This window comes from Pantherophis guttatus, chromosome 1, assembly GCF_059756535.1.
Source record: "Pantherophis guttatus breed Tessera chromosome 1, ASM5975653v1, whole genome shotgun sequence".
NCBI lineage: Eukaryota > Metazoa > Chordata > Lepidosauria > Squamata > Colubridae > Pantherophis > Pantherophis guttatus.
The window spans coordinates 261359403-261423502 of record NC_142063.1 but is presented as its reverse complement, the minus strand read 5'-3'; the positions used below and the strand labels follow the sequence as shown (position 1 = coordinate 261423502).

Below are 64100 nucleotides of genomic sequence, written 5' to 3'. Positions count from 1 at the left end.
CCACTGATGCCTTTGAATTTCAGTGTTGGAAAACCTGCTGAGAATACTGTGAATATTCAATAAAACAAATGAATCAAAAAATAAATCATTCCAGACTTCTAAGTTACAAAAGACCTGAAATTATCATACCTGGATACATTAACATGAAGACCCAACTCTATTAAGAATGCTACAGTGCTGGGAAAGTTGGAAGGAAAGAGAAGAACAGAATGACTAAGTAAGATGGAAAGATTTAATCACAGCAGTATAGCTGCACCATTGGAAGAGCCAAAGGACCCAGTTGGAGATACCAGGTTGGAGAAGAAAATCTATCCATATGGTTAAGAGTTAACACTGATTTGATGGGGGCAATCGTTGTTGCCAGTGTGCTAGCTATACTAGTATTGGATAATAGTAATTCTGAGTTAACTTTAATCTCTGAGTTTAGTGTATCCTGGACAATTCAGCTGTAAAGACCTGTGGCTGTATAAAGATTTAATACTAGATAGTTGATCATGTTTGGGAGTAAACCATACCTTGTGCTTATTGTGTCCTTATGTGAATGACTGCTGTTACTAATCAAAATTAATGATATTTAAATCTGAACAACCCCACCTTATTTGAGATGGTTTGTTGGCAACAGATAGGTCATACTGAAAGGAGAGATAGAGAGAAGGTTTGTCAAATGCTTCTGCAGAAAACTGTCTTCTTATACTACCTCAAGGCAAAGTATTAGTCCAATCTATATGCATCAGTGTGGTGCGGTCCTTGAAACGTTGGAATACTAATTCCAGCTTTAGTCATCAAAGCTCACTGGGTGAATCTGGCCAATCATTAGCTTAATTTACATCACACAATTGCTATTGTGGGGAGGAAAATAGAAGAAGGACTGATGTAACTTCTGTTTCAGAATCTTGGAGGAAAGGTAGGCTGTAAATCTTAATGAATGGTCAGCTGAATTTCCACAGAAACAGTCATCTTACTCCTTACAAGAAAATACAAAGAGTCTTCTGGAAGTGTAAACATTTTTTTTTAAAAAAAATCATAAACCTGGACTTCTAAACATGATGCCGTGTACTGTATCTGCAGACTCTTTCTTTGGCACTTGGCAGGCATTTTTGATTATTTAATTCATGTAATTATTTAACCAATTGAAGTGGCTGCAACTCACACATTGCAACTCTGGGTAGCTAACATAAAATGAAATCCAAACACAAAACCCAACAAAAATAAAAATAGCAAAACCAAAGGTAATTGATTTCAGCCCACAACTGTTCCATAATCACTAGTGTTGTATAAATGTGACCTTGCCCTAGCTGCTGTAAAAATATTGAAAGAAAATTAAATGGGAAGTTGGCATGCTGAAACAGAAGGTACTGTCTTCTGTCAAACTTTATTGCCGAGGATGTGGGTAGGATTTGCAGATGGTCCATAAAGAAACAAAGAGAGTCCCCAATGCTTTATTGGTTGTACTTCCATCTGATTAAAAACAGTTGCTAAAATCCATCTTCAGGCTCTAAAAGTGACAGACCAGCTCACAAAATTGCCTTTTTATCTATGAGTGCTTTATGTCTGCCTACAGTTTTTCATAGCAGCCATTTTGGGAATAAACATGTCCCCCTCATCCCCCTCATCCCCCTCATTCACCAGCCTCCAAGCAGGTAATTGGTGAAAGTGTCCATGATCTATTCTCAGATGCTCTATTATTCCCCTCAGGACAAAAAATTCAAGGCTCTTGCATAAGCTTTTATTGATTTCAGCTTTTTTTCCTTCAGATGCATGAAGTGTTATTTTGAATTAAGAACACATATACACATTTCCATAGCTGAAGGGATAGCTAGATTATAAAGACTGAAGGGGGGGGGAATGAAGTCAATAATGTAGTGATTCTGGTAATCTTATTAATAATAACTGTTATTTACAAAAGTGCTATATATCTTTGTTATAGTAGTAAACTAATAAATGCATGTGGAAAACCCACAGGACACATAGAAAACTTGGCTGCTTTAGTCCATGATTTAGGTAAACAGACCAAACTAATTCTTTATAAACCACTTATACCCAGAAAAAAAAAGCAGTGAACCGAAGATACACAGAACAAATGTAGAAATGTCTCAGCCGATGCTGTAAGTATGACAGAAATTCCAGGAATTACTGTATAACTTCAAAATTTCCTATTTCAGCTTCATTTTCTTTCTCTTGCAATATCTTCTGGATAGATAATCATTCAGGAATGTTGTCTCTCCAAAAATTGAATCTCAGAAAGTCTGAGAGGCAGGTGTTCCAATAAGAGTTATGGATCCAGTGCTGAATAAAAGGCTGTTTGTAAGTACTCAAGGTAGCTAACAAAATTAGAAAATCATATGTCAAAAGCTACAAATTTAAATAAGAAATCTTCTCAGGGGTTGCCACAAAGAAGAGGGAATCAAGCTATTCTCCAAAGCACCTGAGGACAGGACAAGAAGCAAAAGGGGAATCAAGGAGAGAAGCAACCTAGGACTAAGAACAAATTTCCTGACAGTTAGAACAATTAACCAGTAGAAAAACTTGCCTTCAGAAGTTGTGAATGCTCCAAAACTGGAAGTTTTTAAGAAGAGATTGAACAACCATTTGTCTGAAATGGTATCGGGTTTCCTGCCTGAGCAGGGGGTTGGACTAGAAGACCTCCAAGATCTCTTCCAACTCTGTTATTCTATTCTATTCTATTCTATTCTATTCTATTCTATTCTATTCTATTCTATTCTATTCTATTCTATTCTATTCTATTCTATTCTAAATGCAAGCATTAATATATTAAAGAACCGGAGAAGCAAATCTTTACTGATTTTCTAAATGCAAAGGCATTGGGGGGAGGGAGGGGGCAACAATGCATCTCCTGAGAGAATGTATTTTGTAGCCTGGGAGCAATGCAGAATAATTTGTGCCAGAAAAACAAGCTCCTGATACCAAGGCAAGGGGACACATATTCAGAAAGCCTTCTGCAATTCTTAAAATATAGGCAGTATCAGGTACAAGTAACCAGGAACAAGTGTTGAGTTCAAAGTACTAAATATTTATTACATGCTACCTGCATACAAGAATATGATCTACTAATGGTCAAGCCAAATTGGCACTAGATTAAAGTCAATGGAATTCACAGGGGGAATTGACTTGGGTCTCTTGTGGGAGTGCAGTGACTCCAAAATGATGATGTGTTCGATCCTCCCTTCAAGCTAAGTCTGCTCTCTTCCTACAGACAGGTTTGTAACAGAAAAGATGTTCCCTTAGACAGCCAGGCTTTAACTCATTTAGAGCTTATGATCAGTACCAATGTCATGAATTTATGGTTACTAACACTTGGTTGCTAGTGCAGATCTTCCAATATAGGCCTGTGTTTCCTGTAGTTTGCATCACTTAGCAATTTCCTGTAGTATTGCACATAACATGATTTCCCTGCCCTATTCTGCTATATTTGTCTTTCTATCTCAACAGAACTTCCTTTATTCTATTTGAATTCTCTCTGGTCTGTTTTGTGAACTTCTGGGTCCTGCTGTCATATCATTATCCTCAGAAGTGCTGAATGACTCATTTGAGCCTTCTATGGTAGGTTAATAGACTGGATCATCTGCTAAGAGTGCTTGTCAAGGCAACTTTAATCTGTATATTAACTTTTAAAAATGCCACAGCATCCTGATTTTTAATTGCCTTCAGGATAACAGAATGTTTACACCTGGAGCTTCATCTGCTGTGCCCATCTATGCTGATTTTAATTGCCAAGGAACATGCTCTCCAAGAAGTGGTTTATTGTCACATCGAAGTGTCTTCTCTCTAAATGTAATCTGTGCTGTCTGAAGGATGATATAAATTGAATGAATGAATGAATGAATGAATGAACGGAATTGTAGTTCAATACATCTGGAGAGCAACAATTTGGAAAAAGAGAACCCCCAACTCAGATCCTGAAGACTCTTGGACCTTTTTTCTTCTTTTACTTCAAGATTTCCAACCTAGTTGCACAGAGGACATCATTGCTGGTAAAGTGATCAATTATTTTAAAGCTCTTCTTCAAAAGAAAACTGCAATTTGATCTGAAAGGACTTTGTCACCCAGCTGCTTTGCTTTTGAATACAACTTACTGCTGTACCATGAAGGAAAACAATGAATATGAGGGATTTGCTTCCAAAGCAATATTGTAATCCATATCTGAGCCAGCACAAAAGTATTTGTATATGGGAATGTAATCCATGTCCAAGCATTCTGCTTTTCCCCTTTTCATTATTCCGCCTAGAGAGTTTTTTTTAAAAAAATTGATTTATATGCCGCCCTTCTCCGGAGACTCAGGGTGGCTTACAGTGCGTTAAGCAAGTTAATCCGATCTTTCCTTTTTGCTGCCTACCTTTCTGTAATAGACATTCTTCCAGGGCTCTTTGGAATAAGATGAAAATGGTCCATCAGTACATTCTATATTAATGGGCTATTTTGATCATTTAGGCTGAAGACCAAGGTACAAAAGATTAAAAATTACAAAACAATAGCACTTTCTGCTCATTTGATACAGATTAGGCTGCAAATATAATTTATTTCAGTGGATAGTGGTTCCCAAGAAAGCGCGATAATTACTGTAAACTCTGCCCTGAAGCTAAACAAACGAGAGATTCGTTTCAGAGAGCTTTTCAGCACCAAAGCGTCGGACAGTTCCAATTTATCTCCATTTTCTCCGTTTGCGCATTGAACCATAAACCATTTGTTAGGCTGGGTTCTCATAAACCCCAACTAAAATCCTAATCAGGTTTTAACCCTACTCAGGCATGTTATGTGGATGCAGCCATCAGGGTTGTAACTGATATACAGGATGATACACTGCGAAGAGTATGCTTTGGAAAAAAAATGCAGACCCTAACTTCAGATCAGTCCTTGCTTGTGCTGCCGCCTTATTTGTGCCTAGAGTAACTAAAACACAGAGGTCAGTCCTACAGTTCATAGGGAGGACTTTTTAAAAAAAAATTGATTTATATGCCACCCTTCTCCGGAGACTCAAGGCGGCTTACAATGCATTAAGCAATAGCCTTCATACTTTTGTATATTTATACAAAGTCAGCTTATTGCCCCCACAAACTGGGTCCTAAATTTACCTACCTTAGAAAGGATGGAAGGCTGAGTCAACCTTGAGCCTGGGGAGATTCGAACTTGCAGTAATTGCAGGCAGCTGAATGTTAATAACAGGCTATTAGTCTGCTGCGCCACAAGGCTCTTTGAAATGGACTCGTAACCTCTCAAAACCAAAGAGTGTATATAGGCATTCTCCTGGACCGCGATACGGGGGAAAAACCCTTTCCCCCACCCTACCTCAACTCGGGGGTCCGGGTGTGCCTCTCGCGCACTGTTCCTCCTTGTGGAGGCGGACCCGCTCGCCTTTTTAAAGGAAAGGCGCCCCCATCTAGGGCGGGCAAAGCGAACTCGGCTGGAGAGAGTCGCGTTCCAGACAGTGGAAGAAGAGGGGCTGCGAGCCAGGCGATTTCTCCTAACGCCACACTCCGCAGAAGACGGAACAGCCCCGCGGACACCCAAAGATTTCCCAAGAATCTTTCAGACAGCCGAGTGGCAGCGCCTCGCCTACCTCGTCCATCCCACCGTCCATCCCTTCGGAAGTAAAGAGGACGTTTCACTCCGATGAGACTTTGTTTCCTTCTTGGGGTCTTCGGGGAGAGAAAGATTGGTTGGGGCGGAGGAGAAGGAACCCCCCCCTCAAACTGCCGGCTCGTAAACTGAGGACTTGGAAGAAGGCCGTCGAAGGAGTCCCCGCTGCCAAGGAGCGATGCCACCGAGGTCGACAGAGTCCACGTGGCTCCAAGGGATGGTGGCGGGCAACGAGAGCGAGGCGGCTGCTCCGGGGACCTCGTCCCCGCAGGCTGGGGCAGTATTCGCCATCCGCTGCTTGATCCCCTCGCTCTACCTGCTCATCATGGCCATGGGTTTGCTGGGCAACTTCACGTTGCTGAAGATCTTCGCCGCCCGGAGCGCCTCCCGGAGCGTGCCCAACATCTTCATCTCCAGCCTGGCCGCCGGAGACCTGCTGCTGCTGCTTACCTGCGTCCCGGTCGACGCCTCCCGCTTCTTCCTCGAGGAATGGCTCTTCGGCGAGGTGGGCTGCAAACTGCTGCCGGCCATTCAGCTTACCACCGTGGGCGTTTCCGTCTTCACCCTCACCGCCCTCAGCGCCGACAGGTGAGTCCAGGAGCGACCTGGAGGAAAGTCCTCCAGAGACGGAAGGCGGGTGGCGGAGCGCAGCGAATCGTTGGGGAATAAACAAACCCTAAACGCAAGGGGAAAAAAAACACTGCAAACTTTCCGGCCCATATGCCAGCTCTTGGCTGCCTTACATGCCCTTAGCGAGGTTCCCACTTTTAACAGAGTCCGCTATAGTTGGGACGCCAATAAATCGAAATGAACGAATAACTGACTAATTGAATGAAAAATGTTCCTGCAACCAGCCTTGTTGGTGAAGCTTTTGCTTCACTAGAAGTTTGAAAAGGCATCGGTCCCTCTTTTTTTCTCTCCACACGGTCAGATTGTCAAGCTGAGAAGGCTGAAAATGAATCTGTGTCTGATTGGGTTGCCAGAGGTCAGTCTGCCCCTTCAGGAGTCTTTATTCCATCCTATGCTAACCTCACATAAGTAAATAAGGAGATCCATGCTCTTCTGGGGGTTTATTATCTATTTATTTTCTTTAATGATTTCAGCTGGAAGCAAATGAGTTCTGTGGATACACATTACCCTAAGTAGTGTTAACAAGGGAGGTTGGAGGAACTCCTAAAAAAACCTGTCCATCAGCTGTGATAGATAAATTGAACATTTCTTTTTAGATGCAGTTTTTCCCTAAATGCTAATTCTAGGGAACAAATAGGAGCATCCTTGGCTTTGTTTTCACTTGAGCAATTTCTAGAGCATCTCCTATAGCTGTTTGTAGACATTTGCAGACATAAATCCGAATAAGACAAATGATCAGTCTAAAAATCTTATGTTCTTCTTAGAAATATTTGTCTCTTTAAACGTATTAAACTGGGAGATAACTCATCTATTGTGTTCATAATGTAAACTGAAATTAAGGAAAAGCAATTAATTTCCACACAATGTTTATGGAACTGAAATGTCAAGCAGCAGAGAACAAAGAACCAAGCAACGTATGCTTAAAAATTGCCCATTAGGTCCAATTGTTTTACTTTAATACAAAGTTGGAAAAATAGAGGAGAAAAAGGTCACGATTGAACATCAAGATTAGAGGAATCTGACCAAAATTATCAGCAAAAGAATATGTCTTTTCCCCCTATGGACAACCTCATTTAGTGATGATAAAATGTCCTGGCATTACTTGTTTCCTTACTGAAATTTGTCAATTTGAGGTTGAAGTAAAAAAAGTTGGCAGTAGTTTTTATTCAGAAAAATGTGTTAAGCCACTTGTATGAACTTCCTGAAACAGACAAGTTAATCGTCTATTTTGAAATGTCTATAGATAAATATTAACAGGATGTTGGAATAAAAAAAAGTTGCTATCATTGCTGGTCCTCTCTTCCCTCTCATGTTTTTTCCCCTTTTGAAAAAGGATTAAACTGAGATTACAATCTCATTACATGCTACATTTTCACATGAGACTAGCACAACCTCAAGGATAAATCATACAACCACATTTTTGAGGCTACATACTTTGAAAGCTCCCAAGTTGTTAGAAAAGAATTGGAATATGTAACCAACTAAGCCCTAGGCTTTGAGACAGATGTAATATTGGGAACACATAGGTGCAAACTTACACTCATTCATAAATGCACATGATTTCACCAATGTGAAAAAAATGACATTGAATGACACTCAGTAAGTGGCAAAATAGCATTTACAGTATCTTGGGAAGAGTTGTTTGCAAAAACCAGGAGTGCTTTTTAATAATGTGATGTTTTGTCCTAGCACTCATTTCTATTTGTGAGAAATGAAGATTGGTGTCATAATTACATCACACAGGGTAAACCAATGCAAGCATGCTGAGAAATAAGCCCAGTGAATTCCTAGTGTACAGAAATTTTTTATAGAAAATCATCTCTCTCTCTTTCTCAGTCCTAGGATGGTCTGATCTTTGCCAAATTTGCTATTTGCATGCATGTGCAAATGGATACAATTGTGCCCTTTTCTAACAATGATGAATTGTCAGTGATTAATATGCATACTGATACAGCTATGCAACGACAGATAACGTCATGCAAGTGGTTTCAGGTCACTTGCTATCTGCCCTTGCAGGAATGTTTATTTTATCAGAAGAAAAGTGATAACATTGCAGACTTTTTTCCCTCCCTTATATTAGACAAAGGGTGTGAAACTCGATTTCATTGAGGGCTGCATCAGGGTTGTATTTGACCTTGGGGGCTGGGGTGGACATGGCCAGGGTGGGTGTGGCCAGTTTGATGTCACTTGTTTCAGGGTCGTCTGTGGTGGCCCAAGCGCTCTGCCAATGAAAACAGGCTCAAGAGCTCCATTTTCAGCTGTGGAGGCCTCCTACCACCCTCTGCCAGTGAAAATGGGCGCCAGAGCTCCATTTTCAGCTGCGGCGGCCTACCGCCTTTGCCAGTGAAAATGGAGTTGAGGGGGGGAGAGTATGCACCATATGTGCCCCCTTGAGCTCTGTTTTCACTGGCAGAGGGCAGCAGGAGGCCGTCGCAGCTGAAAACAGAGCCTGGGAGGGCCACATGAGGCTTTCTACCTTTCACTGGTAGAGGCACCACAGGCCGGTACTTTGCTGTTTCTAGGGCAGCCCCATGGGCCAGAGTCTGAGCACCTTGTGGGCTGGATCCACCCCCTGGGCCTTGAGTTTGACACCCCTATACTAGACTCAGTTTTCCCTTTGATCACACTGCTCAGAATTTTAAAGGATTCTTAAGATGGATTCAAGAAACAATATGTTCATTTAAGGTACCAACATCATTGTATCTTTCTTTTTTTTTTTTTGTCCTGGTTTGATTCAGTTTTGAAACTGGTGGTCTAAATAAATGGTAATGGAGAAATCCAGCATTTTGAAACAACACGACTGAGCAATATTACTACCTTGAATGTAAAAAAAAAGATCTTCCTTATTGTTTGAAATATGAAAAATTCTTTGACTAAGTCTCCCACCATAGCTTTTGTTGCCCTGGCTAGAAAAATCCTGCTTCACATATTTTTCATTAAAAAAATATTTTAGGTAAGGTAAAAAAACAAACTCCATGTAAAAGAGAGTGAACTACATTCATCAGGAGTTAAGCCTAACTAGCTACGTAACAGATGGCAACTTCATAGGACCATGTCTGATTCTTCAGTATTTTTTTCAATAGGAGCGTCCTATTTGCTGTGTTACATTCTATAGCATCTAAAAAGAGATGAAACATTTCCCACAAAGGTTAGTACCCACTAAAATGAGACAGTAAATGGGATAAGAGACAGTAGATTAATGCATAAACAAAATAAACAAGGTATAATTTGGAATGTAATTTTAAATAAGTTTAAATAAAAGTTGACAAAACTAAATATAGATTTTGGACCTCACTTAGTTGAGACATGATGTCAACGAGGAACTGAAAGACATAGAGTTCTTTTTTTTTAAAAGAATTTTTTATTTTTTAAAATATAAATATTTCATCTTCCCTTAAACAGTGCATTGTCCTGGTACAAATATCTCTCTGCAATAACCATCAAAATTTACCACAGTGTTCATTACATTGATATTAATTCTCTGATCTTACAATTGTAGTACTGAACATAGTAAACCTGTTCATTTTTCCCTCTTAACATATCTTCTAGTAAGAATATAACAGTAATATTAAACATAATAATCCTAATAGTCATAATAATAACAATCATCATATTGTTTACATCTCTAGCTTAACATACTTTCTACTCTTCTTTAATCTCCTCCTTTTATTTCTAACTTCCTTTTTTATTCTCTAACCATTGATAAAATAATTCCCATATCATATAATATTCAGTTTGTTCTTTCTCCTTAATTGCAAGCATTAATCTACTCATTTCTGCACATTCTAATATTTTCCTAATCAGATTCTCATCAGTAGGGATCTCTTCACTTTTCCAATTTTGTGCAAATACAATTCTAGCTGCAGTTAATACATGGATAATTAAATATGCATTCTCTTTACTATAAGTTTCAGGTAACATCCCCAAGAAAAATATTTCTGGTTTTAAATCAGTGTGCTGCTTTAACATCTTTTCCAGCCATGTATGTATTTTTGCCCAGTATTTTTTTGCTTCTGCACATGTCTACCACATATGATAATAGGACCCAGGTATCTGGTGGCACTTCTAAACATTTGGCTGACTTATCTTTGAATATCTTTGTCAATCTTGCTGGTGCAAAGTGCCATCTATAAAACAACTTATACAAATTTTCTTTATATGCAGTTGACATCATTAATTCGTAGATCCTGTCCAACAATTTCTGCCATTTATCTAATTCTATTGTATGGCCAAAATTTTTTTGCCCTGTCTTTGTCTCCTTCACTTGTTCATGAAAGGCATAGAGTTCTATAAAGAAACCAAATGTCTGTCTAATCAAAAAACTTTTAGTTCCATCATTGGACTTTCTCCAGATTAGCTACAGTCATGCATTCTTTATTGAAAGGGATAACATGTTGATACCACTTTCTAAAACATTCCCTTCATTAAAAAAAATGCTCTGAAAAAAAATGTGCTTTTGGAAATATTAATAATGGAAAAAGACAAAGGAAAAGAAGCATCAGATTCTGGAAAGCTACCACCAGAGATGGTCTCATATAGCTTGAAAACTGAAGTTTTACTAAACATTAAATTCCTTCTGACAAAATCATTGGGAGGAGATTTGTTTGTTAAAAGCTTACCCGACATAGCTTTAGAAGAGTCTTACCAAGTGGAGTGTGCTGCAAAATACTCCATTTGATAGCCAGCCAGCTGAGTTTGTCCTCTTCAAGCAGATTCCATTTTTCTTTTGTGTTTTTCCAGGTTTCAGCTAAATGTCTATGGAGATTCTCAGTCATCCATGTTATGGTTATCCCAAAGGTGCTTTTTCAAGAGGCAACTGGACTTTCTGGTTTTTCTTTGAAAACGTTTTGCTTCTCATCCAAGAAGCTTCTTCAGTTCTGACTGGATGGTGGGGAATGGAAGGATTTATACTCCTTGCAGATAGCTAAAAGAATGCAAATAAGCACTAAGAATATATACTAAGGAGTATTTTAAGGAAGCAGACCTAGGACTAGGTTTAGATTTGCTCCTGAAAGGAACTGAGAAACATTAACAGATGTTTCTGCTTGTCACATATCATTGTAGATGGTCCCAATTGTGCCTTGTTCTAGTCACATCATATTGCACTAATGGGAGTCTTTCACTGACAAATGCTGAGTGTCAGCACAGAAGTTGATGGTGATGTGAATTATGTGAGACGTACTTGACCCCATTTTTCAAATTCTGTTCTTCTGCCAGCAAGGGAATGACACATCATTGTGCATACAACCATCAGGTCAAGGATATGTCACTTTGATGGGCACAAAAGAGGAGCACAAAGCACTTTTCTTGTGTGTGTGTATGTGTGTGGGGGAAAGGTGAAGAGAGTTAAATTTTGGTATGAAAGGGATAAACTGGATGAGGCAGTTCTTTTTGGCTAGTTGATGAGAACTGACCAGAAAGGTCAAATTGGGATTGAATGTTGCAGAGCTTCAAACAAGTTAATACGTCCATTTCTGTTATATTTTGCTGTTTTACAATCTTAGATCATCTTATTCAAGGCCTGCATTGTTTTAAGTATGAGACAAAGGATGAGACCAAAGGATGACTTTGGTAATGGAATGGCTGGTCGTTTAGAAATGACTTCAGTTTTTGAATCCTTTTTAAAAAAAAAGGTACGGTTGATTGATTAACAATCCTTGAATTCTCCTTCTTCCCACAAACATTAGTCCCCCTTAGAGTTTAGTTTGGGTGGTGCCCATTGTGGTTTCACAGTGATATCTCCTTGAATAATTTGCAATCAATATTCCAATTCTTGAATACAGCTCATCTTTCTGGAACCCGCACTGCATATCGGACATAAATACAATTGAGAGAGTCCAGAGATATTTTATGAGAAGAGTCCTCCATTCCTCTAATCGCAATAAAATATCTTATGCCACCAGACTCCAAATTTTGGGCTTAGACAACTTAGAACTACGCCGACTTCAGTCTGACCTAAGCATAGTACATAAAATTATCTGCCACAATATCCTTCCTGTCAACGACTACTTCAGCTTCAACCACAACAATATACGAGCAAATAATAGATACAAACTCAAGGTAAACTGCTCCAAACTCAATTGCAGAAAATATGACTTCAGTAACAGAGTGGTCAATGCCTGGAATGCACTACCTGACTCTGTAGTTTCTTCCCCAAACCCCCAAAACTTTAACCTTAAACTGTCTACTGTTGACCTCACCCCATTCCTAAGACGTCTTTAAGGGGCGTGCACCAGCGTGCCTACCTAATCCCTGTCCTAATATTCCTTTTTACTTACTCTTTTCATATATTCAAATTATGTTTATACTTTTACCTGTTCTCTTATATATGCTTGACAAATAAACTTATGATTATGATTATGAATATGCCAGAGAAGAGGGGTTTCAGCCCTAGTCACATATAATATGTTTTACAGAAGGTGTTTCAGTACAGGATACAAAAGGATGGGCAATGGAAATGAAACAGGAAAGCTGTTTCCATATGTAATGATTAACTAAAATATGAAGGTAAAAAATATTCCCAGAAAGTATTCCTTCTAAAGACTGCAATATTTTGCATATTTAGTTACTTCTTGCATCTGAAAAAGGAACCCAGATAAAATGTGTATGCTTGCAAGACTTACAGTGCGTATGCTTAGAGCTCTAGTCCGGTGCATTTTTCAAGGTTACATTTGCATTTTCTTTAATCACTCCTCTTTAATTGTTTCATCTCTCACTGCATATTCTGATATCTAGACTCTAGAGAGAAACTAGAAAGGATGACTCAAGCAGAGCAAAACTTTTGTCTGGATAAATAAGAAATCAGCCAGTGGTGAAATGTAAAATTTGTTACTACTGGTTCTGTTGGCGTGGCTTGGTGGAGGGAGTAATGTGACTGGGTGGGCGTGGCCAACTTTTTTTTAAAAAAACTTTTAAAAGCATTTTTTCTACAACCTCTTCCGCCAAAGAGGTTGTAAAAAAGGCTTTTAAAAGCCTCTGATGATTCCAGCTGAGCGGCGCGATCATCAGAAGGGGTTTGTTTTTTTTTACTTTTAAAAGCGTTTTTTTGGCCGAAGAAAAAATGCTTTTAAAAGTAAAAAAAAAAAAAAACTCTGATGATCGCACAGCTCAGCTGGGCATGTGGGGAGGGGCAGGGATTTTTGCTACTGGTTCTCCGAACCACCTACTGCCATTGCTACCAGATCGAGTGATCCGGTCCAAACCGGGAGCATTTCACCCCTGAAATCAGCCTTTTCTGTAATCATGTTTATCACTTTTCCATTATTTGGGCTTGTAAGAAGAAATTATGTGGATATATCTTTTTTGCCACTAGCTGTGATTGCCTATCAGGTATCTATTGATGTCGCTTATCAGAATATCTCTCTCGTTTCTTTCATTCATTCCTGGTTCACTGAAAATGCTTGCAACTGCAACCAACTCTGTCAAACTGAAATCTTTTAAATGATACCCACAGAGGCATAACGCCGGAGAAATCTTGAAATATTTCTCAACTTTCTGCAGACAAGCACTATTCCTTGTTACAGATGGGGGATTTGTTAGCTTCCACAATGAAGTATTAGTAAATCTGTAATGTAGGGATGATGTGTTTTTGCTGCTCACTGTGCAAATTGGTTTGAAACTGCAAATTAATTCTTAACTATGGGCTGTTTGAAGAAGCATAGAAACAAAATGCCAATAGTTCATCAAGCAATGAAAAGAAAACTTTCAGGTGGAGGGATTTTAATAGCTTTTACTTAAGCAGTGTATGGATTTTAGCCTGATCATAAGTTTCTATGAGATCCATATGCAATTCAGAAAGTTGTAATGGAGGGAGAGGACATAAGATCAAAAATACATCCTGGATTGCTTTTCCTCTTTGAAAGCACAAAAGTTAGGCCAGCCTGGCCTAACCTCTTTTTTAAACTGTTTTTAAATTTTTAAAATTTAAAATTTGTCTTATAAATTTGGGGTGTTTTAAATTTTGTTTTCTGGGCCAAATTATTCAATTGTATTTTAATGGTTTTTTAACATTTGTATTATATGTATTTTATCTTTTGGCTGTTCACCACCCTGAGTCCTTCGGGAGTAGGGCAGTACACAAATTCAATAAATAATAATAATAATAATAATAATAATAATAATAATAATAATAATAATAACCATTATTATATAGCCATGACCGTGTTGCTAAAATCATTCACTGGAAATTGTGCCAGAAGTTTGGATTTGAGTACAGCAAAAACCACTGGGAACATCAGGTTGAGAAAGTTTTAGAGAATGAGAAACTCAAGATCTTGTGGGACTTTAGGATTCAGACTGACAGGCACTTGGTCCACAACACACCTGACATAACAATAGTTGAAAAGAAAAAAGTATGGTTCATTCACATTGCAATACCTGGTGATGCACGAATTGAAGATAAGCAGCAAGAAAAAATCACAAAGTACCGGGACTTACAAATTGAAGTTGAGCGACTGTGGAAAAAGAAATCGTGTGTTGTCCCGATTGTAATTGGAGCCCTCGGAGCAATACCCAAAGGGTTACCCCGCTATTTAGAAATTCTAAATTTGCCGGACTTGAACATTTTGACTCTACAAAAAAACACCTTACTCGGAACAGCTTACATCCTCTGACGATATCTTAACAGTTCCTAGGTCCTTGGTTAGGACTCGAGCTGCTGAGCTATTAACCAGCCTCAAAGGCTGCGAATCTCACTAAAGATTAACCAATAAATAATAATAATAATAATAATAATAATAATAATAATAATAATAATAATAATACATTTGTGATGAGAATTATTTATTGCACTATAATCCTCTTCTTTATTGAAGATGGACTGGGGCAGGTATAACCTCTTCAGTTCTTATGAACAAGAAGAGTTAGATTAAGCTAAGAAATAGTGGTAAGCCACTAATTGTAATATTTAAATCAGAATTTGAACACTTTCCTCTTCAGTTTTTCTAAATACATGTCTTTCAGGATTGCTGAACTATAACCCCCATTATCTCCAGATAGGAAGGCATTGGAAAATATGGTTCAGTCCATCAGGAAGACATCAGAATGGGCTTCCTTTTCTTAATCTGATGTTTATTTGTTAACACAGTAGTTAATAACAGGAACAGTAATAGGTTCTTTGGATATATGATGATAGGATTATGTCCCTGGATACTAGCCAGCATTTAGCTTTGAAGACTCAGACAGACCTAATTATAATGGGAGGAAAGCTCCTATTAGTGCCAAGACATATTATGCCTCCCTTGGCTGACAGTATATACTGTAGTCTTTTCGTTGGAAGATATTCAGAATGAAGCACATGAGAGGCCCAAAGAGCTTAAGGATCCTCACCTTGGTCTGGTTAAGCCTATATATTGAAGATGCTAGAACAGTGATGGCAAACCTATGGCATGACCTTCTCCTGCCTGCCTCTCACCATCCTGTTTGCTCACATAGGGCTGCTCTCCTCAGGGTTCCGACGGCGAGCCAATGTCATCTGGCAGCGCCCAGGGGTAGGGCGTTCTCTGTGGGTGCTCCCACCCTCTGGAATGAGTTGCCTACTGAGCTCTGGACGGCTCCTGATCTCCGCTCCTTCTGTCGGGACCTGAAGACTTGGCTGTTCAAGCAAATAGGCTGACTCTGAGTCTGGGTTTTATTATTTATTATTTATTAGTTAATTTGGTTTAAAATGGGATTTTGTTGATCATGTTTTTAACTTGTGTTCGCCGCCCTGAGTCCTTCTGGAGAAGGGCGGCATATAAATACATGAAATAAATAAATAAATAAATAAATAAATAAATAAATAAATAAATAAATAAATAAATAAATAAATGTTGCTAGTATCTGGGCAAGATTTGTTTAACTTGTAGATATTTTAATCTTGTATTTTATATTTTATATTTTATGTTGTATAGTATGCCTTATTTTAATTGTGATGCTTCTGACATGAATAAACAAACAAAGAAGCAAACAAACCACAGACTTAGCAATAGTCAAATGCATAGTATTAGCATGTGTTAGCATGTGATTTTTCAATATAGGTTGAATTACTTATTGGTGATCCAGGCTCTTTGGACCATTAAAATAAAATCTATTGTTCCAGAATGCCATTCACCCTTGTCTTGCTTCAACTGAGCAATCCACATACACCTGCACATATGCTAATAGCCTTGGATGCTCATCAGCTGGGTATCTCTCATGTAAACCAGCAAGAGATTCCAAAACCTATGTTTTGGTTTCTTTTTCAGTGCTCTGCAGCCAACTGCTTGGATTTACTAGGGACTTAGTTTTACTCAGGGAATTTTTCTAATCTAATCACCAGACTTATTGGTTAACAAGGTAGTTAATAAAAGAAACACATTTTCCGCTTCAAACTCCTGAATGCCATTAATCATAGCTGTTTGCAGAAAGCTCAGAGGCACTATTTTCTTGAAGCAGAAGATGGATAGTTTTCATTACATTTGACAGGATGGAACTAAAAGAATATATATATAAGTATAGCTATGCGCGTGTGGGGGTCATGCCTCTGTAATGTGGAGCTAGAATGGATATCATTAGGGACCAATTTAAAGAGCAGCTGGGGTTGGTCCTTCCTGAAATGATTTTTTTTTATGTACACTATAGGAAATCTGGCATGATTACAAGAAATGGATGTATATCAAATGGAAAGAGAATGAATGTTATCACCCACTTAAGAATATTCATTTAGTTTTAGAATCTGATTTAATTTAAAATACTTAACACTTATTGAAATTCTTCATTTGCTTTCTGAGTTCTAAGACCTATTGAATGCAAAAGAGTTCATTCCCAATTAGAAAAACTCCAATCTATGGAAAAGTTACTGTATATTTTGTAATGTCAAAGCTCTTTCCACCATCAGGGTGAGACAGTGTCAAAAAATAATGCCAGGGAGGAATTAGTATTTTGCATATGCTTATAAGTATTATTGTGTTTATTACTACTGTATTTCAGATATGTAAGAGTGAAACCTGGGGGTGGGATTTTGGTGTATAAATGTACAGGTAGTTCTCGGTTCACAACCACTTATTTAGTGACTGTTCAAATTTACAACAGCCCTGAAAAAGTGACTTATGATCGGTTTTCACACTTATGACTGTTGCAGCATTCCCCATGGTCACATGATCAAATTTTGAGTGCTTGGCAACTGACATGTATTTATGACAGTTGCATGGTATCCTGGGGTCATGTGATTACCATTTGTAACTTTCCCAGTTCCTACAAGCAAAGTTAATGGAGGGAGCCAGATGTGCTTAGCAGCTGCATCCTTCACTTAACAGCTTCAGTGATTTGCTTAGCAACTGCAGCAAAAAAAAAAAGGACATAAAATGATGTGCAACTCACTCAACAACTGTCTTGCTTAGCAATTGGAATTTTGGGCTCAATTGTAGTAGTAAGTCAAGGACTACCTGTATTGTTAAGATATTAAAATTAAAAAAAGTATAAAAAAGGAAGATACTTGTCAAGCGTGCCTCTGTTCAAAACCCAAGAAAGAAAACCCTCAACTCCATGTTTGTAGAGAAGAGGTACTTTTACTGAGTGTGAAATGATAGCAACGAAAGAAAAGCAAGATCTGAGCCAAAAGGCACAAAAGTTACATGTTGAAAGTTTCCCTAAATCCCTCCCCCAAGGGACCCAGGCTGAATATCCAATCCATGTCCTGCATAGTGTCATGTGGGGCACATCTTCAGGTGTTTGACCAACTGGTATGCCAAGATGGTGACCTTGACTGGGTATAAACAAATCCATTCAGCTGTGCAGCAGATCCTGAGAGCATCCCTCCCTTTTGGTTCGCACACAGGCCATCTTCACTCCAGCTCTCTTCCCCACCCAAATGCCAATCCTCCCCCCTCCCCGTTACTATGGCAGCTGATAGCAAGCAAGCATCAAAGAGGCTGACAATAGTATAGAAGAAGATTGTTACACCTGAATTAAAAAAAAACAGTGAAAAAAAAGAAAAAGTTAATTACATCATCTCCTTCCCTTCTATTTGTATCTTCAATCACAGGCCATCATTTAGCGATTTCAACTTTGCATCAAACTTTAGTAATTGTTGTTAGTTTCCATTTGAATCCTAAAAACTACATTCCAGATATCTAATCTGCCTTGCTTTATATACAAGGGAACCATTCTTACTTGAATTTATTTTATGTAATTAATTAAACTTCTATCGTACAGGTAGTCTTTGACTTAGGACCATAATAAGGACCAGAAAGTTCATTAAGTCATGCGGTTGTTAAGTGAGACATTATGTTTATGTGACTTGCCACCTCCTCCCAGTTTTTCCATTGACTTTGTTTGTCAGAAGGCGGCTAAGAAGGACACAAATGATGATCATGTGACTGCAGGACATTGCAATTGCCATAAGTGTGAGGATATCCAGGTTGCAATCATGTGTCCCCAGGAGAGCTATGATGGTTGTAAATGCAAGGACCGGTTGTAAGTCACTTTTTTTCAATGCTGTTGTATCTTTGAATGGCCACTAAATGAATGGTCATAATTGAGGATTATCTGTAGATATATATGCTGTCAATTTGACCATTGGATTATACCTTCTATCTCACACTGTCCTTCCTCCCCACTCCCCGGAAAGCACTAGAGAAAACAGATGCTTTGAATATATGGTGTTACAGGTTGAAATTCTTGTCTTGTTACATCAACATTTTCTTTGTAAAACTAATCAGAGCTTAAATGAGTTTGTTGATATCTGTTTGTTTGCGGCAATAAAAGTCTGATAGTTATTTGCAAGACTCAAGTTATACAAGATCAAATCTAAGGGCTTCAGAAATATTCTCTATCCTTCTCCCCAGTTTTGTTTCACTTCAGCTCCAGATAGCTGATCCAATTTTAGGAACGGTTATCCTGGAATTAGTAGCAAAACATTAACTACTATAAGCTTCCCACCACCCCACCCCTCCAAACCTAAGAAACAAAGAATGCCTTGTTAGATTAGATCAAACTAAGGCTTGTCCACTCCAATGTTATGGTGTAGTCAGTCATTTGCCTCTGGGCCTGGGCACTTATAAGCAGGTTTTGAAAGTGATTGCATTCATTCCCTTCTTGAGGTATAGTTCCTTACTTCTACACTGACATTTTCATTGCTCTAGTAATAGTAGCACAATTAAAAGGAGAAGCCTTTGGACCAGGGGTGAAATCCAGCAGGTTCTGACAGGTTCTGGAGAACTGGTAGCGGAAATTTTGAGTAGTTCAGAAAACTGGCAGATACCACCTGTGGCTGGCCCCAAAGTGGGATGGGAATGGAGATTTTGCAGTATCCTTCCCCTGCCATGCCCACCAAGCCACACCACACCACACCCATCAAGCCACCCCCACAGAACTGGTAGTAAAAAAAATTGGATTTCACTACTGCTTTGGACCTTTATCATTGTCCAGAATGGATAAAGAGTGCCAAACATTGATCTGATATCTTAAAGCAGAGATGGACTGGAAGTAAGAAATATGAATTGAAAACTATGGCATATCAGCCTTCAAGTTGTATACAGTAATGTCAACACATTTTTGAGCCATGTTAAAAAGTAGCAGAATACATTATATAACTCCAAGACCAGAGAAAATTGCATTATATATTTCTCTACCCTAATACAAATAAACCTTTTATGCTATCTTTCCTTTCGCTTTCCCTCCTAAATAAATTATTTCTGTTTAGCCACTTGAATAAAAGTCAGATAACTCCCAGTAGCATATTTTCTGCCTTAACATTTCCCTCAGAATTGAGGGACTCTTGTTTTCTTTCAGCAACAACAACAAAAAACACCCCAATCCACTACTGTCTGACCAATAACATTCATTTTCCTTTCTACATTTTAGGTACAAAGCCATTGTAAATCCAATGGATATTCAAGCACCCAATGCAGTGCTCTGGACATGTATTAAAGTAATCGGCATCTGGATAATTTCCATCTTGCTAGCAGTCCCTGAAGCCGTTTTCTCTGAGGTGGCACACATCAACGATTCAGATAATGTCAGCTTCACAGAATGTATGCGCTATCCCTTGAAGGATGATCTGCACCCAAAGATTCATTCAGTGATGATACTTTTGGTATACCTTCTTATCCCACTCACCATCATTAGTATTTATTATTACCATATTGCAAAGACATTAATGAAGAGTGCATACAATCTGCCGGGAGAATACAATGAACAATCTAAAAAACAGGTAAGTTTTCCAGATCCATGTGAGATTTATTTTAAGAAAGTCTACAAGATAAATGGAATGTTTAGTATACAGGTAGTTCTTGACTTCACAACCACAGTTGGAAGCAGAATTTCTGTTGCTAGGTGTTCAATGAGTCATGTCTGATTTTAAACCTTTTTAGCCATGGTTGTTTGGCAAATCACTGCATTTGTTAAGTGAACCATGTTAAGGAATTCGCAGAGCAACCCATTGAGTAGCAAGGGTGTGCACATGAAAGCGATTGAGAGCAGTTGCGAATAAACACAGCCAACACACAGATACACTGAGTTGTGTTTACTTTAAGGAAATAGTAATAAGGCACAGTCCAATAAACAGTCCAGTCATACACAAATAAAGCAGTAGATAGTAAAACAATAGTCCAGGGATAATCCAATAACAAAGTCTTCTTACCAGTCGTCGTAGTCATGCACAATAAACAGTTGCAAACAGTAGCAAACACAACAAAGAGCAGTAAAGAGCAGTAACGATCAGCAAAGAGAAACAAACCATGTTTCAAGGACATTGGCTACAGAGCAAACCAATCAGGACACAGCATGATGCAAAACAGCAATACAGTCTTAAAGCTATATTGAGGGTTTATATATTGCCAACCCAACAAGTTAGGTAATTATCATTACCTAACAAACCACATGGTCATTAAGTGAATCCAGTTTCCTTCCTTGACTTTGCTGGAAGGAAATTGGCTGGGAAGGTCCTATGGTGATCACGTATCCCTGGGACACTGCAACCTTCACAAGCACGTCAGTGGCCAAGCACCCAAATTTTGAATGTGGGAATGCTATGATGACTGTAAGTGTGAGGACGGGTTATAAGTCACTTTTTTCAGTTCTGTTGTAATTTTGAATGGTCACTAAACAAACGCACGCTGCATGTGCATGCGCAGTGTGTGCTAAATGCACGCTGCATGTGCGCGCATGTGCAGTGCGTGCCAAATGCACATTGCATGTGCATGCTCAGAGCATGCCAAATGCACACGCATGCACTATGCGTACCAAATGTGCACTTTGCATAGAAAAAGCACACTTTATAAGGTAAGTAGAACAGCGAGGGGGAGAACAGCGCTATTTAGATTCACTAGAAAGCAGGATTTATTCCTTTCTACGGAATATAAATTGCATGGCACAGTTGATAGTCGGAAATACTGGTTTGGAACAACCAATAGCTTTTTTTTACTACTCGTTTGCCCGAACCTGTGCAAACCAGTAGGATTTCACCACTGGTCACATACTTCTGTTTCTCAGTTGTTATTTAATTCATGTGGTATGGTCTGGATCAAATCCATTCTGTGGGTAATAAAGAATCCTTCATTATATAGGAGGGCAAGAGTGGTGCGGTGGCCTAGAGGTGGAGCTCTCACTACACAATCAGGAGGCTGTGAGTTCGATCCTAGGTAGAGGCAAATATTTCTCTCTCTAGGCACTTTGAGAATATATCTGCTGAATATAACTCCACATTGGTGACAGGAAGGGCATCTGGCCAATAAACACTCAGCTCCATTCAGTTGCCCAGACTCCACCCCGCAAGGGATTATGGGATCGTTAAAAGGAGATGATGATGACTCTATAGGAGGGCAAGTGGTGGATTGGAAAATTCCTATTTTTCCTAAAACGGGACATGTCTTTTTTTAAAAACAACAACAACAGCACTCCTGACACCAATGGATTTTTGAAAAACAAGTTTTAGGCCTAGTAGAAAGAACTAACTCTCCCATAGGCAGAATGATTCCAAATGAAATCAGCCTACTGTACATTTTTACTTCAGAAAGAAAAGGAAGGTATGAAGTATAAGCTCAGGTCTTTCACAGATCAACAAGCAAGGACAATTAATTAAAAAAAAACTAACGCTCAGCCCTGTCTCTCCCTTATTATGAAAAATATTGTTCCTGATACTGCATTTATTTCGTGGTTAATAAACAAAACTCCACAAGACAGAATTCTGATCACATTTGCGATTTCATTAGCATGTCCACACAGCAGATGTTCTACCAGATCCCTGCAGGCTTTTCTTCTACCCTGTTTTCCCGAAAATAAGACATCCCCTGATAATAAGCCCAATCGGGCTTTTAAGCGCATGCGCTAAAATAAGCCTCCCCCCAAAAATAAACCCTCCCCAAACACAGAGCTGGAAATCAGGTAAAATGGCAAGAGGAGTCCCATCTTGCTCCACATACCCCAAAATAATAAGGCCACGCGCTTATTTCGGGGTTTAAAAAAAATATAAGACAGAGTCTTATTTTCAGGGAAACACGGTAGTTTTGCTTAGCCCCAAGAAATTTCAGTTGTTGCAGGATCTCTAACTTAATGACTTAAATCAGCTTGCATCAATGTAAGGATCTTCTGCAAAAAACCCTTGATTTTAATTGAATACTGATGCATCTCCAGACTTTATACCCAATACCTGTATCGAAGTTTTGTATGCTTGAACAAAGATTAAATGCTCAGCTTGAACAATATACAAAGTGTCCCAAAAGTTAAAGGGCAATGACTGAAATATATCCCCAGTTACTGCAATTTTGTTAACATTTAAAATTCACCATCTCCTGCTCATACATAGTTATTGATTTTTTTAAAAAATCAATGTCCCTTAATTCTTTTCTCTTTTCTGGTTTGTTGCTAAATTTTAACTGCTGTATAAATTCTGGAGTGCTCTGTATACTCCTTTTTAATATCCTTTAATTCTACTTTCATTATTTTTTTAGAAATAACTGAAGGCAGCAAATATATCTAGTACTCTGTCATCCTCTTATTTGCTCCACTATTATAATATACTATAATATATTATAATAGGTTGCTATTGCAACCTTGTGAGATGGGTTGGGGTTAGAGAGAATGACTGACCCGAAGTAACCCAGCCTGCTTTCATGCCAAAGTAGGTCTCCTGGTTTCTAGTCAGAATGAGAGCAATTTAAATAGCCCTTCAAGCATTACTGGGAATAGTTTATAATCCTGTGGTCCACAGATAATTTATGCCCAGCTGTTAAAAGCTTGAACCTTGAGCAACGGCCCTTATTTTGAGAAAGATTGCTTCAGATTAATCTATTTTGGCAGTTATAATTGACACATGCCCTTTGTGAAGGCCAGATTATTAGATGGGGAAATGGTTTGCACTACACTAAATTAATTTTCTTCAATTGATTGTCCTCTGGAAATGGTGGGATTATTGCTCCAGAATTCTCCAGAGAAACACTATGCTGAGTAGGGAATTCTGGGAGCTGTAGTCCCAATACGTCTGGAGAAAGTTGACTTGCCATATCTTCCTGATAAAATATATTGTATGAGTGTGAAAGTGAATGATAGAATCATTCACTATAAGAATGTGAATGACAATTCAGACCTTGATTAAGACAAACGCAGGAAGGAAAGATATTTCTTATCCTCATCCCCCTTCATTCTTCTGGATTTTAATCAATTAAGTTCAGCTGTCAATGGTCCTGGTTAAACAGACCTTGGCAGAATTTGCACTTTGCTTCTCTGGGGAAGCTGATCAAACTACGTGAATGTTGTCACCTTTTTTCAGTTGTCATTGGTAAAATTAAAGATGTCATCAGATTTATCTGCGATAGTATGTGTAGTCTAACCCTGTTTACACAAGGATCTGAGAATATGTGCAGAATAATTGGCATTAAAAGATTTTATTGGGAATTAGCTTTCCTGCTCATCCTTGAACAATGTATTGTGAACCCTGAAAGAAAGCATAGGGTCAGATCAGCTATTTTTTGGACAGGTCTACTGACCTCAGATTGTTAATCTCTGTTTATTTGTTCACTCTAGATGGAAACTCGAAAACGCCTGGCCAAGATTGTATTGGTTTTTGTTGGGCTGTTTGCTGTGTGCTGGCTGCCAAATCATGTGTTATACATGTATCGGACTTTCAATTATCATAAGATTGACCCATCCCTCGGCCACATGGTTATTACCTTGTTGGCTCGAGTGCTGAGTTTCAGCAATTCATGTGTCAACCCATTTGCCCTGTACTTCCTCAGTGAGAATTTTCGGAGACACTTCAATAGCCAACTTTGCTGCTGCAGGATTCATCCTCAGCCAAGGTCTACCAGCTACCTGAACAATTCTTCAGCCATGCGAGTGTCTTCATTGGGGAACCATCCAAGGCACACTGTTGCTATGACAACCCTGATGAATGGGCATACCCCTAAACAAGAGATGTCATTGTGATTAACCAGTGCAACGTCTGACCTCAAAAAGAAATTATTTTAATCATCTTTCTTGTGGCTGGCCTCAGTTCCTTTAAAAAGCCAATAGATCCTAATCTAAGGGATGTCATATCCTGATCTAGGGATAAGTATTTATTAATTATCTTCCTATCACTGTTGTAAAAAATGGAGGCTATTATGCTTTCCTTACTCTCGACTGAAGAAATGCTTCCAAGCTTATTGTCTTAAAAAGTTGAACATAAATGAAGTATGAAAAGGGCACACATGCTCACCTGCCACTTGAAGGGAATTAGTTTAGGTTTCCAGGTGTGTAGATAGCTCTGGAAGTCAGGCATCTCTTTTGTCAAGAGTTTGTTTTTCCAGTCCCACACAAAGGCATTGCTGCTTATGTCACCTCTGCTGAACTTAAACAATGAGCTTGGTAAAAATAAAAATGTTACTTGGCTATTCCCTTTCAAATGATTTTATTCAGATTGGATGACGCTCCTAAAGAAGAAGAGCTTGGGGAAAGCACCGTCCAAGTTGTTTGACTAGCTGTTTACAAAGCAGTATGACTGTAGCTGGATCAGGGTCATCCAGGTGCAAATGCCACACCAAGATATTGTGAACTGCATATTTGGAATTAAGTAACACTGAAATGAGCATGAATTCGGGGCAAACTCTGGGAGACAGTGGAAGACAGGTGACCTGGCTTGGTATGGTCCATGAGCGAACAATTGGACATGACTGAACAACAACACTGACAAACTGGGCAAACACCCTATATATTTATCTTTTACATTTGCTCTGTACTTCATCTTTTCATTTTATCAGATTAACAGAGTTGGAAGGGACCTTATAGGTCATCTAGTCCAACCCCCCGCTCAAGCAGGAGACTCTACACCATTTCTGACAAATGGCAGTCTAATCTTTTCTTGAAAGTCTCAAGAGACGAAGCTCCCACAACTTCCGAAGGCAAGCTGTTCCATTGGTTGATTGTTCTCACTGTCAGTAATTTCCTCCTCATTTCTAGGTTGAATCTCTCCTTGGTCAGTTTTCATCTATTATTCCTTGTCTGGTCTTCAGGTGCTTTGGAAAATAGCTTGACCCCCCCTCCTCTCTGTGACAGTCCCTCAAATATTGGAACACTGCTAACTCTAGGTTATTCAACTTGACTGACCAACAGCAAACAAAGAACACAAAACAATGAACCTGTCATTGAACAAGACTTTGTTGACATCAAAAGACTTGGCTTTACAGCCAGGAAAGCTAAGCACAACTTCTGTGAGATGTTTCACAGCTTGGGAGTGACAGTGGAAAAAGTGTAAGGCCTCAAACTCTGATATTATGCTCATCTTTTTTTTTTAATCTGTATCATATATTCCAGGGGTGGGTTCTAAAATTTTTTACTACCGGTTCTGTGGGTGTGGCTTATTTTGTGGGCATGGTTTGATGGTCATATGACAAACAATTCTTTAGGATTTAGCAGAGGTACTGGTCTACCAGGCTTTTTACTGCTTGCAGAGCTGTACCAGTCTACCCATTTGTTTTTGGAGCGTTCCAGTCTACCTATTTGTTTTTGGAGTGCACCGGTCTATCCATTTGTTTTTTAGAACGCACTGGTCTACCACCACACTGTATTTTACCGCTGATCAGCTGTAGGGCGGCCCTTTGAAGTGCCATGGCAAGAGTTTAAACAGTTTTTTGCCGCTCTGCCACCACCGAGAGCATCGGAAACCACTTTCAGGCAGTTTGGCCTCAGTTGCCAATCTACCACCACCAAGTGGTTTACAAGGAGCGGATCGGTTCTATCCGATCAGTTGGCTTCTTGGCTTCTCAATTGAAAGCTAAGATGTCTTGGTTTATTTCCCCCTCTTCTTTGTCAAGTGAGTTCTGATTTTTTTCCTTCTAGCAGATCAACTGACACTCAGGAGGCAGCGAATAGATTGGGGGCAGGCCAGGCAGAGGTGGTATTTACCGGTTCTCCAAACTACTCAAAATTTCCACTACCGGTTCACAAGAACCGGGGAGAACCTGGTAGCAACCCACCACTGATATATTCCTATTGTATGAAGAAGGAAAGCAGTGGTAACCTTAGATGCATAACTCAGCTACCCATGTAAAGTTTTTACTGCCTGTCCATGTTTGGATCTCAGAAAACTGGAAACTCAGCCTTTTTTTAAAGCTGTATATGGAATCCTTGCATTTTTTAAAACAGGTGGCAGCATGGAGCCAGGGCACCTGATTGCCAAAGCCAATTTTCTCCTTCCAAAGGATCATCTAAATGGGGAAACACAGATGTGATAAAAGCAGCTTGAAGATAATTCAGAACTAGGAAACAAGTAGAGGAAAAAAGATCATTATCTAACTTATTCATTAGCCTTTACCTAATAAAGATGATATCAGAGAGGGTGAACTTGATTCTGTTCTGCCCAATTCCTGAACAAAAGAGAAACAATTATTTACTATTTTTTTTTTAAAAAAATGCAGTCTACTCCTGTGTGTGATCCTCAAAATCTGTCACATGCCATGGAGCCATGGTTAGAATGCAGTATTGCAGACTAACTCTGCCCACTGCCAGGAATTCGAGCCTCACTGGCTCGAGGTTAACTCAACCTTCCATCTTTCTGAAGTCGGTAAAATGAGGACCCAGATTGATGGGGTTAATATGCTGACTCTGTAAACCGCTTAGAGAATGCTGTACACAGTGCTGTAAAGCACTATGAAGGGGCATATGTGTCTAATGCTATTGCTATTGCTACTTTCAGGCGATCTTTTCTTTCTGCCGACAGGGCCCTGTGGACTACTTGAAGCAACTCCGGGTCATACAGGTCTTTGTTCTTGAAACGGCTTTGAAGAATGCGCGTCTGTGGTCTCTGTGGCTTCTAAAAACTCTGCAAAAGCATACCCTGCTCTTGCATGATGTTTTGAGGCTCCAGAGATCATGCCTGAGCAGGGGCCTGTCATACCACTTCCAGCGGGTCCAGAGGCTGCACAAGAGGACATGCCTTCATAGCCTCTGAAAATTGCGCAAGAACAAAGTGTGCTTTTAAGAATAGTTGTTGGTGAGTAGTGGCATGTCACCCAAAATATTGTGGCATGTCACTTTTGACACTCATGTTGCAGGGTTTGCCATCCCTGAAGAAGATCATGAGCAGTCATGATCTCTGGCACCTACAATCATGATCCAACCACCAAATCCATATGCTGAACAAGCATTTTCCAAAAGGAGAATCATGTGAGTCTCCCTGTCTCTCCACCATTCCCAAACTATGGGAGATTATAGTTTTTATGTCAGTCACAAGATTACCAGAGTTTGCACTAAATCCCAAGGATGCCAAAATGACAACCTATCCGTGGTGAGGTCATTGTGTAAATCATGCAACTACAGACTCTCTTCCCAACATCTAATTAAGCACATAAGTGGTATCATTTGCATGAGGATTATATGTGTGTTTTGCCTCTTACCTCCCTTTGTATCAGGTGCGAAGGTTCAAGGTCAGATGCTAATTAAACTGATTTATTGCTCACACCTATGCATGACTTAGACCTTTTGTGGGAACTCCAAAGTAGAGAAGGCTAATTCCTCTTTTGACTCTGCCCCAGGCCCTGACAGTCCTTTTCCTACACTCTATATAGAATAAGAAAAGAAACCTTAGCAATAAAAATAAAAACAGGCAACAAAATTTAATAAACAATTATAATGGTTTAACACTGGGCTATGACTTGACAAGAAAGGATTAGCTTATCGAAAGAAATGAGATTCAATTTGCTATCTTTTATTGTTGCTTTCTGTTCAGCATGCAGAAAAGGCTTGTGGCTGCTTATGTGGGTAGAAAAAGAGTATCTTTGAACCTTTGGCTCTGCTGCCTTTTCTTTTAGGAGATCAATGGGCCTAAAAGTCAATGCGCTGTGTAGCTTGATAATCTGTGACCGGTCATTGTCTTGAACTCCTGTGAAATCATCTTCAGACCGGTCATCTTCATATGGTGTCTCATATGGATCAATTTGAATGGATGATCTATAAATGTTGATTTGATATTGTTCTATGTAATAATCATTAAAAATGTTTAAAATGAAATATAGCATGTACAGTATGGCTTTTTCTCTGATTGAACACAATGGTGAAAAAAAATCACTTCATAAACTCTGACACAGAATGTGTTACTTGTACTTAAGCTAAAATCTTTGGACAAACTGAATGTACTTCTGAGTAAATATGCATGGGATTGTGCTGTATGTCCTATTTACAATAATGTGCAGATCTTTGATATATCCACAAGTTTTCGAGGCTTATAATGTTCATCGCAGAAAGCAGGCCTAAAGATTCAAAATTCTTCAAACTTTGCCTTCCTTAATTTCCCTCTTTGCTTTTCTTTACTGCTGAGAAAACAAGAGTTCTGTCAAAACTGCTTTCTCTTTCCCTCTACATCAGGGGTGTCAAATTCAATTTCATTGATGGACGCATCAGGGTTGTGTTTGACCTTGGAGCACTGGGGGATGGGCGTGGCCATGATAGGCGTGGCCAGCTCGACATCACTCATGTTGGGGGCACCTCTGGTGGCCAAGTACTAAGGAAGGACTTCCTTGAGGCCCACCCTTGTCTTGTCTTGTCTTGTCTTGTCTTGTCTTGTCTTGTCTTGTCTTGTCTTCTCCTCTCCTCTCCTCTCCCCTCCTCTTCTCTTTCCTCTTCATTCTCCTTTCTTCTTCCTTCCCCTTTCCTTCTTTTTCCTTCCTTGCTCTCTTCCCATCTTTCCTTCTTTTACTTTGTCCTTCTTCTTTCACTTTCTACTTTCCTGTCCCTTCTTGCATGCTCAAATGCAAAAGGGGAAATATTTCTCCTTTTGTTTTATTTTTAGTTTGTTTTGCTAACTCTCTGCCAGTGAAAATGGAGCTCCGTTTTCACTGGCAGAGGCACCACGGGCCAGTCCTTTGCTGTTTCCAGGTCAACCCCGTGGGCCAGATCTAAGCACCCCACAGGTTGGATCCGGTCCACAGGCCTTGGCATTTAACATCCCTGCTCTACATCAAATGGAATCAAATCTTCATAGACCAGTATAAGGAGAGTGGATTCGAGTTAATTAAAAAAATTAATCACAGGTTTCTTCCTTTCTTTTTTTTTTAAATGAAAAACTGGATGTTAAAGTAGAAAGAATATAATATATAAAAGTCTATAAGAATGTAAAAGAAGGGGTAGGAACATCAGATGAGTGTAGGGGAGTATAAAAAATTACCATGCGGAAGACTATATCAAATTATAGAGTGCTTTAATTTTGTGAACTATATGCTCAATAAGTCTAGTTTATGCCACAGGTCATTGTCAGGCAAAATTGAAGTGCTATTGGGCTGAATCTGACAGCTCTATATGTTGTTTCATAGATGCAGTTTCATCAACACTAGTAGTCTGGCTGGAGCTGCTAGGCGATGCAGTTCAGAAACATCTGTAATATATTACCAGCTATGTTATTTTCCAGTTTGCTAATATGAATTAGCAAAAGGCAATTTAAGATGAAATAAACTTAAATTCATTATTTAAAAACCAGGGTAACCATAGGTTGCAAAAAGTCAGAAAATTGGTGGATGGCAGCCACGTGATGTAGAAATTAGACAATTTCTGCCATCTACTGATCATTTAGATTTTGCAGCCCAGGGCTGGCAGCCTTGTTTAAAGTACAACTTATTTTCTCTCCCCTAGGGTATATATTTCATGTGCTATATTATTTTTAAAATCAAGAAACATTGATTTCAGTCAGGGAGATGTAACTTGTGAACAAAACATAAGTAGTTCCATGCAATATCAGAGGTGCCATTGCAACATAAGTACACTGTGCTTATAATACCTTTTCTTATTTGACATGCACATTTAATCTATATACCAACTTTGGATAAGTGCAGAATTATGGACTTGACTCCCATGAGTCAAGCTGCAAAAATAAATAGTTCCATGCTAGCAACCCCTTTGGGGGTGATTATTTTCTTCAAATTGTGGAAATGCAGTGCTGTTGATTGAGATGACAATGCACTATCAGCATTAACAAAATCACTACCAGCTATTGGAAAAAGCACCTTTGCTTGGGACAGCTTGCCTCCTGCGACGGTATTATTAAGCAACAATAGGTTGACTCAGCCTTCCATCCTTTCTAAGGTAGGTAAATTGAGGACCCAGTTTGTGGGGGCAATAAGCTGACTTTGTATAAAATATACAAAAGTATGAAGGCTATTGCTTAATGTACTGTAAGCCGCCCTGAGTCTCCGGAGAAGGGCGGCATATAAATCAAATTTTAAAAAAACCCAATATCTGCCTATCCCAGGTCTTTGGGAAGGACTAACTAGGTCACGCGTGTCAAACTTGCAGCGTCACGTTGTGGTCACATGACATATTGTGACATTTCCCCCTTCATGAAGGTGGGGTGGGCATGATCTCATTGTGATGCATCCAGCCTGAGGGCCGCCAGTTTGACAACCCTGCACTAGGTGGACAAAAATGCCAAATCCAATCTAAATACCTAATTAACTGTATAGTCAATCGCAGTAATAATATTGGCTCTTAGAAAATGTTCACTATCTTTGAAGATCTCCCAGAGCAGTTCTAGAAGAGTTTATGAGAACTGTAAAATATAACCTTTAAACCTTAACATGAGCCTCATTAAAAGCCCTTGAAGGATATAAAAAAAGCACAATGTTTGATGCGGAAATTCTTTTCTAATAACTGCAGATTACTAAAAGTGCTATGAAAAGAAATGGCCAATACTGCTATTATTTTATTGGAAATGAGTCTGAAGCTCAGTGGTAGGGGAAAAAAAACAACCATTAGGAAGACAATTTTCATGCCTCTTTAGGGAAGTGCCATAGAAGATTTTATGCAGTTTTTCTCTTTCCGCAATTCTCTGTGTAAGATCTTGAAAAACAAAATGGCTCATAAGTTTTGGGATGACACTAGCTATGAAGTGGCTGAAGCAAGGGCAGATATATGGTTTTGTTTCCTACTGCTGCCCAAATGCCTCTTTTTGTTCTCTTCAGATCTCTGCATAGCTTTTTATACTAACAATCAAGTTAAGATTCATCCAAGTTTGATGGAAATGGAGAAAAAGATCACCTTTACTCTAAGGGCTTGAGGCAATTCACAGATGCATGTGTTTATGAGCAGAGTTTGGGTGGATTGTAGGTGTTACTATTACAAGTAGTCCTTGAGTTATGACCACAATTGAACCCAAAACTTCTGTTGCTAAATGAGACATTTGTTAAGTGAGTTTTGCCCCATTTTCTCTCTCTCTTGTCACAATTGTTAAGAGACTCACTATAGTTGATAAATTAACAACCTGGTTGCTGAATGAATCTGGCTTCTCCATTGACTTTGCTTGTCAGAAGGTTGCAAAAGAGGATCAGATGACCTTGAGACACAGCAACAGTAATAAGTATGAACTAGTTTTCAAGCATTTGAATTTTGATCACATGATCATGGGGATGCTGCAAAGATTGCAACTGTGAAAAATGGTCATAAATCACTTTTTTCAGTGCTATTGTTGTTGTGACCTAGGCTTACTGAATCATTAAAACACACGAGTAGTCCCAAAAACCTCTTTTATTGCAACAGCTATGAATTACTTTCATTCACAGCTGAGTCCCAATTAGTTGCAAAAAGTCCTTCGAGAGAAGTCCTTCAGGATAATCCCAAACCTTTATCTCCCTTGACATGCTGCCAAAGACCTACTTGGCAAAGCCACATGGAGTCCAGAATCAAACAGAGATGCCAACTGGGAACAGAATGAACAATGTTGCTTTCCTGCAAAGGGCCCACATGCCTTTGCTCCTCTTTTAAGCCTTATGAGAGGGGCCAATCAACTCCAGGCCTTACTCCTGAGTCATCCCTTTTGTTTTAACTATTCTTGCCTTCTGGCAGCTCTGTGCATGCGTGCACTAGGAATAGGCTCCTCCTGATCATCTGTCTCTTGATGTCTGACTCTGGAGGCTCCAGAGTCCGCACAGAACTTCCAGATGGCCCTGGCCCCATCTCTGCCTCCGATGCAGAGCCCTCATCCGAGCCTTCCCCAGACTCCAGGACTGGCCTTTGGTCCTCCCCAGCCTCCTCACTGTCCAACTCTGCTGCCAGCTCTGCAGGCTTCTGGCGGACCACAACAGTTGTAACTTTGAACAGTCACCAAATGAACTGTTGTAAGTTGAGGACTACCTCTAGTACTGCAGCAAGGGCTCAGAAAAATGGATTCAACCTCACTTCTTCTGACTCTAATATTACTTTGGTCTCAAATAGAAATCTTTCTTGTCCCAAAGCTGCTTTTTGAAAGGCAACTGGACTTTCTTCAGCTACTGAAGAAGCTGCTTGGGTGAGAAGTGAAATGTCTTCAAGGAAAAAAAAACCAAGAAAGGCCAGTTACCTCATGAAGAAAGCATTTTTGGGACAACCATGACCTGCATGATTGAAAATCTCCACAGACACATATTCTCATTTCTTACAGTTTCTCCACAGACACATATTCTCATTTCTTACAGTTTCTCCACAGACACATATTCTCATTTCTTACAGTTAGGGGTCCCAAGAAGCCAGAAAAGCCTGCCTGCCTTCCCTTCCCTCAGGTTGCGTATCTAAAGGGAGTAATAGCTCTTGAGCAAAGGACAATGTGGAGGTACAATATCTGTCTGATCATCTTCAAAGACTCCATTCAGGAAGAGCTGCAGCAGGGCCACAAAGCCTGATCTTGGTTAAAGGAACAGATTCAAATGAAAATTTATCTTCTCCTTCTTCTGTATATTTGTATAAAGATAGATCATAAATTCTTGGGTAGAGATTTCAGCATTTGTTATTGACAAAAAAACAAAACAAAACAAAAAACCCTTGCAATTCATCCAAATGTTTAATAAGGACTGTTAACAGTGCAACAGGTACATGAATGACTTCTGATGAATAAAAAGCAAAACAAGGTCAGAAGAGAACTATTTTATTAGTACTTAAGTTAAAATCAATTTAAGTCCTTAAGTTATCATATCAACAGCCACTTTAACTGTTCTATTTGTCTATCTATCTTACCATCCATTCATCAGATAAGAGGTAAAATATAGGCGATACCATTAAAATAGATTTGAAGCTCACTTTCCACCTTTCCTAAAGCATGATTAGAATGATTTGTATGATAGTCCAAGAGCCAAGGAAAGATAGAGAAATGATGTAACTATAACCTAACTCTATTAAAATAACACCAGAATCCACAAATAGAATGATGTTTGATGTTTGATGTACTTAAATCCACCGAGCATGGAATTTCAGATTCAACAGACTTTATCTTCCATTTGGGCTTGTGTGAGTGAAGATTTTATTGTGACGTGTTGAACCAGCCAATTGGAACCTGAGCTATCTCAGCACAAGGCAATTATAGTACATAGCCAAATTAATTAATCAGCACAGCTACTCAACAGATGATCAAAAGTGGGTAGGAATCAGGGATATTTTTCATAAAATTGAGGCTAGACCCTTTCATTAATTTTCCTGAGACGGAACAGACATCCTTTTGAGTTGGTCAACAGTTTCTACAAAAAATATAATGGGCGAGTACAATAGAATACAGGTAGTCCTCAAATTATGACAACAATTAAGGCCAAAATTTATGTTGCTAAGTGAAACATTTGCTAAGTGATAATGGAAGTAAAAGAGATTCAAAACAAAGGTGGTTGATTCTAGGATAACTGGAAGACATCAGTCATGAGCATCAGGGAATGAAGGTTTAGAGGAGGAACTGGTTGCCTTTTCAAAAGAAACAGTAAACATTTTTTCTCTCTAGGAGCTGAAGAAATTCTTACACTGGTGACAGTTTTCCTCCTTTTAGGATACCTGAATGGGAGACCTGGAATGGAACTTCATGTAAGTGTATCCCAACCTTAGCAACTTTAAGATGTGTGAACTTCACGCTGACTGGGAAATTCTACAAAAATGACTGAAAATCCGCACTGGATAATTGGTATCCTCTTTGGAGAAGTATTGGGAGATGTGCAAGGTGGTGCAAAAGCAGGCAGAAATAGTTACTATTCCACATTCCTATGGCATCAATAAAAGAGAATATTTGTAGCTCAATGTCAAACTGTGGAATCCTTAGTGACATAGTCCTTGTCTTGGTCCTTCATTGCTCAATGAGGTGACATCTTAATTGCTAGGGACTGAAGGAACTAGAGACTAGATTAGGGCTAGCACTGAAGATGTCACTGGGTAATGAAATGTCTGCAAAAAAACAATCAAGCTCAGAAACCACCAAGGACTTCACATTCCTATAATTCCTGAGTAGGCATCTATTATGGGTTTATTACATATAGGTATAAAAATTAAGACAATTGCAAGATTGCCAAAGAGATACAGCAAAATTAATTACTTGTTAATTAATTCTCTGGAGTTTTTCAGCTTATATATGGCATTCATAACTGCATTTAGGAAGTTTTCATGGTGGTGGGAACAAACTCCAGATCTAATTGTATTAACATGAGCTAATCTTCATAAATGCTAGTCACAGACAAATATAATCAAAGACTAGAACAATCTTTATGTTTGTAAGAGACATTAAGCCACGGACTAACCAACCATATTTTATCATGACATGTTATGTGAATTAGTTTTTATAGCACAGTGTCTAATGAAAAATAAAAAGGGTTAATTGCATCAACAGTAAATGGTGGATTTTAATTGTCTAAATTACAATACAAATAGCTCCATGTTTTCAGCCAAAATAATAAAAAAGGCAAATAGTTACATCATTCCTTTTTAAGTGTTGCCCAATTTTCCTTTAGTTACCAAGCCAAAATATTAAACAAGACAAATTCCTATCAAAATATACAGCTGCAAATATTGCTTATAGAAGTCCTTCGTTTGCCATTGTCTTGTCTTTTTCTTTGTCTCAACCTCTGTGTCACGTTTAAGTAAAATGTTCAATTATATTTGCTGAAAGGTTGGCTTTATGTTTTTTTTTCCTATTGTGTTTGCATGAAAGGCAATAATTGTTTGTGACGTGAAGACAATAACACAGCAAGAAACTGAAATACTGCAATGACTTGTCTTCTAACAAAGAGAGAACGAGAATTCTAATTTTACAGTTAAAAAACGATTTTTAAAAATTATTATAATGGAAAGTTTTGTATTTGTAATATTGTAATATTTATAATTCTTGGCAGTCTCAAAAAAAAAAACAGTTCTTGGGGCAGAGAAAATTGTTGCTAAAGAATAAAAGATTATTCTTTAGACAAATTTAGTAACTTTCTCTCCTCCTTCATGTAAAAGATACAAATGTGCATATTTTGTAATTGTAATATGGAAGGAACTCTAGGTTTGAATTTTAGAACTTGCTCTGTAAACCATATTCCCATGTGAAAATACTGAGTCCAATTATGGGACACCTATTGCTGTGCGCAATTAGGATGTCGAAGATCAAATCTTCCACTATGATGCTCACTCAGTGACCTTGTATCAATCACTTTCTTTCATTCTAATCTACCTGACAGGGTTATCCTGAGGGTAAAACAAGAAAGGGAATTGCATACAGACATAAAATGGAAATATAATTAAAAAGCAGGGCTGGAGTCCGCCCAGTACAGAAATGTGTTTGATATGTAAGTATATATTGTCTCAGAATACAGTAATTACAGTATGTATTGCTTTTCCTGTTTCTGCCCTTCAGCCACTGCTTTTTTTCCAAATGAATATATGATTGCTATTATCTAGATAAACCTATTTAGTTTTTATTTTTTTTATTTGGTCAGTGTTTATCTCAATCCCAGGTCTGCTCCAACTGGCATCCAATACCCTGATATAATGTACTGCCAGAAATTTAGCTGAGAATTGTATAACAGCGGTTGGGCCTAATCATGAAAAGAGAACTGTCAGAGATACAAGCTGGTTTTGGAAGAGAAAGAGGCACTCAAAACTGCAGTACAAATGTTGCATGGATTGTGAAACAAGCACATGGATTTCAAGAGGATGTGTATTTAGCTATAGCAAAGCCTTCAGTTGAACTAAGAATGAAAAATGATGGCTGTATTTAAAAGAAAAGTGCATTACAGAACATTTGATTCAGTTAATAAAATAAATATACAGCAACCAAGAAGAACCTATACATATACAGATTTAATACTGGAAAAGGTATGCAGCAAGGGTATAATCTATTTTTACTTCTGTTCATTTTATGCACAGTGGCAGTATTAAGGAATCTTAAGTTACCCAAAATTATTGGAAGAAAAATTAACAATCTAAGTGACAGAAAAAATACTATTCTGCTGGCAGAAAATAAAGAGGATGTAAAATAACTTGTTCTAAAAACCAAGGCTGAAAGTGAAAAGGTTGGATTGCAGCTAAACATCAAGAAAATCAAGGCAGCTGGAAATGATGCCTCAAGTTAAAAATTGACAACAAAGAAATTGAATCAGGATTTCCCTTATACTGTAGTTTCCAATTCAACTGAACAGGAGGTCTATCGTTATGGTTGCTAAGAGTTGAGCTTGACTTAATGACTCTTCATCATCATCATCATCATCATGATCATCTTCGTCCCATTGTTGGAAGAAATATCCATCTGGTTCAGTTCCAAACCAGGAGACAAAATGGAGGCTGGAGGCTGATTGGTCCATTTATTGATGAAGCAGAACCACCAAGCATGTGTGATTCTGGGTAGCTGACCACATGGAGTTGAGAGTGAGGGGTTTTTATACTTTCTCTTGGGCTTTGAACTTGAGCTTCCTGTTCCTGTGCAAGAACATGTATTCTATTGGCTGTTGCAGGGTCATAGCTGGCTCTATAGGTTGTCTGAGCTAAGTTTGGTTGAGGTTTGGAGGGTGATGCAATGTCTTTAGGAGATTGGGCAATGTGGTAAACTCTGCTGCTAGATGGTAGTAGGTTAATCCTATCTTTGTTGGATCTTAGGTGAGGGTATTTGCTTATTTCTTAAGTGCTGACATCTGTTGAGGGCTATTAAGAAAGGTGAGGGCTGCTTTCCAAGAGTATGTTTCTCCATTTCTCATCCAGGGAAATATAATATTCTGCCTTTTTAATATTTCTCAAAATATTTCATTCTTCTAGGAGACGGATGGGTGCTATCTTTCTATACCATCAAACAATGACATCTGCCTATCCTAGGTCTTTGGGAAGGACTCAATAGATGAATAAAAATACCAAATCTAATCTAAACATCTGGCAGACTGTGCGACCAACCATGATAATAATAAAATTGGAAGGAACAGAAAAAATGAATTTATAAAATTTCTGAAAGTTAAATGTTTCTGAACAGATGAAGAGAGAAAGAGATTTAGCTTTTTTCCCCATTTATCTTCTTTCTTTCTAGATGCAAGAATTAGCAACATCTCAGGCTAGATAAGAATGGGATTACAATAGAATTCTGAGGTAAATTCTTCAAGTCTTTATATTTATGATATAAAAATCAGGATATGTACAAGCCAAGCAACACTTCTAATTAATCCTCACCTTTCAATTTCTGTGGTATACAGAATTAGAAAGTATAAATGGAAGATAATTAAGTGATGAACAAGGAACCTATAATTTTGAATCAATCCTAATCATAAAGACATATATGTTTAGCAAAATGCTGTAATTATTTTCTTTTAGCAATTCATATTAATTGCTGAATGAAAAATGTTGTGGCAGTAACCACCTATTTGAAATCAACAGACTGACACTGGATCACAAAATTTGCTTACTTCTAGTACTGTAATACATTCAAAATTAATTAATAAGGATATCTGTAGCTTACTTATGTGGGAAACCAAGCAAACTTGCATTGCATGCATCAAGCCCTACACTAGTAGGGCTTGATGCATGATGAAATCTGAAAATTTCAAATCTGGCACATAAATAAATTTGGCACAAATTTCTAGGGAGCCACTAAGTAGATTGTCATGGCACCAATGGCAGCATTCATTTACCATTCTCCACTCAGATATCTGCATAACCTTCCATCGTCTTTTGAGAAGATAAAATGGACCCACTGAATGAGGCCAAGAACTATTTTAGTTTGGCATTTTATTCCTCCCAATAGCCAATCAGATGGTGCTCACAAAGCAGGAAATGGAGGCACATTTTACTTTCATTTTGCCTCCCCTGCAATTTATGCTTGGAAGCATGTTGTGCCCCACTCAGAGTTTTGAAAAGCTAAATTCTTGTTCATCCTGTCTTTTATGGATCTATCCAACCCTCTTTTAAAGCAATACAAATTAATGGCAATTGCCTCTAAGAATGAGCAGATATTTGTTCTCTCTCTCTCTCTCTCTCTCTCTCTCTCTCTCTCTCTCTCTCTGTGTGTGTGTGTGTGTGTGTGATAATTATACTACCTTCTCCCAGAATTATGGTATTTAGATTTCTATATTATAAAAGGTAGTCTCTCTCTCTCTCCCTCCCTCCCTCCCTCCCTCCCTCCCTCCCTCTCACTTTCTCTCTCTCTCACTCCACACACACACCTTTCTACCCCACCCGTTTCACCTAAGTGACACATAATCATTGTCTAGTGAAGAGCCTAAATTAGCATTCTATGTGATGCTAATTTGATGCTGCATATACACTGAAGCCTTTGATAGTGGAAGGACTCTAAGTTGATACAACTTTGTCTTTTCTAAGAAGTTTAAATTGTACCTTAAAATGTTTAGGATTGCTGTTCTAAGATGTGCTAGATAAAGCTTATTTATTTATTTGGAAATATTACATGCCTGCTTATCTTAAGCAAATACTTGACTAACAGTACAAGACCAATGAAAAATAACCAAAACAACAACAACAACAACAACAACAACCCACAAAACAATTAGGAACAAGCATAACAAATACAAAAGCTGAGGTATCTTACAGACAATTCAGAGTTCCCTATGTACATAGATTGGACTCCATTAATCTGGGCCCTAAATTCCCCAGATAAAAGGACCATATCAGGAAGAGTCTATACTACCCTGAAAAAGGGAATAATGGAGAAATGCATTACTTTTATCTTATTTTACATTGTAAAAGTATTTTAAAAAAAAGAACAGAGCATATTAAATGGACCATGCACACTTGAAATGCATAATCAGCAGCATCACTTGTGCAGGCTCCTGGATTGGTGCTGAAAGGTGAAAGAGGAACAGTATGCTCTGTCCCATAATTGGGTAGACCAGGTTGCCCTGATAAAAAACACATAATCAGCATCAATTACCAAAGCCTAGACAATCTTTTTTACAAACATAGCATTAGGCTTATACAGTTAAATGGAATTTAGCCTACACACTTTTCATGACAAACAAACAAACAAACAAACACTGAACTTTTATAGCAACACTGAATTTTTGTTCTCTATAGCTTAGCTTTTGACTCTTGTCTCAAATCTCAAACTAGTTTGGCATCTTTAATCTCAAGTGATTAAAGATTTATTGGATGGGAAAGCTTTGTGCACACATGTCATCAGATTTCCAGGAATGGATTTATGTCATTAAAAGAGGAAGCAATTTCCATTAAATTGGAGTTCTGCAAAGGTCCAGCTGAATCCAAAGTACAGTTTGCTTACTGTACAAGTTTCCAAAAGAAACTTGTGGCATTTTAAAGAGTGCCAAATGCTTACGCTTCCAAAGATTACACTCCCAATCCTCAAGTCCATGAAACCTTATAGCACAAATGAATTTGTTAGTCTATATGCTCTCCCAAGATTCTTTAATATGGAAAATATACAGCTTAAAGTTGGCTTTCTGTGTCATTTGAAAGGGTATACTTGTTTTCCCCAAGTAGCAGGACCTCTGCCTTTATGAGGAAATCCATACACTATTTAGTGTGAAATGAAGGGGTGTCCCACCAAGAGATTGAATTCCCAGCTCTAATGGCCTTCCATTTTATTTACTACTTTTACAACTCGAAGGGAAAAATGAAACCTCTGTTTGTTGGGAAATGCAATTAAGCAGGTGCAATAGCATCTGCGGTGCACTCTACCATGGTAATCATTTGGCAAACAGCAAACCTGGAAGAGTTCATATCTGCATTGGTTGACAGAGAACAAGCTCCCCACTGAGGATTAATTTTAGCCTTTCACGAAAGGAAACCGAGAAGGACTTCCACTCAGAACAAGTTCCTGCAGATGCTGGGAGAATTGTGCAGAAAGATTGTGCGAGCAAGCAATACTTAATTTCCCCGTGAAATATATAATTTAGTGCTTCCCTCAAACATGTTGTCTGTTTTTGAGTTCCTTTTTTCTTCAGAGAGATTGGATAAATATATTGCTGTAGTAAAATACAGGCCACCCTCCTTTTTATCCTGTGTGACAGACTTGCAACACCTTTCATTTAATCTTCTCCAAACTGATACTTCCAGATGGGTTAGGCTTCAGCTCCCAACGTTCTCAACCACCAAGGAATGGCAATTTAAAAACAAGCGTTGACAATATTGTATTTCTCTTGGGGAGGATGAGTTCATCCTTGACAGACAGTCTGACACTAAAACTTTTAAGGCTCTTTATGTACTGACAATTGCCTCAAATCTACATCAGGCGGCTGCTGTTTTTACCCCTGATATGTGGTTGATAGATTTAGAGGCCATTTTTTGTGCTACTAATGTCTGGGATAGGCAAATAGCTGAAGTGTGTTCTCACACAACTGATCTCACCATTTTCAGTATTTTTCTTTGTTAGGATTCCTTGGGAAATTGGTAGCCCAGGTCTGTTAAACATATTTTTAGTAGGGGGACCCTGAGTTTAGGGAGAACAGTATTAAGGTTGATGTTGATCAGTAGAAATGTTCATCTGTAGCATTTGCTCAAAAAGTTGAAAATACCTAGTGGCAAATGTAGCAGCTGATGTGCAGGAAGGATTTTTATTTATTTATTTGGCTTGAAGATCTGAATTATTTGCTTTTTACAAGAAGAAAAGAGCTTGCTTGGAAATTTGTGAGGAAAGATGTATTGTAGTTATTGACAGATTCCAGTTGGACAAATGGACTTATTCATACAAGCTATATAAATGACAACTATCCTGATATCTATACCACATACAAACAGATGAATAAATATGGTGCTAAGCACAATAACCTCTTCAAAATGAACATAATTTCAGTGTCAATTCTTGGCCTTTTTCTATTAAAAAAAACTACAGAAAAGATAATCCTGCAAACATATACAGATGCAGATTAGAGGTTTTTTTGAGAAAAGTAGGTCTTATCTGTTTTATTTTTTAATATGCACTTTCTCAATACTTTGATCTTCTCAATGAATCTATGGGAGTAGTAGTCCAGTGTCCAAAGTATCAGTGAATTCTTTACTGAATCAAAAAATATAACAGAAAACCTTTGAATAGTTAACATGTCCTTTTTTACTTTTTACTTATTTTCTGGCATGCCGCGGCCCAGTGCCAGTCCACAGACCAGGGGTTGGGGATCCCTGTATTAGAGAATTAGAGAAAGAGTGGGAGGTTTTGGTTCAGGTGAAAAGATTCAAATGTGATTAAATATGAGTTGTAGAGTATTTTAAGAAGGATCAGGATTCATCTGACATCTACATATACTGTAGTTTTGCTTATTGAATCTGAGTCTCTTAATGGCTCATTGAATGGTATGAATTGAGGGAATCATTTAATCAAAGTCATAACTGGGAGGAAAGTCACACCAGATTTAATTAGGAGGCCAAATAATTACACTCTTTACAAATCATTGCATGTTTTTATTTGTGTGATATATTGCAGCCTCTTCTTCATTCTATAATTATGCAAACAGAATCATCAGATGCTAAATGAGTCACTAGGGCAAGCAGATGGGATAGTACTACTAAATCCATTGTCCCATTCAACCCACCTTTTTTAATGTCTCAGCAATTTGAAGCATCTTGTGAATTATATAATATTGGCAGAAAACACATCGACATGATTCTATTCAAATGCCACAAGGCTTTCTGAAGTGCTGTTTTCTTTTTTTATCATTTGCACCTTCATATAGCCTTCTTGTATAGAAGTTAATATTATATAGCTTACCGTATTATACTTTCACTTAAGGAATCATCGAAATTACTTCAGAGATTCAAATATGTGTAGAAAGTTACCAAAGCAATTTCACAAGTAGCTGACACTGCAGAGGAGTTAATTGCAGTTTTGGAATATAAACCTGACATCAATCTTTATTATGATGGTTTAAATATAAATCTCTGAACACAATTGAAAGAAGAGTTCCAAGAAAATCTGCAACTTTCAAAAGGACAAGTATAGGGCTTTTTCTTCATGGACACAAACAAGGTTGAGAAATCCTTGAGAAAAAGAGAAATTTGTAAGTATTTGATAAACATTCCAGAGAAGAAAAAGATTTTATTTCATGAAGATAAGTGGAAAGAAGCCACTTAAACTTAATGAGTCAATTGGCATTAGGATGATTTTTTTAAAAAATTAGTCTGATATTTGTATTTGAAAGTTTTAATGTAAAGTGGGTCTGAAAAAGCATTTTTTCCCTTTTTATATATAATGCTTAAGTAATTTTAAAGCTTGTAAAATATTACTGAAAGTGTATTTGCAAGTATCTGTGTTAAGAGAATGTTAAAGAAAAAGATGCATTAGCTTAAAGAAAAGTTTAGAGTTTAAAAAGTATGTATATAAGAAGAAGAAAAAATATTTTATGAGGGCAACTTGGAGGGAGTTAATTGGAGTTAGCTGGAACTTTATTGATCTAACTGAAAGTGAACTTTAAAGTATGCATGTTAAGAGGAAGTTAAAAAAAGATGTATTAGAATTTTTTGATCTTAGAAATGTTTTTAAAGAAAAGTTTAGTCTTTTAAAGTAGATGAAAAAAAAGTATTTTTTTTCCCTTTAAGATTAAAGAACCTGAAAGAATACAGTGGATTTTGCTCCAGTTATTGCATTAGGCTGTTCCTGAGAGTCAAGAGATTGGTGAATCTGTGTTTTGCCTTATGGGCAAAATGTTACACAAACTGGTTGATTATACCAGCAGGGAGTTAGTTATGCTAAACAATGTTACTGGCTTGCAGCCTACCAGTGCAATAAGAGAGAAGTAGCAATATTTTGCCTTTCCTATCATGGAGTAGGATTGAGACTAACTTTATATCATGCTCTCTCAGATTGACATCTTGTTTTCTTCTATTAACTACAGGCATCTCACAGAGTACCTGAGTAAATTAAAGTGCAATCTGGGATCAGCAGATGAGAAGATCTTGTCAAGAGTCTATTGTCAGGAGGCAACTAAGCACTTACTACTCTTTGAGCACCACTGTTGATGAGTTGGGAGATAGCAAACTCCCTAGAACATCAACATTTGTCAGGATCTTGACAAACTGGAATATTGAGCAAAACCCAGCCATGGATATGATGTATCAAGATTGTCATTCTCTCTATTCTATATCAGTCAGACTGCACTTAAAATATTGCCCCTAGTTCTGTGCACTACATAATAGGAAGGATATTGACATGGACTGTGTCCTAAGGGCAGGAGCTAAGATGATAAAGGGCCTGGAATGAAAAAAGAAAAATGTTTGGAGAAATTAAATATGCTAAGCCTGGAAAAAAACCATGGGGAACCATGGTAGATGTTTTGAAATATTTGAAAGGCTGCCATGTAGAAGATGAGACAGAATTGTTCAGGGTTGTTCCGGTGAACAGGACAAGAAGCAATGTGGTTAAATTACAAGAAATTGTGGATGGAGTTCAGAAAAAGAACTCTAATAGGAAGAGCTGTTGAACAGTGGAACAGTGGGGATGCTGAATAATTGACTAGAAATATTGAAATAGCAGTTGGATGACCACCTGTCAGGGATCCTGTATTAGTGTATTTTTGAATTTGTTGTTGTTGTTGTTAGTTGTGAAGTCATGACCCATTGCATCCCCATGGACAACGTTCCTCTAGGCCTTCCTGTCCTCTACCATCCCCCGGAGTCCATTTAAGCTCACGCTGACTGCTTCAGTGACTCCATCCAGCCACCTCATTCTCTGTCGTCTCCTTCTTCTTTTGCCCTCGGTCTTTCCCAGCATTAGGCCCTTCTTCAGTGAGTCCTTCTTTCTCATTAGGTGGCCAACGTATCCTGAAGTTTCATCTTCAGGATCTGGCCTTCTAAGGAGCAGTCAAGGTTGATCTTCTCTAGGACTGACCGGTTTGATCGCCTTTTTTTTATTTTTCATTAAAAAAAATTTTTTTTTGAATAGCAGTGGCTTAAACTAGGTGATCTCTACAGTGCCTTTTAATCTTAAAATCTATGAATCTAGGATATCATGTTACGGAACCTGATTGATATAGTGGTTAATGCATCAGGCAAGCAACTGGGAGACCAAGAGTTCTAGTCTCACCTTAGGTGCAAAGCCAGCTAGGTGATGTTGGGCCCGTCATTCTCTTTCAGCCCTAGAAAGGGGACAAAGGCAAATCAATTCTAAAACCTTGAATCTTTGCCAAGAATACTGCAGAGATTTGTCTAGGCACTTATCAGGAGTCAACACTAACTTGAAAGCATAAAAAAAAAAGACATTACCTTGAGAAATTCTAAATTCAAAGAATAATAAACTCTGCTAAACAGCATGAAAACAAACATTCAAGGAATACAGTAAATCTTTATTCAATTCTATATATTATAAGATATTATAATGGAAAAATATATAGAGAGTCAGATTCCTAATTAAAGTCACATTGAAAATGTTATTTCTCTCATCCTTTCTTTCTCTTTAAGACTATTGCTCCCTAATGAAGTATTTTACGAGTCCTGGGGAGTAAGCTAAATTCAGGGTTCTGTTATTAATGAATGAATTAGCAAAATTGTCAAGCTAGCAGACTGAAATTGAAATAAAGCTATTTTCTGTCCAAATGAGTCTTAGCTCTGCTTTGAGCTATTCCAGGTTCTTTGGATTATATCTTTAGAGGAGATAATAAAAGGTTGCTGTTTGTAAATTGCTTGTTATTATTTCTAATGTTACCATAAAGAATAGTTGGTGTTATTGTAAGCTTTAGCTTTGTAGAGAAAACCAGAATCTCTTTTTGGTCCATAGAAGCATACCCAGAGAATATGAATGGTACTGAGCTGAGCTGTCAGAAAGAAAGAATTGAATTGAATGATGCAGCAGAATTCAATTCAATTCAAACTTTTATTGTCGAAGTACAATATGTGTACAATGAGATTGGCTGAACCACCCTTCATGCACCCCCCCAACACAATACAACTCACAGTGAAAGACACACACAAAAAATCCCTTGCCCAGTGAATCCTACTAACAAACATTCAGTCCTATTGCACCTTGTGAACTTATTGCATGTTGTGCCGGCCCTGCAAGTCAATCGTGGCTTAAAGCATGGTTTAAAAAACATACTCTAGTAAGGAAGAATAAAATAATTTACAAAATCAAATAAGAATCTAACATTGCACAGGCCCAACCACTTGTGACGTTCTTGGAATGTTTAACAGCTGGGAATGACAGAGATTTAAAACAAAGGTGACGGAACTCACAGTCTTTGTCCACTTCATTAGCACTAACAAATTCAAACTCTCTCCTGATACCCAAGCAAGAGAGGACTCAGTTAACTTCGTAGTACTTGCGTAGCTGGAGAACAATTTCAAGCAACATTAGATAACAGATAAAACAATCCTCACGGTGGCCATACAACTGCTTTTCCGGTTCTTCCTTAGCCAGAAGAGTCCAAATCACCTTAACAGGGCTGCTGGTTGGCTTTCTATATTTGCAGCAAGAGAGGGAAAACAGTTATACTTGTCACCATGAGGTAAACATTAAGAACACTTCTTACTTGTGCATGGTTGGATTCATTCTCTGTTTTGCTTCAGCAATTTTTTAGACATCTCTTATTTCAACATCCAAAGGGGGCCCTGTATCTGGACAGTCCGCACTGTCACAATTCTATCTAAGGCCATCGTCATTCCAAGCAGCAACTAAGCCTCAGCCAAACCATTTAATAAAGTTTCAGGAACAACTCCAATTGGTTTTTGAAATCTTTGAGGGTCCATTTGGTGCCTGGGCCAAGTTATCTGCCTAGGTCCTTCTTGTTTGTAGTAGGCCTGCAGTATAGGACAGCTGCAGAACATTACAAGGTTAACAGAGAGTGATCTGACCATGACAAACAACTGGAGAAAATATCTCCCCCACATTCAAGATCATTTCACTACTGACCCAAAACAAAAACCAGATCTAATGTATAACCACTGTGTGAGCTGAGTGAGTGATAACCTTGGTCAGATCCATGATTGCCACAGTGGCTATGAACTCCCAAGGCCATAATTCAATATGAATATCTCAGTTGGCATAATTTGGTGAAGAATCAACGAATAAATCTGATTTTTTTTAAAAAAAGGTTTTTTTTTTAAAAAAAAACTTCTTTATTGTTCGCCAGAAGTAGAAGGGAATCCTCACCTTCTGACACAACTAATTTAAGAACTTTGTAGAGGAAAGGTTTTACCCATATGAGGAGAAGCACAGGGAAGGAGAAACTCTTTGTGTTTATTTTCTCTAAATGCATGTGTATTTGTGTATGTAATTGATATGATGATGACACACAGTATGGATGTGATCTTAGGTATGACGTTTGCACAGTTTTAAACTAATATTTGTAGTGGATTTTCCCATTTCTAGGAGAAGGTAAATTGATTTGCTTCCTTACAATAACTTTGTAATGTAATGCGTTATTGTAGAATGAATTTTCCTTAGATATTCTGGGAAGGTTTTGTGACACTGAATGAAATCACAGTCATTGCATCATCAGGGCAGTCACCTTAATAAAGTTTCTCACTTTTTGCTTAGAATCTTAGGATTTATAAATGGGGCTCAGCATGATTTGTGAATCTTAACCATTATGACTTGTTCAACTACGGCTATGGGTCTAACAAACAATGATTTACTGCAAACCTGTGTCATTAAAGCTGTAATCTACTGGCCCTTGAAAAATCATTCAATCACTGTGTTCTTTTTTAAATCAGGCATTAAATCTCTTACTAACAACTGAATAAATCTTGTAGGTAGCATAGCTAATCCGTTTCTGCTACATTTGAGACATAAGCTTTATAGATCTGATAAAATGCCTTTTGTTTAGCATAATCCATTTTCAAATGGATTTTACAGTGCTTTACTTAAAAGCAAAACATCTTATGCATCTATTTGTTGCTCCTTTGGTGGCAGAGGTAAAATCCAATGAAGAGATCATACAGATTAGCAGAGTAATTGGATTACATTCTTGGCTTTTAATTTGTTTGCTAGTGTTAATCATTTTAAATATCTATTGTTTATCATTTTTTTCCTCATAATGACATACATAAAATAAATAGCCTTTTTTGTTTCAACCAGATGAATTGAGATTACACACATAGTAAAAGACTTCCTGCATCCTTTTCATGGTAAATCCTGCCTATGTACAGTTGATATAATTTCTCAGGAAATAGTTTCCTGAGATGGCTGCCAAGCAGGCATTTTACTATAGTACTTTGATCAGAGTGTTTGCAAAAGAATTCCTGCCATAAGCTTTAGTTGGCTATCAGACAACTGATTTTAGCTTCTTAATTGCTGAGATGTTATATACATGCTGTATATAAAATTCTGGGGAGAATGAAGGGTGCATCTCATAAGAATTTAAGTCTTGTATTCCTGACTTTTGCAAGCTGTCAACAAAAAAGAAATTGGTTAGGGGAATGGTTGAAATGGCTTATGCCTCCATTCACAAAGAGGCAACAGGCTGCAGCCATCCCTAAAAAAATTAGTTGGGATATATTTTTGACTCATTTTTTTTTTTACATTGTAGACTCAGCTATACATGTTTACATTGTAGACTCAGATGTGCTCTGTATTCTGAAGATTGCAAATTCAGCCCTGTCTCAGGAATTTTTAGAACTGTAGACTCTAATTGACTGCAAAATATGGTTTATTATATCTGTATTAGTTGTGATATTGTTTGGTTGTTTACTTATATAAGCAATTTATATGGCTGGCCAACTCATGATCGGGACCCATGGTAACTAACACAAGGTAAAACAAGGAACAAAACAAAATAGTCAACAAGAATGAATACCCAATGCATAGTACAGCTGAGGCCAAATCACAATCATATTCACACCGGTGAGTTGCACTAATGGTGGATGCTTTTAAATAATTCTGTATTGTGTTGATTCGGAACAGAGGTATGTGACTAAAGGTGCATAATCATAATTCTACAGATTTGTGAATTTACTAACTCATGGAGACTTTAGCACAGTCTTCTGTTCTTGTGTTGCCAAACCAGAGCCCATGAAAATGAGATTGTTGCAGCCACCATACATAATAAAACCAAATAATACATACTATGATTTAAAAATGTCAGCAAAGATTTCATGTGGCATACTATAGAATCACTACGCAAAAGAGGGTGGAAAGGATAGACTTTCAAAAGTCTGGATTTCAATTTCCAGAAATAAATAAGCTCCGAATGCTGCTGCTGATAACTAATGGGACTAAACTTCTTTTTGTCTTGGTCTTGGTCAAGTTTTAAGAATGTTTAACTATTCTTGCTTCCTTAAAAATTTGTATAATTTAAAAAAAAAATAATTTTAAAATTTTAACTTTAACTTTTTAATTTTTATATACTGTTTTATATGTTGATGTTTTTACTGCACACTGCCCAGAGTCCCTCTTTAAGGGAGATGGGCAGTTCAGAAATGTAAAAAATGAGTGAGTGAATGAATGAATGAAGTGAATAGCTGCTTGGATGAAATGAGGCTGGACAGTTCCATGAATTACCAGGAAGGAAACTGTCACAAGTAAATGCCTTATTCTCTAATGTGTAAATAGTATATGAACGGGATGTCAGGGGTTAATTTATTCTTCACTTCTTAATGTATTCATACTTCACCACTCCCATATCTAGCTCCACCCATTGTATATATAAGGAGCTACACACACTCTCTTCTTTGCTTCTATCTGTGAATATCCAGTGAATATAGAATGCCTTATGTAAATAAAAGAAAATATATTTGAAATCTTAACTCTCTCATAACTTATTGAGTCTGATCCAGAAAATATTGCAACAAGATGGTAGCAGAGGATGGTTAAATTGACTCAATAAAAACTTAAATATGTCTAAGAGAGATAGGCCCAACACCAGGGCATACAGCAAAGAAATGGAAACGGATCAAGAAATAATAGATGAGTCCACAAACGCAATTTCGAGAGAATCCGAAGAATACACAACTGAAGACGAAGAAATAATAGATGAAGATGGTGACAGAGAGGAAATTAAAATAGAAAACAACGAACTCAGGTCAGAAATATTAAAACTGTTAAAGAGCCAGAAAAACGATGAAAGCCTCATCGCAAACCTCCAAGACATGTTGAAAAACAGCGGAGCAGCGAGAGAGAAGCACATCGCCACCGAAAAGTCAAAAGACTCCAAAATAGTAAGTGATACAACTAAAGAAAAGAACGCTATAAAGAAGAAAAACGGTGATCCCGCGCAAAATTTTGAATGGCAGCCATCTTGGTTCCAACAGACCTCCAGAATGAGCGAAGCAGAGCCAATCAGAAAACTTGATTCAAAATTTCTGGCGCGAAAGGCACTACTGGATAACGAAAACGAAAAATCAAACACCTCAGAAGAATCAGAATCAGAAAGTGAAGGTGATTCAACAGATACTCAAATAAAGTCAGCAATGAAAACGCTTTTTGCTGCATTTGGACCAAAACTAAAAATTACCAAAAAGTCAACCAGAAAACGAACGAGCAAGCCAACATCTCAAAATCTACCCGCTCCCATCCTGACGACGAGAGCACCGACGCCTGAACCAAGAGAGCCCTGCAAATACCGTCCCACACCGCAGACCGATGAAAGCACCAACGCACTCAAGAGAAGAAAAAGAACAAACGCCATCGTCAGAACCCCTAAGATCGAGCCGGAGACCGATTCATCTGAGGAGGAGCTGAACGAGCGAGCCGCAACGACGAGAACCTCTCACGACGACTCCAGGATCGAAATGAGCAATGCGCATGCGCGAGACTACGCAGATGGCCCGGGAAGACATGAGTTGCCGAAAGGACCCTGCAGACTCGTCGTGAGCATTCCCACGCTGTTTTGTAATTTTCACCATCTACGAGACCACGGACTACCCCCGGTTGTAAGTAATGGACCTAATAATGTCGGAAACTTGCCCAGTGACTTCCCAAAGCTGAGAATAGATGGCATTAATTTACAAGAATGGTATCAGCAGCTCCAGGTGGTCTTTATGAAAGAAAACTTACTGTTTTTCATCACTAATCCCCCCAAAAGACCTTGGACTTTAAAGTTAGACTGCTTTCACCATAGAGCATTTTTCTTATTAATTTCTAGTGTGTCTCCTGCCATGTATCACAGTATTAAGCAAAATCTGACTGTCTCAGAAATTATTCAATGCATGTTCAATTTGTTTCACAGTGATAGTGTAGCTACCACCACAAGAATGTCTAAAGATTTCTTTTCTTCTAGGATAAAACCAGGGGTTTCCATAAGTGAACATTTAATATCTTTAAACAAAATAAGAGCTGAGCTACATTTAAGGGGGGAGGTGATTTCAGACCAAACAATGAAAAGTGTTATCATAAACTCACTTGACCCATCATGGGACAATTATATGTCACATTTAGACACAATCAATCTTGGATATTTATCCATAGAAAGTCTATCCAATAAGTTAATAGCTGAAGACAATTCAAGGAAGAGCCGCTCTAACAATCACATTGAACATAAACCATATAGAAAAGTGGTTTTCCAAGAAAGATATAATGAAACATTCAGATGCCACAATTGTGGATCCAGGGAACACAATAGAAGAGATTGTCCCAAAATTACAAAAGAAAGACATAGGTCAGAACACAGAAACAAATACATCCATAGACAGTCCTCCATTGATAGACATAGATATAGAAGCCCACCAAATTACAAAGAATATAGAGGGGGTAGAGATAATTCAAAGGACAGAAAATCTGGTTCACTAAATGGACTAAACAAGCAAGACAACACTAACATACAGCAAACTGAGGATAATAATTGGCTTATTGATTCTGGAGCAACCAATCATACTACTACTAATAAAAACATACTATCTTCATTTGTAGAAGATAAATTTGTAATAAAGGTAGCCAACCAAGAAAAGGTCCAAGTATTAGGAAGAGAAAATGTAACCTTGCCTGGTATAGGAAAAATAGAGGGGGTATTACTGATACCTGAGATACCTCATAACATATTAAGTGCCATAAAACTAAGCAGAGATTCTGATATTAATATTGTGTTTTCAAAAGGAAAAGCAACTTTGGAGAAAAATAAAACAGATATAGGTACAGTAATGATTAAAGGAGGCCTACCTTATTTAATAACTAAAGAGAAATGGTTACACAACATTGATTCAAATATGGAAGATTGTATTGAACTAGATAATGAAAACATTAGCAACAGTGACAATGATGAATGTAAAATAGCTCATGATAACAAGGATGCACATAATGAGAAAAAACCAAAAATAGGTAAGCCAATTCATGATGAGTGTGCTCATGTCTTACATAGGAAGTTAGGACATGCCAGTTTTCCTGTAGTACAGAAAATGACTGAACACGCAGAAGGTGTCAAAATAAAAAATTGTGAAAACTATTTGGAATGCTCAGTATGTAAATCTACAAAACTAAAAACTAGTCCCAGGCCTAGAAAATCTACAAGGTCAACTAACAAGATTTTTGATTTAGTACACATGGACCTGGTTGGTCCACTGACTCCATCAATCATTTATAAAAAACGTTACTTCTTAACTATTGTGGATGACTATAGTCGCTATGGATTTGTTTACACATTAAAACACAAAGATGAAACCTTTCAAAAATTTAAAGAGTTTTACAAACGCGTAGAAACACAACACAATATCAAAATAAAACAAATAATGACAGATGGGGGATGTGAATTCATGTTTAAGGAATTCTCCCAATGGTTGAAGGACAGAGGAATGTTACATTACACATCTAGTCCATTTTCCGCGTTCCAGAACGGAATTGTAGAGAGGAAGAACTCAACATTACAAACCATGATTAGATGCACATTGGAAGATGCTGGCTTAAGCAAACAATTCTGGTCAGAAGCCCTACAATATTCCAATTACACACAAAATAGAACTTGGTCCAGCATTGTGAATAAGACACCATATGAAGTGATGTATAATAGAAAACCAAAACTAGCACACATGCACATTTTTGGAGTCACCGCAGACGTACACATACCTAAACAATTAAGAAGAAAGGGAGAAAATGTGTCTAGAAGACTTAGATTTATGGGATATGAGACAGGTACAAAAGGATACAGATTCATTGATAATAATAACAAATTTATAGTTTCCAGAACAGCTGTGTTTCATGAACAGGCCAACTGGTCTAGAATACATCTTAATGAAATATTCCCAAACAACAACACAGATACTAAATCCCAAGAGAAAAGAACTGTAGAAAAGCAAAAAGACAACAAATATAAAAACAAAACCAAAACATGGACAAACAGTCAACACAAAATAAAGACAGATACATTAACAAAAAAGGAAGCAAGATATTTGCATGACAATAATAGTAAACCCGAGAAGCCAATTAGAAACACTAGAAACCAAATGCCAAATAAATATAAAGATTATATAATGCATATGGATGGAGAAACTATGACACCTAGCACATATGAGGAAGTGTTAAAACTTCCTCCTAAAGAAAAAGAAAAGTAGGAATTAGCAATGACAAAAGAGATGGAAAGCTTACAAGGATTAAATGTATTTACACCTGCGATTGCACCAAAGGACAAAACAATTATTGGCACTAGGTGGATATATAAAATTAAAAATTTAGAGGGAGGCAATACTCTATACAAGGCTAGATTAGTTGCACAAGGTTATGCACAGAAATATCCAGAGGACTATACTGACACTTACTCCCCCACAGTAAGAACTGAAAGTGTAAAAACGGCTCTAGTTGTAGCATCAGCACTCAATCTCGATGTATTCCAGTATGACATACAGACTGCGTATTTACACGCAAAATTAGATAAGGAAATATATGTAAGGGCACCTCACAGTCAATATACAAATAAGAATGAGATTTGGTTATTAAACAAAAGTCTATATGGGCTAAAACAATCTGGTAAACGATGGTATGATTGTTTAGTAAAAGTACTAAGAACTATGGAATTCAATGCTACCACTGCTGATAATTGTTTCTTTGTTAAAAAGGGTAATGATTACATAGAATTTGTATTGATCTATGTGGACAACATTTTATATATAGGTAATCACAAAGAAAGAAGAGAAACATTTGTAACAAAGTTAAATGAACATTTCTCATTGAAATCCTTAGGTAAAGTAAATAAGTATCTTGGTGTTCAAATTAGTAAGACTAAAAGGGGATTCAAGCTTTCTCAGAAAGATAAGATCACAGAACTTTTGAACAAATGTAACCTAAATGATGCTAAACCCTGTGACACTCCAATGCAAACTGATTTCCTAAGAAATGCTGATGAATCATCCCCTGAATTCAAAGATAACATGTTCTATAGATCAATCATAGGTTCACTTCTTTACATTTCTAATTGGACAAGACCTGACATCGCTTTACCCCTTAATTTATTGTCCAGACATGTCAGCAAACCAACTATGTATCATTGGGAAGCTGTTAAAAGAATATTAAGATATTTAAAAAATACATTAGACTTTTGCTTAATGTTAGAACCTAATAATGTCAAGGAACCGAAACTCACATGTTACGCAGATGCAGATTGGGCTGGAGACACTTCATGCAGAAAAAGTACATCTGGTTACTTATTTCTCCTAAACGATTGTCCAGTTTACTGGTACACTGGCAAACAAGATTTAGTGGCCACTTCAACAACAGAAGCGGAATATGTTTGTTTATCTAAAGCAGCAAATAACCTTGTATGGTTTAATGATCTGATTTCTGATGTTTGGAAAAAACCTGCACTACCTTTTGTCATGTACGAAGACAATAAAGCAGCCATTGAAATATCTAGATCCGACGCCATTGGACAGAGATCTAGACATATAGACATAAAATTTAAACATGTGAGACAATTATCTCAAGATGGATTCATTAAGGCAGTGCATTGTGAGACATCGGAACAGTTAGCTGACATATTGACAAAGCCTTTGCCATCTAAGCAACATAAATATTTGACTTCCAAATTATATGTATTATATTGTTCTGAATCTGAATGTAATAAATGTAGCATATCGAATCGGCATTTAGAGGGGGATTTGTCACAAGTAAATGCCTTATTCTCTAATGTGTAAATAGTATATGAACGGGATGTCAGGGGTTAATTTATTCTTCACTTCTTAATGTATTCATACTTCACCACTCCCATATCTAGCTCCACCCATTGTATATATAAGGAGCTACACACACTCTCTTCTTTGCTTCTATCTGTGAATATCCAGTGAATATAGAATGCCTTATGTAAATAAAAGAAAATATATTTGAAATCTTAACTCTCTCATAACTTATTGAGTCTGATCCAGAAAATATTGCAACAGAAACCTCTTTGCATTATGGAGGATACTGAAGAGGAGAAGTGGGTCACCCCACACTGTTTCTGCATGTGTTCAGCATGAGCTCTTAAAGAATCTATATACCTATAACTTACAGTAGTGGCCAAAATTGTGGAAACCTTTTGGGAAAAGTGTATTTTCTAAAACTAGCTAATAGCACCACTTTTTTTTGGAGTAGTACCATAAAATTATATGTTAATGGAAAGATAATTTAATCAATAATGTAATACAATAACTTTTATGAAGTTATTAGAACTTCATATTGCTATTACAGTATAAAGAAGAAAAGTGAAACACCTAGAAAAAAATGAGATATATAAAAATTATCACCATAGAAAAAATGCCTTGTCAGTATTTGGTAAGGAAATCAGAAAGACAGCAGCTTGGTTTGAAGCCCATTCAGAGGAGTTGACACCAGCCATCAAGGAAAAAAGGAGAGCTCTAATTGCATATAAAGCCTGTTCCAGTGAGTGCAACCTACAGGTTCTGCGAGCTGGTCGTAGCAAAGTCCAACAGAATACCAGAAGATGTGCTAACCATTATTGGCTGCAGCTTTGCTCTCGGATCCAGATAGCAGCTGACACAGGCAACATCACGGGGATGTATGATGGCATCAAGCAGGCCTTAGGTCCAACACAGAAGAAATATGCCCCTCTGAAGTCTGCTACAGGTGAGGTTATCCAGGACCGAGCACAGCAGATGGCACGCTGGGTGCAGCACTACTCTGAGTTATATTCCAGAGAAAATGTGGTAACTGAAGAAGCATTAAATAACATTGAGTGCCTGCCTGTCTTGGAGGAGCTTGACAGTGAACCAACTTTAGAAGAACTAAATGTGACCAACCAACAGTGAGCCAACAGGTCCACTACTGACATGGTATTTTCCCTTAGACAGTTGCAGGAGAAATGCAGGGAACAAAGACAGCCACTTTTCGTAGCCTTCATAGGTGTCATAGGCTTTTGACTTGGTTAGCAGGGATGGCCTTTATTCTCCCCAAGATTGGATGTCCACCTCAGCTCCTCAACATCATCAGGTCCTTTCATGAGGAAATGAAGGGCACTGTAGTTTTGATGGCTTAACTTCAGATTCCTTTGCTATTCGAAGTGGAGTGAAGCAGGGCTGTGTCCTCGTGCCAACTTTATTTGGGATCTTTTTTGCTGTCATGCTGAAACATGCTTTTGGAACTGCAACAGAGGGTATTACCTCCGGACCAGATCAGATGGAAAACTCTTTTAATCTCTCTAGATTGAGAGCAAAGTCCAGCTGAAATGCTTACAGGATTTCCTCTTCGCTGATGATGCTGCCATCACTGCTTACTCTGCTGAAGACCTTCAAAAACTTATGGCCAGTTTTAGCAAGGCCTGCCAAGACTTTGGACTAACAATCAGCCTGAAAAAAATACGAGTCATGGGTCAGGACGTGGATTCACCTCCCTGTATTACAATCTCTGCACAAGAACTGCAGGTCGTCCATGACTTTGTGTACCTCGGCTCAACTATCTCTGACACTCTCTCTTTAGATACTGGGCTGAATAAATGTATTGGTAAAGCGGCCACCACATTTTTCAGACTTACCAAGAGAGTATGGCTTAATAAGAAGCTGATGGAACATACAAAGATCCAGGTCTATAGACCCTGTATCCTGAGCACACTCTTGTACTGCAGTGGGTCTTGGACCTTCTATGCATGGCAGGAGAGAAAGTTGAACACCTTTCATATGCGCTGTCTCCAACAAATTCTTGGCATCACCTGGCAGGACAAAGTTCCAAATAGCGCAGTCTTGGAATGTGCTGCAATTTCTAGCATGTATACACTATTGAAACAGCAACGTCTACGCTGGCTGGGGCATGTCGTGAGAATGGCTGATGGTCGGATTCCGAAAGATCTCCTGTATGGAGAATTAGTGCAGGGAAAGCGCCTCAGAGGGAGACCACAGCTGCTATATAAGGATATCTGCAAGAGGGACCTAAAAGCCCTGGGAATGGACATTAACAACTGGGAAACCTTGACCTCTGATCGTTCAGGTTGGAGGCTAAAGACGCAGCATGGCTTTCTCCAATTGAAGAGACACTTGTTCGGCAGGCTGAGGCAAAGAGGCAGTCCCGGAACCAGAGAAATCTGGGGGCTGGGCAGGGGACAGAATGTATCCGTCCTCAGTGTGGAAAGGATTGCCACTCTCGAATTGGCCTTTTTAGTCACACTAGATGCTGTTTTAGGACCTCTTTCCAGAGCACGATACCATACCATAGTCTCTTGAGACTGAAGGATGCCAATGAATGAGAAAAAACAAGATATACAAAAATTATCTCCATGTCAGTTAATAGTTGGGTAACCTTTAGCATGAATTATGGCCTTACAACATCTTCCCATGGAGTGAACCAAGTCTTTTAGTTCTGCAGCTGTTATAATGTGAAACCAAGATTGAATGATTGCTTCTATTAACTGGGTTTTATTGCTGGGTCGCTTCTGACTAACAAGTTTCTTTAGTCAGCTCCATAGATTTTCAATTGGGTTAAGGTCTGGGCTATTCCCAGGCCATTCCAGCAGTGGAATATGATTATCTTGAAACTCCAAAAAAAAAAAAAAGTGGTGTTATTAGCCATCAAACCTCAAAAATACACTTTTCCCAAAAGGTTTCCAGAATTTTGGCCACTACTGCATTTCCTCTGAAAATATTATTTTCTGAAAGATCAATTCTCCTTGAATTAGACTAAATTTTTCACAAATTTTTTCTTGCAGGCAAAGTTTCCAACACTGCTTTCCACAATTTTAGCCACTACTGTATTATTCTCTCTGTGGGCATGGAAGGATCCTCAACTGCACAGAACATTTGTGCGAATTCAGATTCTCCTTCTCCATCTTTAATCTGTAAAGATGAAAGAAAGGTTGGTTTCTCATGGTGACTTCTCAAAAGACTTCGCAAATTGCTGCTTCTGGTCTGTAAATTTAATGTGCTGCAAAACTCCTTGGGAGCCCATTTTCACTATATTTCTGTAGGGAACTAATGTGTACTTCAGTCTTACAAAGATGGGCATTGATTGCCTGGCAGCTGCAAAGGAGTGAGGATAGCAGATTCTTGTTCAATTTCTGAATCAGAGAATATCTCCCTGATTAACAACAGTCAATCATATAATTAGATTAGAGGCAACAGTACATCAATCCTCCCTGTGTTCAAGTCTGTTGGCATTTGTTCAGGCTAAAAAGAAGTCACAATATGGAACTAATAAGATTATTGGACAGGAAACCTGCCTAGCTCTGAGGAGTTAGCTATTTTCCTGGCCTATCTGATGACCCTAATCTTAAACTGCTCTTTCACCAAATACAATTAAAGGTTTGTTTTGCCTTTCTTAGAAAAAAAGAGCATAACAAAAGAGTCATGTTTATTGAGAATCCTTCCTTCCTTCCTTCCTTCCTTCCTTCCTTCCTTCCTTCCTTCCTTCCTTCCTTCCTTCCTTCCTTCCTTCCTTTGCTTGTCAGCATAAAAGGAAACAAACAAACAAAAAATAGGACTTCATTTTTACAGATGTGCCATAAAGCCACACAACTGCAAAGTGGGAAACTGAAATAATATTTTGTTCTGTTACAACAGGAAAAACCTGTTGTTTAGAAACGGATGAGCAAACAGACAAAGAGAAGGAGAAATGAAAAGCAAATGGTGTACTAGACAAGAGTTCCAGTGGGTGGGGGCTCACCCAGTTTTGGTTCCAATTCCTCTCATCACTGGTTTCAATCTCATTTGTAATTAGCATGCAAAGTGGCACTCAAAAAAAAAAAAAAAGATTCCTGCAAAGATATGGTCTTGGATTAAAAAAAATAAAATAATCCTTCCCCTGACAGACAGTTGACTAAGACATCACGGTAAAGTTAAAAAACAGCATTAAAACATTTTCAATAAAGATGGCTTCAATAAAATAATAATATGTTTGTTAGTGAATTAAAATTACACGGTCCAAATAAGTAAAGACATGATGACAGAGTCTGATAGTAATCTTGGTTTTCTTAGGGCCCTTCTTTTTGCACAATGAGTCACACATAAGAGGGAAACATCAAGGAACTTGGGGAAATGCCACCATTTGCAGAAGAAAACATCAGTGGGGAAAAACATAGAGTTTGGGAACTCTTTCCAAAGTGCTCTGGGAGCTTGTGTATTGGCTGATTTCTCCATGGAATGGAAAATTGGGCAAGGACAGTAGCAAGATAGAATCAAAGAGTAGTTGCAGTTCCCATTTTAAAGCATTTGGTAGCAGATCCTATTTATTATATTGTCTTTGCAGGCTATGATTATATTCCTGGGATGTGTTTTATCGGTCATTTCTACAACATAAGAACTCTCTGACTCTCTTTGTTTCGGTATCAAAATTGGGATGAAAGGCCACAGTAACCATTAAACCTGCAATGAAAGGCTAACGTGTAGCATATGAACTATTGGGCACTGGGATTCTCATCCCCTAATCTGAGCGATTAAATGCATGAATTTGGTAACTGCTGCTAATACTGAACACTATACAGAAGATCATGGAAAAAAATCCCATACTAACTGAATATCAGAGAAGAGAATGTGATCATAGTAAATAATCTTTATTCATATTAATGCTAATGCTAGCAGTCCTTTCTCAGATATCTGCACATAGATACCCGAGGCCAAATTGGGACAGTCACTTCTAACTTGGAGTCCCAATTCCTGGTCCTTGATAGAAAAGTTCCTTGATGAAAAATCCTCAAGTTTGTTGCAAATTGGTAAGACCTTGAACAGCGCAGGGTTTGAGAGCTCATCCTCAGTCATGCTTTCTGTAAACATCCCTTGCTAGCCATTATCAAGAAACGTGTCCTCCTGCTTTTGGCTCCATCTCATGTCCAGCAAGAGGCAGAAGTAGCTTGTCTTTAATTGTCCCACTAGTGAAGACTTCATTGTTTAAGAGGCTTTTGAATCCTGAATGGGCCATCTAGTTTTTCGTTGCTGTTTATTTTTCTGATTTTTTTCATATTCTATTTATTAACATATTTCTGGCTACAATTTTAAATAATTGTTTATCATTGGCTACTGTATCATTACTGTGATCCTATTTTCTTGGGGAAAAAAAATAAAGAATAAACCTGAAAATTGAAAATAGGTGCTTAAAGATAAAAAAAAAGTAATTGTTTGTGCTCACAACTTGTTTTACAAAGGAAAGTTTGGGAGTCAAATCAAGAGAATAAATTAAATACACTCAATAACACTGCTGCTCTCTATTGCTACTTTGACTGTTACTTTGACAGAGCCTGAGTCTTTGGCTTGTACAGCCTTTTCTGTTGTTGCTGATTTCCTGAAGGACTGAGGTTTCCCAAACATGTGTTGGTCTTCTAGGAGATTGTCAAAACTCAAACCAAATAATAAAAAAAAGTCCTGGATGACAGGTCAGTGGAGGTTAGGAGGGGTGCTGGAGGAACTGGGAAATAAAAATGTCAGAGTGTTGGTTTTTAAAAACACAGATCAATCAATCTCCTGGAAGACTGACATTTAATTTTTTAAACATTGATCTCCTGTCATCTTGTCAGACACTACCTTTGGTGCCCATTTTGGCTAAAACTGGCTTGCACAGAATGGACCCCACAAGTGGAAATGTTTTGGTTTTTGGCTGCAGAACGATCAGCTTCCTGGAACACGAATAGTCCTTTAACCCTATAGTGAAAATAAAATAAACAGTGTTATTCCTGATTGACAGGAGATATGAAGTAAGGGAAATGAAAGTGGGAAGGCTTTTTTTTTTTCTAGTTCCCAGGCAAGTTCCATCCTAACCTACAGATCATTCAGTCAAGCTTCCAGGAGACTATGAATCCGAAAATCTTAAAAAACAAATGAATGAATGAATCAACGAACAAATGAATCTATAAATGAATGAAAGAATCAATCTAATGACTAACGGGATGCATGAGATGAATGTGATGAATTCAGAAGCTGCTGTTGATCTACCTGTCAGCTCCAAACTGACAGGTTACAGAGGTTTTTTTTTCCCTTGTTGGTTTATTAATTTTGACTCATTGGTTTATTTTTTTTTTCTTGACTTAGAACCATAAATCTTAATGGAAAATTCAGGTGATTGGCTCATGGGGTATAGGAGATGGGCATGGCATGGGATGAAACTGGAGAGATTATCGTTAGTTGCCAAATCTTACTCTGCTGGGTTTCATGGAGGGTGATTGGCAGTGATTGCTCCTGCTGGTAGATAATGCCAGCAGTGGGAGGGAAAAGAAAGCTTGGAAATTCAGCAATTGCTATTATAAAATGGTCCCACATTAAAGTTCAGGTGTGTGTGTGTGTAAAAATCATGCAACATTTGTCAGATAAGCAAAGCTATTATTTCAGTAAAGGACTACGAATTAAAGAGGAATTAATCAAGAGGAAAGGGACAAGATCCTCAAAAGGATGTATTCCTTGATCCAACGCAACTTCTGCCACCACAGGTAGATGATAAATTGGATAAGGAAGAAAAAGAAAAGAATACATGTTAGATGTGAGCAAAATCATGTAGCAGTGTTATTATTTTCAGATAACGCTACTATTAAAGCTGTTATGAGCTAGTAGTTAAGGCAGAGGTGGGTTTCAGCAGGTTCTGACCAGTTCTGGAGAATCGGTAGCAGAAATTTTGAGTAGTTTGGAGAACCGGTAGTAAAAATTCTGACTGACCCAACCCCCATCTATTATCTGCCTCCCAAGTCCCAGCTGATTGGGAGGAAATGGGGATTTTGCAGTAACCTTCCCCTGGATTGGGGAGGGAATGGAGATTTTACAGTATCCTTCCTCTGGAATGGGGTGAGAATGGAGACTTTACAGTATCCTTCCCCTTCCACGCCCACCAAGCCATGCCCACCAAGCCATGCCACACCCACCAAGCCACAACCACAGAACTGGTAAAAGTTTTTGAAACCCACCACCGAATTAAGGCACCAGGCCAGAAAACCGGAGACTGTGAAATCTAGTCCCATCTTAAGCATTAAAGCTGATTGGGTGCCTTTTGGCCAATCAGTCCAACTTACCTCTTAGAGTGGTTGTTGTTGTGGAGAAAATAGGAGGAGGAAAGAGTACTGTATTAGGTATGTTCACCACTTTGAGTAATTTATGAAAATAATCAATGCAGGATTTTTTAAAAAAGATAAATACCTGTAGGCTTACAAAAGTAGATATTCTTTACTGGTCATCTGGATCTTCAGTCTCAATATACAGTCCTCCTAAAATACAGTATTGGGTAATATTCTTTTATTTTCACTACTGAAATCCAGTCAGTAAATTTGTTTTTCTCACTTCTGAGCTACTAAACTCTGCTTGCTTTAGAGGGTCAGAAAACATTTGATGGCTTTTTAACAAGGATAATATCAAATTCTAATTCTATGAAATGTTGAAAATGGATAAGAGATAACAGCAAGCTATCACCAAGAAACAAAAGGAAGGAGATTAGGGAAATGCCTACAAACTGAGTGATCCAAAGTAAAAAAAAAAAAAAATATTCATGGACAAGTTCAATTTGCTTTTAAACTGCCCAAAATTCTCATTGCAAATGGGCAACAGAAAAAGTTCACTGTCTTTCCCTGACATATTATGCTATATATTATATAACAGACTACCAGATTCTGTAACAGATTTTTTTCCCTATGCTATCCATCTGGTAAACTTGCACAAGTGTAAATTTTTCTCACCATGTACAAGTATACATCTAAAGTAGACTGTTTTGTTTCTCTGTGTCATACAATATATGTGGGTATATGCATATTTATGTATTATTATTATTATTAGTTCAATTTATATGCCGCCTTTCTCCGGAAACTCAGGGCAGCTATGTATGTATGTATGTATGTATGTATGTATGTATGTATGTATGTACATGTATGTATTTCTGTATTTCTGTTACATTTATGTAGTGTATATTGGAAGTGGTGACCCTTTGAGAGCTGAATACAATGAAATTTCATTTTTAATGTAATAATAATAATAATAATAATAATAATAATAATAATAATAATAATAATAATAATAATAATTTTATTTCTATACCGCCCTTCTCCCGAAGGACTCAGGGTGGTGAACAGCCAATTTAAAAACACAGAAACAAAACAACAATTACAATTTAAAATCATTAAATAATTAGGCTCCAATTTAAAATCCCAGAAATTTAAAATACCCCAATTTAAAACGTTATGTTAATAGCCCGGCCTGGCGGAACAACAGGGTCTTCAGAGCGCAGCGAAACACCCGGAGGTCGGAGATCTTACGTATTTCCGGGGGCAGTTCGTTCCACAGGGCTGGGGCTCCCACAGAGAAGGCTCTCCCCCTGGGTGTCACCAGCCGACATAACTTGGCCGATGGCACCCTGAGGAGACCAATTAGTGTACATTTAGAATGACAATAAAATTATTCAAAATCTTCTAAGTCTAAATCTAATAAATAGCCAATTTTTCATCAACTGCACTTCTCTGGAAATCTTTATGACACACAGATGCCTTGAGAATGTGACATTCTTAAGAATCACTGAACAGTGAAACACACAGCATTCCTTATCAGGTAGGTTCATATTCTCCTTATCCTCTTAACCCCCACATGTTTCCTTTGCAACAATATAGAAAGAAGTTGATACAGATTAAATGGTATTCTGTGAACTCTTAATTCCATCTAAACTGAGGCTGCTGGATTTATACATAATGCTAAACTAACATGTAATCTCTTTTTGAGTTACGTTATTATATTGCATGAACTAAGCGCTGTAGTTTGTAAGTAATACTTTATAGTTTAGCATTATACGTGAAACCAGCCATGATGGGTCTTTCAACCAAACTTGATTATCCCTCCACCAAGTTTCAAATGATGAGTAAACCCATCCTGAGTACATAGAAGGCAACATTTGGAGAGGGAGTCATGTGTTAATATAGTGATTGAATGAGACTCTTGCTTATGGTGGCTTTGGTCTTTTTTTTAAATATATGCACAAGGAAACAAGTCCCATCAGGTTTAGTGGATTTGCAAGTAGCCCTCAATTTATAACCATTCATTTA

General features: G+C 38.0%; 1 protein-coding gene across 2 annotated transcripts; it reads left to right on the top strand.

The window, feature by feature from the left end:
• The first annotated feature begins 5414 nt into the window (after nucleotides 1–5414).
• Nucleotides 5415–24743, top strand: NMBR (neuromedin B receptor). Of its 2 annotated transcripts, XM_034419060.3 has the most exons (3): nucleotides 5415–6183; nucleotides 20047–20395; nucleotides 24205–24743. In XM_034419060.3, the coding sequence occupies exons 1-3, from the start codon at nucleotides 5774–5776 to the stop codon at nucleotides 24604–24606; spliced, it is 1161 nt and encodes a 386-aa protein (XP_034274951.2). In that variant the 5' UTR covers nucleotides 5415–5773; the 3' UTR covers nucleotides 24607–24743. The 2 variants fall into 2 exon arrangements, with proteins under 2 accessions (XP_034274951.2, XP_087738958.1); XM_087882832.1 differs by lacking the exon at nucleotides 5415–6183 and having other exon boundaries at nucleotides 19833–20395.
• The last annotated feature ends 39357 nt before the right edge of the window (nucleotides 24744–64100 follow it).

Coding starts and splice junctions, on each gene's coding strand:
- NMBR (XM_034419060.3), top strand. CDS start 5,774: ATGCCACCGAGGTCGACAGAGTCCACGTGGCTCCAAGGGATGGTGGCG. Junction 6,184..20,046: donor ACCGCCCTCAGCGCCGACAG/GTGAGTCCAGGA, acceptor TCTACATTTTAG/GTACAAAGCCATTGTAAATC. Junction 20,396..24,204: donor ATGAACAATCTAAAAAACAG/GTAAGTTTTCCA, acceptor TGTTCACTCTAG/ATGGAAACTCGAAAACGCCT.